We start from the raw sequence: 72089 nt of genomic DNA on the forward strand, positions 1-72089 counted from the left end.
TTGTATGTCTAGCCATTTATTAGGTCAGATGAGGTATGATTATGGCCAGTGGAGGTTGTGGCAAGGGTATGATAAGGAGAGACTTCATCCTGAACTCTGGATCTTGATTCCTCTGGCGATCCAACTTGATCTTTGAAGACTTGAGTTGATGCTTATCCTCCTTTGACATGGTTTGTCTTCTTTGGCCTTTCTTCTTGGTGTTGCCATCCGAGTTTGGGACAAGAGGTCAAGATAGATCTGTAGGTAACAGATGGGTAGAGGGTTTAGTAGGTAGCTATATGCTAGATGGGATTAGTTATGTAACCTGTTATGTAGGTCAAGTTGTTGAGTATGGCCGAGTTGATTTAAGTCACCAATTTAGTCTTAAGTGAATTACGAGTATGGCCTTATTTTTTTTACCAGCATTAAGAATCACCCACAAAGTTAAATCATAATAGATTAGATAGGGCCTAATTTTTGTCGCCAACATTATCTAACTTATTTAAGTAACTCAAATTTGGATTAGATCATGGTTGTTATTCTAGAGTGGGATCAATATGATAATTAGGGCAAGATAAATCCATAAGGATAAGGTAGAATCTTTTGAGGTCAGTTAGATCTATTAAGATGGGATAAGTAAAGTGGTTAGGATAAGATGAATCCTTCAAGATAAGATGAGTCTATTAAGATAAGAGAATAATTTTAAGATAAGATGGATCTATGAGTGTAGGATAGAATCTTTTAAGATGAGATGGATATTGTTAGGTTAGATACTTTAATGAGGGATAATCTAGTTTGTCTAGTTAGTTTTATAAGCATTATGTATATGCAGATGTAATCGTGGACATTACTCCACAACTCATCACACTCAATCAAAGATCCAAATCAGACATGTATCACAAGAACAAACATTCAAGTATATAGATAAAAAAATAGTTTTGTTTTTGTTCCTTAGAGTAGGTCTCCTAGTCTTAAAGGTCACTTTAGGCACAGGATTTCAAAGTGTGAAATCCAAGTTTGTCTTTAGAAGGAAAAGGTAAGGATAATCAGAGTAAAGCGGAAATAGATGAGAAAAGATTAAGAAAAGTTTAGAAAGAATCAGAGTAGCAAAGGTAAGTAAGTAATGGTTGTCCAGTTCTATCTAGGTTTCGTCCTACAGTCAACATTCCTCTGATACCACTTCTGTCACACCGGGGTTTCAGGGGTCCAAAACCCGGGCGCGAACATAATCACCAGGTGTGCTGGGACCAAGTCTCACACATATGATGAATCATGGCACAGGATCGAATGTCACAACTTTACTATATAATAGGAGTTCTATACAAAATAAATAAATAATTACATTATAAGGAGACAACGGTCCAGCAACCTAAAGTTGACTGGGAGACGACGTCCTAGATCTCTCACGAACTCATCGCAGCATCCTCCTTGCGCCTCATCCTGCGGTACCTGTTCTTGACCTGTGGGGGGTGTGAGACAGCAAGAGTGAGCTCACATACGTTCATCGCTCAACAAGTTGTGGGGAATAATGTGCATGAACTCGCCAAAGATGGGAGCTCACGTGAAGTGTAAGGCTTACCAAAGAGGATGGTTAGAGCTGAGCATTGCTTTTAAAGTTGGTCAAAATTTTATTAGCAATTACTAAGTATAAGTAAATACCAACCCAATTAAATAGTAGAACAAAAGTAACAACATCACCTGCGATGCAATGCATATGACAAATTGAATTTAAGTTTCATAATTTAATCATCAGAGAGTCCTGAGCTGCTCATGACCGTGAGCTCGGCTAGTATACCAGTTTTACACTCTGCAGAGGTGGTACCCTTTACCCACAAGTCATGTTACCCATCTGCCAAGGGATCGCGACTTCCCATACACCTCTACCGAGGAGGCGAGGCAGGGTAACACTACGAGGCCTTTACAAAGTTCCACTAGCTTCAGAAAACCCGCTACAGTTTATAGGAAGCTCCAATGCAGGGTTCTTGCCTGACCGCCATCGCAGCAAAATCAACCAAGGACCTCCCTACACTGACCACTCCCCTACTGCCCTTGCCCCTTTCGGGTAAGGTAGTCCTCCACTAGCTTTCCTAATTAATCAGCCAAGGGCGTCCATAAACCCTTGTGGTGGCACGTGTTTCTCAAGTTAAGCTCTATGTTCCAATTAACATTAATGATCTTGACATGAACAGTAAATAACAACGGATAACAAAAGTATAATCATGAATAATGTGTATCTCAATGCCCAAAACCACATATAGCACTAGCAAGTACTACCCAAAAAGTTTAGTGGTAAACAAGGCATAAAGATAGACAAACTAGGGTAACCTATTAGGTCCCATCAAAATTAACCTATGCAGATCATTATGATTAATCAGAACATGAGTAGGTAAAAAGAAGTGATCAAGGGCACAACTTGCCTGGCACTTGAGATTCCAGGTACCAACTTGCTTTTCAGATGACACGTGTCCTCGCGCTAGTCATAGCAATACAAGCAAACATGGTATAGATAAAATTAACATCACACCAAACATAAGAACAAACTGAGTAATAATTATCTACGCGCTGCTACGAGCTCGTGGGAACGAGAACCACTAAGATCGGAGTTACGATTATTAAGTTACGATTTTCTGAAGTTATTTAATGCCTAGAATAGAGTTATTCCTGTGGATAATTTTAAATCAAGTTTCATTGTAAGACAAAGATACAGGGTGATAAACAATATTTAGACAAAATAAATTCCACTGGAATGAATCGATTTGGGGTTATATATTTTAAGTTATGAATTTCTGAAGGTTTTATGCAATTAAAACAAGATTAAGTACTAGATAAATTTTAATGAGTCTTTCATGTCAGAAAAGTGGCACAAATGGATAGACAATAATATTATGAAAATTTAGGAACTGGAATGGAGGAATTTGAAGTTCATTTGAAGTTTCTATGAATTTTACAATCCCTAGCATTTATTTCCATACTAAAAATCTATTTTCCAATTTATTTATTCAATTTCAAACTGTACTGGATTGGGGCTCATTTACAGAAAACTGCAGGGGGTTCTGGGTAAAACGCCTACGACTCAGGGAACAGTGTATAGGATGGCGGGTTGATTCTGCGAAATCTTGGGGTCTCTTTAGTAAAAAGACACGGCCGAAGGGGTATCCGATGATCCTAGCCGTCAGATTAGGAACGGACGCCCCAGATTAAATCTGACCAACCCGAACCGGTATGCGCCACGAGCGCTCTGATCTATATCCAACGGCTCGAAGTTAATGAAGTCGAGATCTCGCCGCAGCCCTCGGATCTAGATCAACGACTACCGCTACCTGAGTCCGAATCGTTACCCTGGATCAAATCGCGGCCGTATATCGTGAGATCCACGGTCCATACACTAACTGACCCTGAGCTGTTCATCCTGAGATCAACGGCACTGGTGTTTTCTCCTTTCTTCCGCTCATCCGGTGAGCCGAGTACCCAGGCAGAGAACGCCCACGGCCGCGCCATATGGCCGACGAGGTCCGCAGCCCCAAACCCAAATCAAACTAGTCTAGTCCCAAATGGAACCCAAGGCGAACACAGGGGAATGGGTTCATATCGAAACTTGCCTGGAGTCGAGCACACATTGCGGAGGAAGGCGGTCCACGGTGGATCTTCACCGACGGTGAGAAGTCCCGAGGCGCTGAAGCTCTACTGCAACACTTCCGCCAGCTTCGGACCTACCCGCGCGACGGTATGGAGTCCACGACGGCGACGACGGAGCACTAGTATCCCGGCACAGCGAGCCCAGGGATGAGTTCGACTTTCTCTCTCTCTCTCACCCCTGGTTCCGCTCGATTCCGATCGAATGCACATGGCGATGGGTGTTCATGGGTACACGCTTATATACGCATGAGTCCCAAAGCGGCCGGTGCATAGTTAGCGACTGGAGCGGCGATTTAAGCGGAGGAGCGGACTTGGCACGATGGTTACGGCGCGACGAGCACCGCGAAGCTCGCGGTCAGTTGAGGAAGCATCTGACCGGAGGGGTCCACGACGTCAGTGAGAGATAAAGTATTAGGTGCGGTAGGGCGGCTGACATCCCGGGTCCACGCGCCAGCGAGTCATCCACAGCGGCAGTACACGCGACTGGATAAGGGTGGGTGACAGAGCGGGCCCGCCTGTAAGCCGAAACGGGAAGAGCGAGCGCGCCACCGTGATTCCCTGAGAAGTGGGGCCGCCCCGTCATTGAAAGAAAAGCTGGAGCCGCGCGGTGGAAGGGTTTTGGGCTGCGCGGGAGGTTTCTCTGAGTGGGCCGAATTGGTAGCAGCCGGCCCAGGTGAGGTTTTATTCTTTTCTCCTTTTATTTTCTGTTTTCTTCTTTCTCTTTTTTTTATTCATAATCATTTGAATCCAGATTTGAATTTTGAATATAAATTTCAGCTTTGGGTTAAATTATACAAGTTCAAAATCTAGTCTTGGAACTTTTAATTACTTATTTTATCCACACAATACTTATTTTCTTCTCTTTTCTAAATTCTACAATTCCTTTTGGATTTTAAATTCCACTTTGGACTTTAATATTTTTCTTGTCACATTTATTATTTTATTTTGTCACCATGTGCACACAAAAGAAAATCCCAGCATGATGCAAAATTTTAATGGCATATATTCTTTTTATTAATTATTTGCTTTTGAATATGGTGTTCACATGGGATGATGCATAAAGATCAAACTCACATAAAGAGAAATTGTTTCTCTATTGGTATTATTTCTAGCAAATTACAAAGTGGGTGTTACAAATCCTACCCCCTTAAAAATAATCTCGTCCTCGAGATTTGTAAGAAAAGGGTTACAATAGGTTTGGTCTAGAATTTTAGTTTCTCATTTGGTTTTGGGAATCAAAGTTTTGTTCAAGTTTTTTTTTCTTTTTACATAACAGTTAGTAGATGATTTGGAAAATATGAGTATTGTATGTCTAGCCATTTATTAGGTCAGATGAGGTATGATTATGGCCAGTGGAGGTTGTGGCAAGGGTATGATAAGGAGAGACTTCATCCTGAACTCTGGATCTTGATTCCTCTGGCGATCCAACTTGATCTTTGAAGACTTGAGTTGATGCTTATCCTCCTTTGACATGGTTTGTCTTCTTTGGCCTTTCTTCTTGGTGTTGCCATCCGAGTTTGGGACAAGAGGTCAAGATAGATCTGTAGGTAACAGATGGGTAGAGGGTTTAGTAGGTAGCTATATGCTAGATGGGATTAGTTATGTAACCTGTTATGTAGGTCAAGTTGTTGAGTATGGCCGAGTTGATTTAAGTCACCAATTTAGTCTTAAGTGAATTACGAGTATGGCCTTATTTTTTTTACCAGCATTAAGAATCACCCACAAAGTTAAATCATAATAGATTAGATAGGGCCTAATTTTTGTCGCCAACATTATCTAACTTATTTAAGTAACTCAAATTTGGATTAGATCATGGTTGTTATTCTAGAGTGGGATCAATATGATAATTAGGGCAAGATAAATCCATAAGGATAAGGTAGAATCTTTTGAGGTCAGTTAGATCTATTAAGATGGGATAAGTAAAGTGGTTAGGATAAGATGAATCCTTCAAGATAGGATGAGTCTATTAAGATAAGAGAATAATTTTAAGATAAGATGGATCTATGAGTGTAGGATAGAATCTTTTAAGATGAGATGGATATTGTTAGGTTAGATACTTTAATGAGGGATAATCTAGTTTGTCTAGTTAGTTTTATAAGCATTATGTATATGCAGATGTAATCGTGGACATTACTCCACAACTCATCACACTCAATCAAAGATCCAAATCAGACATGTATCACAAGAACAAACATTCAAGTATATAGATAAAAAAATAGTTTTGTTTTTGTTCCTAAGAGTAGGTCTCCTAGTCTTAAAGGTCACTTTAGGCACAGGATTTCAAAGTGTGAAATCCAAGTTTGTCTTTAGAAGGAAAAGGTAAGGATAATCAGAGTAAAGCGGAAATAGATGAGAAAAGATTAAGAAAAGTTTAGAAAGAATCAGAGTAGCAAAGGTAAGTAAGTAATGGTTGTCCAGTTCTATCTAGGTTTCGTCCTACAGTCAACATTCCTCTGATACCACTTCTGTCACACCGGGGTTTCAGGGGTCCAAAACCCGGGCGCGAACATAATCACCAGGTGTGCTGGGACCAAGTCTCACACATATGATGAATCATGGCACAGGATCGAATGTCACAACTTTACTATATAATAGGAGTTCTATACAAAATAAATAAATAATTACATTATAAGGAGACAACGGTCCAGCAACCCAAAGTTGACTGGGAGACGACGTCCTAAATCTCTCACGAACTCATCGCAGCATCCTCCTTGCGCCTCATCCTGCGGTACCTGTTCTTGACCTGTGGGGGGTGTGAGACAGCAAGAGTGAGCTCACATACGTTCATCGCTCAACAAGTTGTGGGGAATAATGTGCATGAACTCGCCAAAGATGGGAGCTCACGTGAAGTGTAAGGCTTACCAAAGAGGATGGTTAGAGCTGAGCACTGCTTTTAAAGTTGGTCAAAATTTTATTAGCAATTACTAAGTATAAGTAAATACCAACCCAATTAAATAGTAGAACAAAAGTAACAACATCACCTGCGATGCAATGCATATGACAAATTGAATTTAAGTTTCATAATTTAATCATCAGAGAGTCCTGAGCTGCTCATGACCGTGAGCTCGGCTAGTATACCAGTTTTACACTCTGCAGAGGTGGTACCCTTTACCCACAAGTCATGTTACCCATCTGCCAAGGGATCGCGACTTCCCATACACCTCTACCGAGGAGGCGAGGCAGGGTAACACTACGAGGCCTTTACAAAGTTCCACTAGCTTCAGAAAACCCGCTACAGTTTATAGGAAGCTCCAATGCAGGGTTCTTGCCTGACCGCCATCGCAGCAAAATCAACCAAGGACCTCCCTACACTGACCACTCCCCTACTGCCCTTGCCCCTTTCGGGTAAGGTAGTCCTCCACTAGCTTTCCTAATTAATCAGCCAAGGGCGTCCATAAACCCTTGTGGTGGCACGTGTTTCTCAAGTTAAGCTCTATGTTCCAATTAACATTAATGATCTTGACATGAACAGTAAATAACAACGGATAACAAAAGTATAATCATGAATAATGTGTATCTCAATGCCCAAAACCACATATAGCACTAGCAAGTACTACCCAAAAAGTTTAGTGGTAAACAAGGCATAAAGATAGACAAACTAGGGTAACCTATTAGGTCCCATCAAAATTAACCTATGCAGATCATTATGATTAATCAGAACATGAGTAGGTAAAAAGAAGTGATCAAGGGCACAACTTGCCTGGCACTTGAGATTCCAGGTACCAACTTGCTTTTCAGATGACACGTGTCCTCGCGCTAGTCATAGCAATACAAGCAAACATGGTATAGATAAAATTAACATCACACCAAACATAAGAACAAACTGAGTAATAATTATCTACGCGCTGCTACGAGCTCGTGGGAACGAGAACCACTAAGATCGGAGTTACGATTATTAAGTTACGATTTTCTGAAGTTATTTAATGCCTAGAATAGAGTTATTCCTGTGGATAATTTTAAATCAAGTTTCATTGTAAGACAAAGATACAGGGTGATAAACAATATTTAGACAAAATAAATTCCACTGGAATGAATCGATTTGGGGTTATATATTTTAAGTTATGAATTTCTGAAGGTTTTATGCAATTAAAACAAGATTAAGTACTAGATAAATTTTAATGAGTCTTTCATGTCAGAAAAGTGGCACAAATGGATAGACAATAATATTATGAAAATTTAGGAACTGGAATGGAGGAATTTGAAGTTCATTTGAAGTTTCTATGAATTTTACAATCCCTAGCATTTATTTCCATACTAAAAATCTATTTTCCAATTTATTTATTCAATTTCAAACTGTACTGGATTGGGGCTCATTTACAGAAAACTGCAGGGGGTTCTGGGTAAAACGCCTACGACTCAGGGAACAGTGTATAGGATGGCGGGTTGATTCTGCGAAATCTTGGGGTCTCTTTAGTAAAAAGACACGGCCGAAGGGGTATCCGATGATCCTAGCCGTCAGATTAGGAACGGACGCCCCAGATTAAATCTGACCAACCTGAACCGGTATGCGCCACGAGCGCTCTGATCTATATCCAACGGCTCGAAGTTAATGAAGTCGAGATCTCGCCGCAGCCCTCGGATCTAGATCAACGGCTACCGCTACCCGAGTCCGAATCGTTACCCTGGATCAAATCGCGGCCGTATATCGTGAGATCCATGGTCCATACACTAACTGACCCTGAGCTGTTCATCCTGAGATCAACGGCACTGGTGTTTTCTCCTTTCTTCCGCTCATCCGGTGAGCCGAGTACCCAGGCAGAGAACGCCCACGGCCGCGCCATATGGCCGACGAGGTCCGCAGCCCCAAACCCAAATCAAACTAGTCTAGTCCCAAATGGAACCCAAGGCGAACACAGGGGAATGGGTTCATATCGAAACTTGCCTGGAGTCGAGCACAGATTGCGGAGGAATGCGGTCCACGGTGGATCTTCACCGACGGTGAGAAGTCCCGAGGCGCTGAAGCTCTACTGCAACACTTCCGCCAACTTCAGACCTACCCGCGCGACGGTATGGAGTCCACGACGGCGACGACGGAGCACTAGTATCCCGGCACAGCGAGCCCAGGGATGAGTTCGACTTTCTCTCTCTCTCTCACCCCTGGTTCCGCTCGATTCCGATCGAATGCACATGGCGATGGGTGTTCATGGGTACACGCTTATATACGCATGAGTCCCAAAGCGGCCGGTGCATAGTTAGCGACTGGAGCAGCGATTTAAGCGGAGGAGCGGACTTGGCACGATGGTTACGGCGCGACGAGCACCGCGAAGCTCGCGGTCGGTTGAGGAAGCATCTGACCGGAGGGGTCCACGACGTCAGTGAGAGATAAAGTATTAGGTGCGGTAGGGCGGCTGACATCCCGGGTCCACGCGCCAGCGAGTCATCCACAGCGGCAGTACACGCGACTGGATAAGGGTGGGTGACAGAGCGGGCCCGCCTGTAAGCCGAAACGGGAAGAGCGAGCGCGCCACCGTGATTCCCTGAGAAGTGGGGCCGCCCCGTCATTGAAAGAAAAGCTGGAGCCGCGCGGTGGAAGGGTTTTGGGCTGCGTGGGAGGTTTCTCTGAGTGGGCCGAATTGGTAGCAGCCGGCCCAGGTGAGGTTTTATTCTTTTCTCCTTTTATTTTCTGTTTTCTTCTTTCTCTTTTTTTTATTCATAATCATTTGAATCCAGATTTGAATTTTGAATATAAATTTCAGCTTTGGGTTAAATTATACAAGTTCAAAATCTAGTCTTGGAACTTTTAATTACTTATTTTATCCACACAATACTTATTTTCTTCTCTTTTCTAAATTCTACAATTCCTTTTGGATTTTAAATTCCACTTTGGACTTTAATATTTTTCTTGTCACATTTATTATTTTATTTTGTCACCATGTGCACACAAAAGAAAATCCCAGCATGATGCAAAATTTTAATGGCATATATTCTTTTTATTAATTATTTGCTTTTGAATATGGTGTTCACATGGGATGATGCATAAAGATCAAACTCACATAAAGAGAAATTGTTTCTCTATTGGTATTATTTCTAGCAAATTACAAAGTGGGTGTTACACAGTACAAGAGAGCGAATGTCCTCTGAATTATCCTACAAACCAATATAAGGAAAAGGTGAGTTAGACATAACTATACATACATTATGTCATAACAAAAAAAGACTATCTATATATTATGTACCGGATCAATGACTGCATTCATAGCTCCAACCATGTAGTCGTAGTGCTGCATATATCTCATAACAAAGAATCCACAACCATTAGACCTCAATTTCATTGTTGGGCAGTTATTCAAGAGTTCAATAGGGTACTTCAAAAAAGCAGGGAGGGCTGATCTTGGTCGAGCATTTTGTATGGCTAGATTGAGCCTACTCATTATTAACCTGGCCCATGAAACCTTCCTATCACCCATATCCATAGGTATACAATGGTAATTCTTCTAGATAGTCCCACCCATCTCTGGTCCATATGGGTTGGAATCTAACACATGTATGCGTCCAATCTGAAGATTAACAACATACAATGTCCAGAGCGTAGCATGGGTACCATTATCTACATGCACACAAAATGGAAATAAAAAAATGTTGAATACACTATGGTTGATATGAATGATTTGATTGAAATTTAAATGCAGCAAAATGCAGTGAGAGTGTGATGGGTCAGGGAACAGAAAACTACTGATTTGTAGTCATCCAGCTGCTTGAAGGAAGGCAGTGTCTTCAAGAGGTAACTCTCCAAAACTGAAGGGTCAAATGGATGAGGAGACTTACTATGTTGCTCCTGCTCCTTAAAGTTCAATATAGCCTAATAGGATAGAGTAGTATTATGTATTTTCCATTCTATGCATTTAAAAAAGTGGTATAAATGTAGAAGTCATACCCCAACATTAACATCTAGAATGAGTTGGTGAGCATTCAGTGGAGGAATATGTTTAGAACAGTCATCGCGGACACACTCAATGAAGCATTGCATAAACACGTTGTCGAGACATGCGCCATCAGCAAAAGATTGTTGTATGTCACGACAATTGGCACGATATTCACCAAAGTCAATTATATTTTTACAAATGAAAAGATTGAACATACAACAATAGAAACAACTGTTATTTGTATATATGAGATACATAATTACATAATATATATATATATGCAATTTGAACATTGAATTTAAGCTACTAAATGGGAATAATGATTTATTGCATTCAAACATTGAATAAAACTTAACAGTATCTATACCATTGCCACGATGTTGATCAATCAGAATTAATAAGAATTAAACATTATGCCAAGTCAAACAATTTGAAAAGTATGTACCTGTCCAATTCAATGACCTTAGAACACAAGTAGGCCTGAAGAGCGCGAGCACATTCTAATTCAGATAAGAAGATGCCTGGTGCACAAACACTCCCAATAGGAGTCTTGTCAAATACTGGGCCATAGTCATGGTCAACTATGCCACCTGGCACTGTCTGACCTTGCTGCACAAAAAAGTTGAAGTATACGTTAATCATAATATGTAAACATGAAATGCACGCTATCAAGACAGAAAATATATATAAGTCAAGCTTAAATACTAACAGTATTAGGTGTAATAGATTCATCAGCCCGAAGAACCTCATCAATCAACTCTCCAAATGTAGCAGCTAGATTGGACTACTTTGTACCAATATTATTCAAACATTGCTTGATAGTGGCAAATACTTTGCCAACCTCTAAGTCATAATCAATCAACTTAGCTTGAAACTTCTGGCGTTGATGTACAGGAAGCATCTGAATCTTATTTGCCATCAGGTCTTGCATAAGAGGCAGTTGGATGTCTATATTTGGAAGTCGACCATGTTGATTTGGGTCTTCATCAACTGTTTCTGGCCTCATTGGAGACTGAAGTAAAAAATATAATAATGATATAATAAGTATGGTAAAGAAACAGACAAACGAAGAACATAGTGGGTATGTGATCTAACCTCAAGCTGACCAGTAGATGGCGATTTTGAGACATAACATGTCTCACTGCTGCTCCAAAACTGATGAAACATAATGAAAATTAATAATTATGTATATGGATTGACTCGTGCCATGAATTGAGATCATTATATGACTACTAAAATCATTGGATTTGTAACTAGTCATAAATAACATTGTTGTAAAAAACAAAAAAATTATGATAGAAGAAATGAAGACTCACACGGCAAACACCAAATGGTTCGCCACCCTGGCGAGGCTTCTGCTTGTCGGCCATTGACAACGCCCTTATGATATTCTTATTAAAATACTTTATGCGCGGAGTGCCACTTTTGTTGTTTGGAGCAGCGGCATGGTGCAAATGGTCCAAATAATACAGCTACATATCATATATATATATATATATATCATGAGAATCATATACAAATGAACGTAAACACATAATATATGTATGAACTTTCAAATTGCAATTGATTAATCTAATAAAAGATTTGCCAAATTAATTATGAAACTTACAAGAACAACGATGGAACAGCCATATATCGTCGCCGACACATTATTAATGCTCCTGTTGTGCCATTTCTGTGCAGCCTCACATAGGTCACTAAAAATTAGATGGCACCAATCAATTTGAGGGAACTGCTCCATTTCTTCTGTAAGTAGAACCTCATTGTAAGAAATAGACCAGCTAGCTGTTGGGAATAGCAGCCGGTTGAAGAGAATCAAAAAAACATCTGATAGAAAGATCATCATCCTGGCCTAGCCTCAATCTGTCCTAGAGCTTTGTAATAACAAATTCATCCTTGCTAATATTCAAGGAGGCCCGAAGTGTTGCCGCAGTGTTCACTTCATCAATATTGAGTGGCTTTCCACCACCCAAATTTGGAAGACCCAATATCTGATGGACAGTCTGCTTGGTGATTTTGAGTTCTTTGTCTGGACCAATACGAAGAGTCATGTCTCTGGGGTCTAGCTTCTGCATGAGCCAACAAAGAAGTGTTCGACATCCAATTGCATCAATTGTCATGTCAAGAATACTAGAGAATCCTTTTCTGACTATAGCTTGACGTTGCCTTTCATTCAATATCTGAATGGACGCAAGAACATCTCCTGGGTTGCATCTGATGTTGAGTCTCTATAATGAAAAGGTAGATAGATGGATAAATATGTTAATACTTAAATATCACAATTTATGTGTTCTTATTTATACAAAGTTCCTTGGCCTATGACTATTTTGGATTAATGAGCTAAGGTAATGTAGAAAGCTATATATTTCAGCACATAAGGTATGTATTATGATTAGATGCATGATTAAAATATTGGAAACGATCAATTTCTGCAATGTTGTAAACTCACTTGCGTCTTATTTGGGGCATCCATTGAGATATTGCACTTCTTTTTTGGTGGCTCAAAGTCATCATCATCATCATCCACATTAGGCATAGGAATCTTTTTAGCATCGGCTGCAACACCTCTCTTTCTATGCTGCGGAGGATCACCATCGGACCGCGTATGTGTAGGGTCTACAATGTCAGTCGAGCGCGGAATGTCAACACTGAAACATTCTTGACTTGACTCAATGATTAAACGCTTCGGATTGGTTGGGGGTCGATCAACCTTCCACATTATTGAAGCAGCAGCCTGCAAAGGAACAATGTAAACCATATGTGCTTTATTGAGTTACATCAACATATACACCAATGATTATACGAACTAATTGAACACTCAACACAGTCATACACATTATAATTCATCAATTGTGTTATATGACCCTAACAACATAAATGTCAACACAGTCAAACATCAAAAAAATTGTATCATTGCATTATAGAAATTGCCATATACATATATGCAAACCAACAGACTGTTAATCTAAAATAGTATTTACTCAGAAAAATATATATTTATGTAGTAGTAGTAGTTAATAAACAGCAACATAAACATTTATACATGACTAAAACAAAACATGCAACTAGAAGTTCAAAAATTTATTGTTGCAATTTGGACATGATTGATGACCATATTTATGTGAAAAATATGATCCAGTAAGTATATAAAAAGTGAATTGCATTTCAGTTTATCTGAATAATATATAGTAGCACGAAGTCATGAGCAGCACACTTGTTTCCACATCAAAATATCAACCACTACTTCATAAAGGTATGTATAATTCACATCAATTGTGTTATATGTCCCTACCAACATAGATGGTAAGTGAACAAAACATCAAAAAAGTCGTATCATTGCATTGTAGAAATTGCCATACACATCTATACATACCAACAGAATGTTCATCTAAAACAGTATTTAACCAGCAAAATAAACAATTATGCAGTAGTAGTAGTGACTAAGCAACAAAATAAACATTTATACAGTACTAGAATAAACATTCATATCCTGACAAACAAAAATATATATTTATGCAGTAAACAAAAAAACCAATTTAGCGTAAGTAGATCACCAATTTAGCGTGAGTAGATCTTAACGTGCCTGCTAAGACGCCAGTAAGAAAACATGCTATCCCTTACTAATACCCACTTGGCAACATACGTGTTGTTATGGGTTTCCTACTTATTATGTTTGACTGAAGCCACTTGCTATATAGCTTTGCTAAGGCCCTGAGAGACACACATTTCCAATACATGCTAAGCCTTGGGCTGATCATCATCTCTCTGGTATCCTGGTTACATTTTATATATGCATAATATGAAAACATTAATGTGCTGCGTCGTGAACACTGCAATGCAGTTTTCAAGATTGGTTTATTGGGTTCAAATAAAAGGCCTAATGCAGTTTTCAGTTTCAGGTCATAAATATTTGCATCCATCGCATTAACAAGGTTATAGAAAAGGCTAGAGATTACAAAAAATACCAGCAGAGCTAAAGCTTTTGGGCAAATATTAGTATAATTCCCACACTGTTATTATCAATGTTTGGTATTATTTTTTTCTTTTGAAATTGATGTTCCAAAGAGATCACTGGATTTTTACAATACAATTTCTGCAGGCACACAATGATGATAAAGAAAATGTACCCAATTGTAATACAAATTTGCAAGTCAAGGAAACATACAATGATGAATATTGTAACTGGATCTGATGGGTTTGAACTGCTAGATGTGAAGCAAAAAATTTGAACTAGATCTGATGGGTTTGGACAAACAAAAATAAACAAAACAAAAATAAATATTTATATAGTACTAGAATAAACATTCATAACTCGATAAACAAAAAACATTTATGCAGTAAACAAAAAAATAATTTAGCGTAAATATATCACCTGTAATTTCTTTGTCATCGACGGCCAGAAAATCCAACAGAAGTTGATGGAGTTGGGCACCTGGAATACGGCGCAGAGATTAACGTCGCACAAATACGGCACACGATGCATAAGAAAATGGAGTAGATGAATGGGGAGATTAGGAAGTAGCAGTGTAGGCATAAAAATTACAGAGGAACTCGAGCACCTTGGGAAGCCGGACAACCGTCGGCGGGCGTGTAGAAGAACAATGTGGCGCGTGGGCGGAGGATTGTCAGCGGCGAGCGGCTCCACGACACTAACAACGGTGGCACCGATTAGGGTTGAGGGCGAGCGGGGGCGGAGGAAGGCGAATCGCCCTGGCGGGAGGGGAGGAAGGCCAATCGCCGTGGCGATGCCTGAAGAATCACGGCGAGTCGGCCAGGAAAGTTGACCGTGCGGGGAGTTAGGGTATAGAACTGTTTGACCGCGTGGAAAGTGGGCCTAAACGGGTATTTCTGGAACATGGGTTTGGATGAGGTATTTACGCTAAATCGATATTGTTGCATAAACAGTGGATTGCAATAGCATAAACATGTTTTGACTATGACAGTAGTGGTTGACCGCTTGGAGAGTGGGCCTAATCTGCTTTTTCTGGAACGTGGGGTCGAGGGAGTTACTCTGTTTACGCTAAATTGGTTTTCTGTTTACGCTACATTGTTTCGCTGGCATAAATAATAAGCGGACATGGGCTTAAACAGATTTGTTGGTGTTGGTGGTCAGGGCTCTCCACAGTTATATTGTACTCTACTATAGTTAATCTTGTTCTTTGTTGAGTGTGGAATCTTAAATTGCAAACTCTATTCCTTTTTCTAAATAGATCTTCTTCTTTTCTTTTGCTACATGTTTTTATATCCGTTCGTAGACACTAGACATGGTATTATCGAGCTGGCTCGCGAGCTAAACGAGCCAACTCGAGTTAGCAAACGAGTCGAGCCGAGCTGGATCTTTAGCTCGTTAACATATCGAGTCGAGCCGAGCCAGCTCGTTATCTTAACGAGCCAACTCGAGTCGAGTCGAGCCGAGTCGAGCCAGCTCGATATCCACCCCTAGCCATAACCATCAAATCTGCAAATCCATTTAAGCCCACGTCCGATCACTTTTTATGAAAGCGAACTGATTTAGCGTAAACAGAGTAACAGTCGCGAGCCCTCGTTCCAGAAAAAACGGCTTAGGCCCACTTTCCATGTGGTCAACCTCTGATCCAGCCACACCAATTCTATACAACCGAACCCCCGCACAGCCCACGAATCCACCATCCACCACCACCCCTATCCCCATCAACAACGCAAAAACCTAAACCGCTCGCTCTGGTCCATCCAGATCCACAGTCGCCATCGCCCCCACCTCTCGTCGTCGTCTCCGTGCACCACTCGGCCCCCACTGTCGGCCGCGCCTCCCAGCCACCTCGTGCCGCTCTGCCACCCCGCCCGTCCTCCACTGCCCCTATGGCTGCCATGGGCGAGCGCTGCCCGAGTAGCCGACCGCCCTTTCCCCGCCGTCTTCAGCTGCCGCGCGCTGCCCCGCCTCCCCGCCAGGCCTCCACTGCCCACTTCTCCGGCGGCTACAGCGGAAGGCAAGGAGAAGGACAGCGGGCAGCGGTAGCTGGATCTAGCAAGCACAGGGCGTCTTCTCCATCCGCCACCTCTCGGCGCATCATCAGCTGAGAGTTTCAGGCATTTGCTCAGGTGTTTTCATTTCATAATATAGCTACTACTATTTTAATGATGGGTAAGAGATTAGGTGGTTGTACTGTACAAAATATTCATGTGTTTTACTGGCCATCAAGTTTCCCTTAAATTAATGCCTAATTGCATTTGTTGGGGTTACGTACTAATGCCTTGAAAGGACTGTGTAATATTCCAGAATATTGTGTTCATTTTCATAAGTAAAATTTGTTTGGGTGAAGTTGATTTTTCACATATATTTGAGATCTGTTTAGACAAGCCTTGATGAACTTGGTTGTTTAGCATAGTTCGGCTTTCACAAATCACAATGTTTAGAATCTTTTTATACGCATGGGGCTTATATGATGAAGCTTCACTGCTCCACTACTATTTGACATACAATATGTTTAGAATGTTTTTTATAATTGAGCTTTCACAATGTTTAGAATCTTTTATTCTTATAATGTATGTTTTTATGCCACGTACTCATAGTTTTTACAATCAGTTGCTTATGATCCTTCAGTTCATTAACGAACTTTTAGGTGGTTGTGCTTGATCGGTGGTGTTCTCATGCCTTCTGTTTTGTGGCTGTAGGATATCAAGAGGAGGGAAGAGGCGCTGAAGAATGGTGCAGATACACATTTGTTTTTGCATAATTGCTGCCATAGCTCCACCAATTGTATTTCATGGGAAATCATTAACGTAAGTTTGCCACTCCTTTTATCTAAAGTAATCAAAGTCATTAGTTATTATGGGCTTGGATAATGTGAGTAAGCACCATTACATAGATAGCCAGTGATGTTGTCTGCTGGAAAAGGAGAAATCAATGAATTATAGATTGGGATCACAGAACTTCAGAGAGGAAACTAGGTTGATTGTTCAATATTTTTTAAGAATACTTAGTATCCTGGATAATATGTGAAACAAACAATATGTGATTACTGACACCTTGTGCGAGCAGATATTTCGTTCCCTCCGTTGAGAAGATCCAGCAACTCCTTGTGCTATGTAGCCCCCTTTGAAGATAAAAAAACTTCTGATAGGTTTGGAGCTACTGCTCTCAGCTGCAGGTGTCCATCTCTTGAACATAACCTTTGTGGTTTGCTCAGTCTGGAGCTATTTTGTTTCAGCTGTGTTGTGTGATTAAAATTGGGTCTCGGAGGTATTTTGCAGAACTACCACTATGTTTTAATCTTGTATGTTTGGTCTGTCGATCTTGTTGTCATTACTGAAGGAGTTTTGATCTGATACCACATCTCTGGTAGCTACAAACCTACAAGCTTTGACTAGGCCGATACAAAGTTGTTTCTGCTTCTTTATCTCTATATCATTGTAACACCCTGAATTTGGGGGTATAAAATTTCTTTGCTCATATTCACAAATTCAGGTGTTACTTCCCTTTTCTCATCCTTCCCCAATCTCCTCTCTCTCATTTCTATAGGAGAAAAGTGGTTATCTTATTTATAATTATAGTCTATTAGCTCAAACTCCAAGGGAGTATGAATTGTTGCATCATGTTGAACCCTAGATTTCACTTTTGTTTGGTGCATAATTCTCAAAAGGTCTAATTTGAATTTGTGGCTCATTTGAATTTGAATCAAATAGAGAAAATAAAAAGAAAAGAGAAAACAAATACCAAAATAAAAGAAAAAGGAAAAGAAGCCCGCTTTCCCCGCCCCCTCGGCCTTTCGGCCCAGTCGGCCCGCCTTGCGCGCGCCCGCCTCCCGCTCTCTCTGCTCGCCCGGCCCCACCTGTCGGCGCTGCCGCTTCCCCGCGCGTGCGCCCGCTCCCTCGCTCTCTCTGCCCGTGGGCCCGGCCCGTCAGCCCCGCTTTCCTCGCGCCCGCACCCGCTTTCTTCTCTCTCTCTCTACGCCGCGGGCCCGGCTTGTCAGCTTCTCCGTCTTCGCGTAACCGCCGCCGTGCGTGCCGCGGTCTCCGCGCCCACGTCGCGCGTGGGGCTCGCCCCACCTCGCCCTCGGCCACTTGAGCCCCGAGCCTTGCTCGCCATCTCCCCCTCCCTCATTTGCGCACCAACCGCCCCCCCCCCCCTCTTCCACCTCTCCCTCGCTGTGCGCACGCCAGAGCGCCGCCGCCGTAAACCCCGCCGTTCCGAGCTCGGTTCCCGGCCGCCGTTGGAGCTCCGCCGTGTCCATTGCCACGGTGAGCTTCGCCCCGACGTCCGCAACCCGGAACGCGCACCAATTTCCCCTTCCCCTCCCTATTTCGCTCTGCCCGCGCTCACCCGCCGTCCTCCGTGCAGCCGCCACCGTCGCCCCGGGCCGCCGTCGCGTCTCCGTCGCCACCGAGGAGTCCCCGGAGGCCGCTTTGAGGTAAGGGACCTCTCCCGCCCCTATTGGCCTTTGTCTTGCTCTCTATCGCGTTTAATTCCTCGCCGGAGTAGTTTAGCGCCGCCGTCGAGCCGCTCCACCGCGAACCGCCCCCCTCCGGTGCCCCTGCCCCGACCTAGTCCCCACCAAAAGGTTCCCCGCGCCCTCCCCAACCTTCCCGGCCACTCAGGTCGCCCCGGGGACCCGCAGGGCCCCCGCGCCCCTCGTCTCCGGCGAGTTCTCCGCCGCGGGACGGGCGCCGCCGCCTCAGCTGGCTGGGGAAGGAGACAGGAGCCAGCCGCCCCATCTCCGCCGTCCATCTTAGATCGGACGGCCCTGTTTCAAATAGCCCGAACCCAGCCTCAGCCGTTCGCCTGAGATCCAACGGCCCAGAGCCGTTTCCCCCGCGCCCCGCCTCCCTGCCAACTGGGCCCCGCCTGTCAGCCCCGCGCCCGCGCTGCCCGCCCGGCCCCGCCTGTCAGCCGCTCACGCCGCCGCGCGCCCGCGCGCCCGCCCGCAGGATCTAATCCTGGTCGTCCGTTTGAGATCCAACGGCTGTAAGCGCCCGATACCCCTTCGCCCGCGCATTTTCTTAAAGAACCCCCCTGTTTTCTGGAAATTGCGCCTGCCGTCCCTGGTTTCTCGCAGTTAGGTCCTCGGACCTTTTATTTAATTCAAAATAGGTCCTTAGGGTATAATTTTAACCCCTAAACTTGTAAAATTCATAACTTTGTCATATGAACTCCAAATTAGGTGCTTCAAATTGCAAAATGTTCATAATATTATTATCTATCTGTTTATGCAATGTTTCCCTGCTGTTTCCATGTCCCAATTAATGGTTAATCATTAGGATAAAGTTAATGTTATGGGAACCCTATTTGAGATAAATAAAAGAAAGTAGACTTTAATAAAAGTTGGAGCACTTAAGTTTATGGACTCAAACACTTAAGTTTAGGAACTTAAACCAGATAATTATTTAATCCCACCACTGACTTAAACCTGAGTAGTGGATAATGACTCATTTTGTATAGTCCTCTACCCCAGGCCTAGAGAACACCAGAGTGCCTATCCCTTTTCTGTTATGAACATGTGACCTCTCTCTGCTGCATATGTTTGGTATTTTGTTTTTGTTTGTTATTTTCCCAAGTGCATAGTGTGAATGATTGCTTTACGTAGACAACGAGCAGTCTATGTTTCCCGAGGCAGTTGCAGAGGAAGTCCCTGATCAGCAGTTTGGTGAAGGCAAGTGTCCTCTGTCCCATTATGTCCTACCCATTTATAACTTACTATCCCGCATTACTTACTTGAAACCTAAGGATTGACTAGCTTTACACTTTACTTTGTCCTTGATGACCTATTGGGTTGTTATGGTTAGCACTCTGCTATTGCCTTAACTTAATCAATGAACATGATGTGACTATTTATGATATTGTTATCCTGATGATGTTGATGATCTTGTGATACTCTAGGGGGCTCAGGCTGTTTCCTGAGTACCTCTCCGTAAGGACTGGTTCGTTGAGAGACCACCCGGGATAACAGTGCAACCATGAGGGTGAAATGGGGTGCCCTTAGCTGATTAATTAGATGAACTAGAGGTGTAGTTGCTTAGCCGTCGTGCCGTCAATGGGGTCCAGGCACAGTGCTTGCTCTGCCGAGGCTGAGTGCCGAGGTTCTTTCGTTTTGCTCTTTGTTAGTCACTCTCCTGCGGGGAGGGGTACTGTGTTTATCAAACTGGAGAAACCTAACGGGCAGCTATGATCTCTAGGGAATCTTTGTAAAAGCTACGTAGTGATGCCCTGCCGGACCACCTAGGTAGTGGTCAATGGGGATTAGCTCTCCCCGGGTAGAAAGGGAATCATGACTCATGGGTAAAGTGTGCAACCTCTGCAGAGGGTAGTGAAACTGATATATCAGCCGTGCTCACGGTTAAGAGCAGCCTTGGGATCCTCTTTGATTAGAGATACAGATGGTTCGAGATGCAAGGATTATGTTATGGTTTTGGTTCGACTATGATGATGTTGTTCCTCGATGAGGAAATGGTTTACGGGTTGGTTAATGCTAAAATCTGGCTTCTACTAATGATAAATACCTGACCAACTAAAAGCAACTGCTTGAGCCTAACCCCACATAAAGCTAGTCCACCTCAGCCAAACGGGACATTTGCTGAGTACGTTGATGTGTACTCATCCTTGCTTTACCACAAAACACCAGGTTGTCCACATTGCAACCACTGCTCAGGAGAAGGCGAAGTCGTGGAAGGAGACTTCCAGGAGTTCCAAGACTACGACGAGTTCTAGGTGTGGGTTGGCGGCAACCCCCAGTCAGCTGCCTGTGAAGGCCTTATCTTTACTGCGTTTCGCTAGTACTTTGATTTACTTGTTAAGACAATGACTATGTGGATGTCTATGACTCCATGATGTAATAAGTACTCCTTTATGTTATTATTCGAGCATTGTGTGATGATGTTCATTTATGTAATCATTGTGTACGTGAGTTCTGATCCTGGCACGTACATAGTTCGCATTCGGTTTGCCTTCCAAAACCGGGTGTGACATAAGTGGTATCAAAGCCGTGCTGACTGTAGGACCGCTGACCTAGAGTAGCACTGGTCGTACTAAGGACTATTGACCTTCCCTCTCACCTTGACCTCTGTTGTTACTTCAAAAGTCGGTCACCTCGACCAACCCTATGTTTTACTATCTATCTATACTATACCTTGTTAAAATTTTTATCTTATTCTATCTTTGGTTTATTCACTTGTCATATTAGTTCTGCTCTTACTCTTGTGCTTACGGTGTCTTTTGTAGATGGCTCGTCTTAGACACACTGCACGTAAGTCGGTGATTCCTTTCCTGCTGTCTCGACTTGCGGAGCGTCCTCTGCACCGCACCGTGTCCGGACAGTCGAGTCACCTGGAGAGGCTGCACCACCGTCTGCGTGAGGAGCAGGAACGCCGGCGCCAGCACGGAGAGCAGCAGGGCTCTTCCTCCCCACCCCAACGAGAGGTGGAGTCTGTGAGGCCCCGTTCCTCTGTGGCCCAGCTGGAGGCGCCCCCTGCACCACCGCGGGACGTCCCGGCTGTTGGAGGAGCTACTGGAGGAGATCCCGACGACGACAACTCAGACCACAGTACGGAGTCCTCTGAGCCGCAGGAGGCGGAAGGATGGGTCGCCCGACCCATCACCCGTGACGCCGCTCGCGGTTGTCACTTCCACGACGCACTCGACACCTTGCTGCGCCAGGCTTTCGACCGGCACACCTGGTCGATCGAGTATCGTTGTGTAGTCTACCAGCACAGTCGCGGGAGGTACCCGGACCGCTGGGAGGCTACCTGCCTAGTTCGCCGTCCGGAGGATGACCTCCGGGGTGCGGAGGCCGTTTCGGAGCACTACTCTATCTCCGAGAGGGACACTGCGGAGGCGGCTATGCAGGATGCAGCACGGCGTGCACTCTCCCAGTACTGTTCTCTGTTCGGTGGCGTGGCCGATGGTCTTAACCTTCGGTACTACCCCCGCCGCCCTACTGGCAGCACAGAGAGTGTGGTTGTCTCACCCGTTGGTGAGGCTAACCCTAGGTTGAGCAGCACAGTCAACCTAGTCGCAGTGCTTAACACTGAGCTGGACCACTCTCTGGACGAGCTAAGCAGGGCTCGAACGGAGATTGCGGGGTTGCGTGCTGAGCTGGCAGAGCGCCATCACCAGGAGAGTGGTTCTCCCACACCTGTTGGGACTCAGCACCCATACCGCTCGCCGCCACGTGGTCACCACACTTATGGTTCCCCTGTCTGTAAGACCAGGATAGATCTGGATCCTTAGATCGTTAGCGTCGGAGTTTGTAATAATTCTTAAGTCAGATGTCCCAGTATTAGGTAGTCAGTTTAGTTTGCTTATCAGTTGCTTCCATTTAGTTTAGTTTGCTTATCAGTTGCTTTATTGCTTGTTATGGTGAACTTGTGCTGGATTTGAATCTTTGTAATGACTGTTGCCAACCTGTGGGTTTCCCCTGCAGTTTGGCCTAGCTAGTAATGTTAATGAAGTCAGTTGCTTAGTTGGGAAACCATTTGCCTCCACTTTCCTTCTTATCTAAGAAGCGGTGTTGAATCATAATGAGGATCAGTGAAGCCCTTTGTTCACTCAGTGTCATGAAGAATTCTGTATTCTCTTTTCTTATGCTGAAGGGTTGTAGGATCAATGCTGATGTATGAATGTCTTCCACAGATGTCTGACAACAGGCGCCGATGCAACAGGCGTGCTCAGCAAGAGCAGCATGACCAGCAGGAGGAACAACAGAGGCAACCTCCCCCACCACCCCCGATGTCAGTGGAGCAGATGTTCTTGATGCAGACTCAAGCAGTGCAGGCCATTGGGCAGACTCTGGCAGCCATGCAGCAGGCTCAACAGCAACCCCAACCCCAATTGCAAGTGCAGATGCCCCAGATGCCACGGGATAAGCGTGGTGAGTTCATGAGAGGGCACCCTCCTACCTTCGCCCATTCTGCTGACCCCATGGATGCAGAAGACTGGCTGCGCGCAGTGGAAAGGGAACTGTGCACCGCCCAATGTGACGACAGGGAGAAGGTTCTGTATGGTCCCCGTCAGCTAAAGGGAGCAGCCCAGTCCTGGTGGGAGTCCTACCTCGCCACCCATGCTGACCCTGAAGCCATCACGTGGGAGGAATTCAGCGAGAGTTTCCGTCGGTACCATGTGCCAGAGGGACTGATGATCGTGAAGAAGGAGGAGTTTCTGGCTCTGAAGCAGGGACCCATGTCTGTTAGTGAGTACAGAGACAAGTTTCTGCAGCTGTCTCGTTATGCACCTGAAGACGTCAACACTGATGCTAAAAGGCAGTACAGGTTCATGAGAGGTTTGGTGGATCCCCTGCATTACCAGCTGATGAATCACACCTTCCCCACCTTCCAGCACCTGATCGACAGGGCAGTTATGACCGAGAAGAAGCGTAAGGACATGGAAGATCGGAAGCGCAAGATGAGTGGACACCAGTCCGGAGGCATCAGCCGTCCACGTTTCTCGGGCAGTTCGTCTCAGCAAGGCAGGCCTGGTCACCCACAGGGATACCAGAATCAGAATCAGCGTCCGCATCAGCAGCAGTTTCAGAGGCAGTATCAGCAGCAGCAGCAGTATCGTCAGCACAGCCAGCAGGGAAGTAATCAGTATCAGAAGCAGAACAACCAGGCACCTCGCCTTCCTGCCCCAGCAGCGAATCAGAGCAACCAAGCAGCCCCAGCACAAGGAGGAGGCAGAGGATGTTTCCACTGTGGAGAACAAGGCCACTGGGCGATGCAGTGCCCAAAGAAGTTGGCGCAGCAGCAGACCAACCCCAATGCTCCAACAAGGCAAGGTGTACTGCAGCCGGCAGCAGGCAATCGTAACCAAGCGTACAACCGTGGAAAGGTGAACCACTTGGAGGCCGAAGCAATCCAGGATGCACCAGATGTGGCAGTAGGTATGTTCTCAGTCGAATCTCATCCTGCAAAAGTGCTATTTGATACTGGTGCAACTCATTCATTTGTCACTGCAACCTGGGTAGAATTGCATAACATCTCAGTAGAGGCAATGATGCCACCCATGAGGATTAATTCGGTTGGTGGCAAGGTGCAAACAGATAAAATATGCTCAAATATAATGGTGGAAATAAGGGGGATAGGATTCCCTAGTGACTTAATAGTAATAGACACCCCCGGGATAGATGTTATTCTAGGGATGAATTGGTTAATGAAGTATGAGGCGAATGTTAGTTGTGACAAGAGGACCGTAACATTGAAGTCCCCGTCAGGAGAAGAGGTAGTGGCCGAGCTATGGATGCCTAAATCAGAAGAGGGAGTCTGTCACCAGATTTCAGTTGGTAGTAAGGAGCCTAACCCGCTCGAGGCTATCAAGGTTGTGTCAGACTTTCCGGATGTGTTTCCCGAGGAGCTAACGGGCATGCCACCCGAGAGAAAGGTTGAATTTGCCATAGAGCTTATCCCTGGTACCGCCCCCATTTCAAAAAGGGCCTATCGAATGTCTGGACCAGAACTGGTAGAACTCAAGAAGCAGATAGATGAGATGTTAGAGAAGGGTTACATCAGGCCAAGCACCTCGCCTTGGGCCGCTCCAGTGTTGTTTGTAGAGAAGAAAGATGGTACCAAAAGGATGTGCATAGATTACAGAGCCCTGAACGAAGTCACTATTAAGAACAAGTACCCTTTGCCAAGAATAGAAGATCTGTTTGACCAACTCAGAGGTGCCAGTGTATTCTCGAAGATAGATCTGAGATCAGGTTACCATCAACTCAGAATCCGACCCTCGGACATACCGAAGACAGCATTCATCACCAAGTACGGGTTATATGAGTTCACAGTTATGTCCTTTGGTTTGACAAATGCACCAGCCTTCTTCATGTATCTGATGAACAGTGTGTTCATGGATTATCTAGACAAGTTTGTGGTAGTGTTCATCGATGACATTCTCATATACTCTCAAAGTGAGGAAGATCATGCAGAGCATTTGAAGATGGTACTGCAAAGGCTTCGAGAGCATCAATTGTATGCCAAGTTGGGCAAATGCGAGTTCTGGATTCATGAAGTCTTGTTTCTGGGTCACATCATAAATCAAGATGGGTTAGCAGTGGATCCAAAGAAAGTAGCAGATATCCTGAACTGGAAAGCACCGAAGGATGTTCGCGGGATCAAGAGCTTCATTGGAATGGCTGGATATTACAGGCGTTTCATCGAAGGCTTTTCAAAGATTGCTAGACCAATGACAGCGTTACTGGCGAAGAAAGTTGAGTTTAAGTGGACCCAAAAGTGTCAGGAAGCATTTGAAGAACTGAAGAGTAGATTGACTACAGCTCCTGTGTTAGTCCTGCCTGATGTTCACAAGCCATTTTCAGTGTATTGCGATGCTTCTTACACCGGATTGGGATGTGTGCTAATGCAAGAAGGAAGAGTTGTAGCATACTCATCTCGACAGTTGAAGATCCATGAGAAAAATTATCCCACACATGACCTGGAGTTGGCAGCAGTGGTTCATGCCTTAAAGACCTGGAGACATTACCTGTATGGACAGAAATGCGACATCTACACAGATCATAAAAGTCTGAAGTACATATTCACCCAGTCAGAGTTAAACATGAGGCAGCGAAGATGGTTGGAATTGATCAAAGACTATGAGTTGGAGATACATTACCATCCAGGCAAAGCCAATGTTGTTGCAGATGCTCTGAGCAGGAAGAGTCAAGTTAATATGTTGGCATCGTACCCGATGCCGTATGAGTTAGCCAAAGAGTTCGACAGACTGAGCCTTGGTTTCCTAAACAGTACGCAAGGAGTAACGGTGGAGTTAGAGCCCACCCTAGAGTGGGAGATCAAAGAAGGGCAGAAGGATGATGAAAACATCTACAAGATTCGGCAGCTGATCTTAGAAGGAAGAGGCAAAGACTTTCGAGAGGATGAAGAGGGAGTAATATGGTTCAAGGACCGATTGTGTGTTCCCGACCTCAAACCTATTCGGGAGCTGATCCTAAAGGAAGCTCATGAGACAGCCTACTCCATACACCCGGGAAGCGAAAAGATGTACCAGGATTTAAAAAGGAGGTTTTGGTGGTATGGCATGAAAAGAGAGATCGCAGAATATGTCGCCATCTGTGATAGTTGTCAGAGAACCAAAGCAGAGCATCAGAGGCCTGCCGGATTGTTGCAGCCATTGCGGATTCCTCAGTGGAAGTGGGATGAGATCGGGATGGATTTTATAGTTGGCCTACCTCGTACCCGGGCCGGTTATGATTCCATCTGGGTGGTTGTGGACCGCTTAACAAAGGTGGCCCATTTCATACCTGTGAAGACAACATACACCGGAGCAACGTTAGCTGAGTTATACATATCACGGATAGTCTGCCTTCATGGTGTGCCGAAGAAGATAGTGTCAGATCGAGGAACGCAGTTCACATCTCATTTTTGGCAGCAGCTACAAGAAGCTTTGGGCACCCATTTGAACTTCAGCTCAGCTTATCACCCGCAGACAGACGGTCAGACTGAAAGAACTAATCAGATCCTAGAAGATATGTTGAGAGCCTGTGCGTTGCAAGACAAGTCAGGATGGGACAAAAGATTACCTTATGCAGAATTCTCCTACAACAATAGTTACCAGGCCAGCTTGAAGATGTCACCGTTTCAGGCACTCTATGGACGGAGTTGTAGGACTCCGCTGCATTGGGACCAGCCTGGAGAGAGACAGGTGTTTGGCCCCGACATTTTGCTTGAAGCCGAAGAGAATATCAAAATGGTTCGGGAGAACCTGAAGATAGCACAGTCAAGACAACGAAGCTATGCGGACCGCAGGAGAAGAGAACTGAGTTTTGAAGTGGGAGACTACGTCTATCTGAAGGTGTCACCTATCAGGGGAGTCAGAAGGTTCGGAGTCAAAGGCAAGTTAGCACCCCGGTACGATGGACCATATCAGATTCAAGCAAAGCGTGGAGAAGTGGCCTACCAGCTCAACCTACCAGAGAGCTTGTCAGCAGTGCACAATGTGTTCCACGTGTCGCAATTGAAGAAATGTATGCGAGTACCAGAAGAGCAGTTGCCAGTGGAGGGTTTGGAAGTTCAGGAAGATCTGACCTACATAGAGAAGCCAACGCAGATTTTGGAGTTTGCAGACAGAGTCACCCGGAGGAACACCATCAGAATGTGCAAAGTCAGGTGGGGTCACCACTCTGAGGAAGAAGCAACCTGGGAACGAGAAGATGATCTGAAAGCCAAATACCACGAACTCTTTGCTGACCAACCCTGAATCTCGGGGGCGAGATTCTTTTAAGGGGGATAGGTTTGTAACACCCTGAATTTGGGGGTATAAAATTTCTTTGCTCATATTCACAAATTCAGGTGTTACTTCCCTTTTCTCATCCTTCCCCAATCTCCTCTCTCTCATTTCTATAGGAGAAAAGTGGTTATCTTATTTATAATTATAGTCTATTAGCTCAAACTCCAAGGGAGTATGAATTGTTGCATCATGTTGAACCCTAGATTTCACTTTTGTTTGGTGCATAATTCTCAAAAGGTCTAATTTGAATTTGTGGCTCATTTGAATTTGAATCAAATAGAGAAAATAAAAAGAAAAGAGAAAACAAATACCAAAATAAAAGAAAAAGGAAAAGAAGCCCGCTTTCCCCGCCCCCTCGGCCTTTCGGCCCAGTCGGCCCGCCTTGCGCGCGCCCGCCTCCCGCTCTCTCTGCTCGCCCGGCCCCACCTGTCGGCGCTGCCGCTTCCCCGCGCGTGCGCCCGCTCCCTCGCTCTCTCTGCCCGTGGGCCCGGCCCGTCAGCCCCGCTTTCCTCGCGCCCGCACCCGCTTTCTTCTCTCTCTCTGCGCCGCGGGCCCGGCTTGTCAGCTTCTCCGTCTTCGCGTAACCGCCGCCGTGCGTGCCGCGGTCTCCGCGCCCACGTCGCGCGTGGGGCTCGCCCCACCTCGCCCTCGGCCACTTGAGCCCCGAGCCTTGCTCGCCATCTCCCCCTCCCTCATTTGCGCACCAACCCCCCCCCCCCCTCTTCCACCTCTCCCTCGCTGTGCGCACGCCAGAGCGCCGCCGCCGTAAACCCCGCCGTTCCGAGCTCGGTTCCCGGCCGCCGTTGGAGCTCCGCCGTGTCCATTGCCACGGTGAGCTTCGCCCCGACGTCCGCAACCCGGAACGCGCACCAATTTCCCCTTCCCCTCCCTATTTCGCTCTGCCCGCGCTCACCCGCCGTCCTCCGTGCAGCCGCCACCGTCGCCCCGGGCCGCCGTCGCGTCTCCGTCGCCACCGAGGAGTCCCCGGAGGCCGCTTTGAGGTAAGGGACCTCTCCCGCCCCTATTGGCCTTTGTCTTGCTCTCTATCGCGTTTAATTCCTCGCCGGGGTAGTTTAGCGCCGCCGTCGAGCCGCTCCACCGCGAACCGCCCCCTCCGGTGCCCCTGCCCCGACCTAGTCCCCACCAAAAGGTTCCCCGCGCCCTCCCCAACCTTCCCGGCCACTCAGGTCGCCCCGGGGACCCGCAGGGCCCCCGCGCCCCTCGTCTCCGGCGAGTTCTCCGCCGCGGGACGGGCGCCGCCGCCTCAGCTGGCTGGGGAAGGAGACAGGAGCCAGCCGCCCCATCTCCGCCGTCCATCTTAGATCGGACGACCCTGTTTCAAATAGCCCGAACCCAGCCTCAGCCGTTCGCCTGAGATCCAACGGCCCAGAGCCGTTTCCCCCGCGCCCCGCCTCCCTGCCAACTGGGCCCCGCCTGTCAGCCCCGCGCCCGCGCTGCCCGCCCGGCCCCGCCTGTCAGCCGCTCACGCCGCCGCGCGCCCGCGCGCCCGCCCGCAGGATCTAATCCTGGTCGTCCGTTTGAGATCCAACGGCTGTAAGCGCCCGATACCCCTTCGCCCGCGCATTTTCTTAAAGAACCCCCCTGTTTTCTGGAAATTGCGCCCGCCGTCCCTGGTTTCTCGCAGTTAGGTCCTCGGACCTTTTATTTAATTCAAAATAGGTCCTTAGGGTATAATTTTAACCCCTAAACTTGTAAAATTCATAACTTTGTCATATGAACTCCAAATTAGGTGCTTCAAATTGCAAAATGTTCATAATATTATTATCTATCTGTTTATGCAATGTTTCCCTGCTGTTTCCATGTCCCAATTAATGGTTAATCATTAGGATAAAGTTAATGTTATGGGAACCCTATTTGAGATAAATAAAAGAAAGTAGACTTTAATAAAAGTTGGAGCACTTAAGTTTATGGACTCAAACACTTAAGTTTAGGAACTTAAACCAGATAATTATTTAATCCCACCACTGACTTAAACCTGAGTAGTGGATAATGACTCATTTTGTATAGTCCTCTACCCCAGGCCTAGAGAACACCAGAGTGCCTATCCCTTTTCTGTTATGAACATGTGACCTCTCTCTGCTGCATATGTTTGGTATTTTGTTTTTGTTTGTTATTTTCCCAAGTGCATAGTGTGAATGATTGCTTTACGTAGACAACGAGCAGTCTGTGTTTCCCGAGGCAGTTGCAGAGGAAGTCCCTGATCAGCAGTTTGGTGAAGGCAAGTGTCCTCTGTCCCATTATGTCCTACCCATTTATAACTTACTATCCCGCATTACTTACTTGAAACCTAAGGATTGACTAGCTTTACACTTTACTTTGTCCTTGATGACCTATTGGGTTGTTATGGTTAGCACTCTGCTATTGCCTTAACTTAATCAATGAACATGATGTGACTATTTATGATATTGTTATCCTGATGATGTTGATGATCTTGTGATACTCTAGGGGGCTCAGGCTGTTTCCTGAGTACCTCTCCGTAAGGACTGGTTCGTTGAGAGACCACCCGGGATAACAGTGCAACCATGAGGGTGAAATGGGGTGCCCTTAGCTGATTAATTAGATGAACTAGAGGTGTAGTTGCTTAGCCGTCGTGCCGTCAATGGGGTCCAGGCACAGTGCTTGCTCTGCCGAGGCTGAGTGCCGAGGTTCTTTCGTTTTGCTCTTTGTTAGTCACTCTCCTGCGGGGAGGGGTACTGTGTTTATCAAACTGGAGAAACCTAACGGGCAGCTATGATCTCTAGGGAATCTTTGTAAAAGCTACGTAGTGATGCCCTGCCGGACCACCTAGGTAGTGGTCAATGGGGATTAGCTCTCCCCGGGTAGAAAGGGAATCATGACTCATGGGTAAAGTGTGCAACCTCTGCAGAGGGTAGTGAAACTGATATATCAGCCGTGCTCACGGTTAAGAGCAGCCTTGGGATCCTCTTTGATTAGAGATACAGATGGTTCGAGATGCAAGGATTATGTTATGGTTTTGGTTCGACTATGATGATGTTGTTCCTCGATGAGGAAATGGTTTACGGGTTGGTTAATGCTAAAATCTGGCTTCTACTAATGATAAATACCTGACCAACTAAAAGCAACTGCTTGAGCCTAACCCCACATAAAGCTAGTCCACCTCAGCCAAACGGGACATTTGCTGAGTACGTTGATGTGTACTCATCCTTGCTTTACCACAAAACACCAGGTTGTCCACATTGCAACCACTGCTCAGGAGAAGGCGAAGTCGTGGAAGGAGACTTCCAGGAGTTCCAAGACTACGACAAGTTCTAGGTGTGGGTTGGCGGCAACCCCCAGTCAGCTGCCTGTGAAGGCCTTATCTTTACTGCGTTTCGCTAGTACTTTGATTTACTTGTTAAGACAATGACTATGTGGATGTCTATGACTCCATGATGTAATAAGTACTCCTTTATGTTATTATTCGAGCATTGTGTGATGATGTTCATTTATGTAATCACTGTGTACGTGAGTTCTGATCCTGGCACGTACATAGTTCGCATTCGGTTTGCCTTCCAAAACCGGGTGTGACAATCATACTAGCGGTAGACCCACCCAAGGAGAGCAGGGGACAGAGAACAGGTTTCTGGTTGGATTCCTGCTTCTCTATCCTTTCGGTTCATGGATTCTCGCTTTGTTTTAAATTTGGAGACTACCTGCATAATATGCCGCTGAACCATATTTTGTCTTGACTTTAATTTCTATTTTTTCTGCATTATTTATTGTCGCATATGCATCTGACTGAATCTAATTTTTAGTAATTTCACATAATTGTCATTTGGTTGATGGTATTGGAGGTTATGGGTAATCATGTTGGTGTTACAGTTGGTGGTGCGAATGGGCATTATTGTTTCCTTTGTTAGCAGATGTAGAGTTCCTCTGATTTTAATTGCTAGATTTTACATTTATTTTTAGAATTTTAGAAATTTGTATGGCTAACTAACACCTATGTAGCAAGTGTTACAGAGATGTTAGTAACCCATTTTTTGTTGCCGCTAGCTTGTAGTATTTTTTATACTCCAAAAGTTCTTTTTACCTCTACCCTGTTAGTTGCTGGTATTTTATCTGTCAAAGCTTAGCTCGAGTTTCAATCGTATGTAGTCCTGTAATTTGCAACCAATTACAAACCATGGCAAAAAAGATGTTCACGGAACACTACTTATTTATTTCATAATCTGTCTTCTAGTTGCATACTAGACTTATTTGTGTTCTAGTTGTATACTAGATAAAACAAACATATTTTTTGAATAAATCTTACCTTTAGTTGTGCTTGTAAATCTCGTATCTCCTTTGAAAATAAGCCGAAATCTCGGTACAAGACTAGGATTGCTGCTGAACCATATTTTGTCTTGACATTCTATTTCTTCTACATTATTTACTGTAGCATATGTCCAGTAAGCTTTATGTCTCACAAATTAGACAAATTAGGGTTATCTACATGTACACTTTGTGTTTTGTTTTTGATCCAGTCATGAATGCTCTACAATAAGCAAAATTTATGACCTGATCAACTATGTAAGGAGTCCATCAGTGATAATATAAGAAGGGAGGACCTACAATTCTGATGAAAAGGTTTTATCATTAGTTTTATTTCATTACATATATAAATTGGGTGTCAAAGTTAATTCAGTAACCAGGACATAATGAAATATTTACGCTTACCTATTCTAATTTTAATAGTATATCAAGCCATCAAGTTTTTACGATCTATTTATTAGAACTTAATCAGGTTTGTATAGTGTGTTGCTTCATGATCAATTGGCCATTCATTACCTCCGCCTGATGGCCCTTATTAACAACAGTAAGAACTAACTAAGAATGTGCGCTAAGATTTTTCTTGCTATCTGAAGTGGTAAATTTGCTAATCCTAATTCTTTGTTGAATGGGTATGGGGGTTTTGTGGGTGCTGGATGGTGTTGTGGGATGACATCCTTTAGATTATGCTATGTAAGAAATTTGATTTGATTTTGATTGAGAACCGATACCTGCGAATGGGTGATATGCAACTTTGTTGGTTAACAAACACTTGTTATATATGATTTATGTTGTTGGCATCATCTATCCACAAGCAATTGAAGCTTGTGTTCTAGCTGGAATAGTCTTCTTCGTTGCTCATCATGCATTATATAACATATTGTAATGGTTTGCATTATCATGGTATTAGATATTTTATTTTATCTTCTGTCTGAAATTGTAGCAATATAATGGTTTATTATATACTTGAGCAGCTACTATGCACTTTCATTTCCTCTATGTATTTCCTAGTGTGGCATTTGGTACTTACTTTGCAATTTATAGCAGAAATGGAATTGAGGGTATCCATGGAGATGCATGTAGCTGAACTCAGTCAAGTTTCTATCCATTGTGTGTGCGCGCGCGCTTATTTGGCATCGTGTTCTTCCTTTTCATGGGGTAAACAGAAAAACATTGGGCTTTAACATTTTTGTATGGCTCGATTGTGGTACTAGAAATGTATAATAATTGTTCTAAAGAAATGTTAGAGGATAAAGAAGTAAGTTACTAAAGTTTTGGACTGTATTCTTTCATTTTCATCTCACTTATCCTATTTCTTTCAGGAATCATAAAAGCATATGGAGGAACTATGTATAGGCTACAAAGAAGCATAAGAAGCATTTTTATAGCAGAAGCCAAGTGTTCTGATGATTTTGTTTTTTCAATTGTGTTTTCTGTTATTGGTTCAGCATGCACATATATTGACATGATTTATGGCATGGCATCTGCCATCTTTGTTATATTTATGTGCGACATTAATGATGGATCTTTTTAACATCCTGACCATCATTGTGTCGCTCATTATCGTATTTTGTATATCATTTATGGGTTCACGGATATGAAATGACAGGTTTCTTATTTTTGAGATCTGAACCATGTGTTGCCTTTTGGTTGTTACATAATAAATGGTCTTGTCGATGTGTTTTACGTTCAAAAACTTCTATGCAACATGCACGGAAACTAACGCTAAACATGCGCGATTTAAACTCTGTAATTCGTTACGAAACAGATCAACGATATATGATAAAATTCACACCCATTTACGCTATTTTGGATTATATTTTACGCAAAAATCCGCCCGAGCCATAACCCGCGCATGATTGGACACGTGCGATTTTTATGGCGTAATTTTTGGGCCACATTCGTCGTTACGAAACAGATCCATGATTTACGCTAAAATTTGTATATATTTACGTTGTTTTGGTTCACATTTTACGCAAAAAATTGTCCGAGCCAGAACCTGCGCACGATCGGACGCGCGCGATTTTTACGCCGTAATTTTTGGGTCTCATTCGTCGTTACGAAATAGATCCATGATTTATGCTAAAATTCATACTCATTTACGCTGTTTTGGTTCACGTTTTACGCAAAAAATCGCTCGATCCAGAACCCACGTACGATCAGAAGCGCGCGATTTTTACGCCGTAATGGTTGGGCTCATTCGTCGTTATGAAACGGATCTACGATTTACGCTAAAATTCGTACTAATTTACGTTGGTTTGGTTCACGATTTACGCTAAAATCTGCCTGAGCCAGAACCGTGCACGATCGGATGCACGCCTACCTGCACGTAGGTATACCTAGCTGGAACTTCCCGTACTAATGGAAGCCCTTGGCTTCCATTAGTTCGTCCCTATATATATATAGCAACATCCTAAAGTCCGTTATAGGCTATATTATTAAACTAGCTCTAACTTGACATTCCCTGTCTCCAACTCAGCGACGAGCAAATTGTCACGGCTACACGAGGACGAGTTCGCTAGATAGGACGACCAGACGAACAACCAGTGACAACTGATAATGTGTGATACCATATCCAGCTTCGTTTGTTTTTTTCCATTATCCGATCTACAATCAGCTCTGACTACTGCACTGCACTGGTATATATATATCTAAGCACCGCCACAACAGTTCAGTTACTGCTGGCACGGCCGGTCAGGGGGTGGACGGCCCAGTGTGGTTGCTGGACGCCTGCGAGGCCACGTCCTCCTTGGCGATGGCGACGTAGTTCACGGGGGCCACGGGCCTGCTCGCATCCCTCCTCCCATCCCGGCTAGCGGTCCTGCCGCCGCTCTGGAGGGCCGACAGCCTGCGAGCTGGCGTGCCACCGCCGTTGGTCCGTGCGCCAGCCACCTTCCTCGAGGACGACTGCGGCCGCGCGGGGCTCGGTTTTGACCCGAACAGCTTCTCCTGTTCGGCGGCTAGCTGTTCGTTCATCTTTTTCTGGTCCTGAAAGGCAACGAGGTGATTAGACAGTGTGGCTCATGAACCAGTCACAGGAAGCAGCAGCCGTGAACACTGAGAATACCCTCATTCGTCGCTTCTCGTCTTCCTTCTCCTGCCTCAGGATTTTGTATTCGTCCAGCATCGCAAGAAGAGGGACGCCGTCGTAGGTGAAGGCCACGCCATGCTCTTGTTCCCATGCCCGGGTCTTTGCAAGCAGTGTGTCAACAATAGCTAGTGTGACAAAAACATCAAAGGTATTCATCAAAAGTTTGCTCATGCCATGGGTAACAAGGCTGACAAAATTCCCGTCGTCATGTAAGCAACATAACAGCGGATAAAAAATACTTATGTTCAGAACATACCCGGAATTTTATTGACCAAAACACGGGCCTTTTCTGCACGCTTCAGATTCAGATGTGCACCCCGAGTTGCACTGTACCTGTTATCGTCCTGCGGTTAATTAAGATAGCATAGACGTCAGAACCTTGTGATAGGACACGAAGTGAAGACAACAGCAAGTATATAAAAAATAATGCAATTTCAAGAATTGCCAGGAGCTAAAGTACGGCTTGGCATCTTCCATGAGACACAAATCACAAAAATGAATAAGCAGCATACCCGGCTGTAGTCTTCAAGCCAGCTTTCTTCTTCACATGCTGACATCCACCTATCAACCCTCTCCAATATGTCCTTTCTGCTTAAGGACTCCTCATTTGCTTTAAGTATCTGGTTCTCCATATCAGCCAGTAGTTCTGAAGGCTCGAAACTACTGGACTCAATAATAGACATTATCCTATCTCTTGCAGCACTAGAATCTACTGCAACATGAGCCCGGGCATATATATCTTCAAGTTCAGTCTGTTTCTTGAATGCAATATCCTTCATCCTACTAGCTTTTAGCTGATCAAGCCTTTCAACTTCGAGTTCCGCCTTGAAAGTGCAAGGAGAGTTATTAACACACAGACAACAGAATGTTACTCCCTCCAGTTTTTTATTTGTCACGTTTTAGTTCAAAAATGAACTAGCGGGCGACAAATATTCGAGAACGGAGGGAGTATTTAACAAGACCAATGAACACTCTGAAAAGAAACCAGTTTCTAACCTGCTGAATTACATCAAGAGCCAGAGCTCCTGGAACTATCACATCATCCAATGTTGAGGACATTATGCATGTTACGTGACGAAAAGGTTGCTGTTCCTCCACAGGAGAATCCATTAAGTTCCAAAGATCAGATAGCTGGGAAGCTAGAGCTTGAATCTGAGAAAGCATATTGATAAGCAGAGATAGTATCCACACCTCAAATATATGTCAGATTAAAAAAGGATGCATAATAAAGATTGAGAAGCTCATTGCACATATTTACCTTTGCAAACCTCTTCGATTTTTCTTCTTCAAGTACAATCACCATTTTAGACAGCTTGGATATTGTTTCGCCACTAATGCTCTTGGATTGGACACCAACAGAGTCATCAAGACTTGGATGAACTTTAGTAACAGTGCCCACAAAATCCATGCCAAGTACAGAACAGAGATCGTGCACTGAACTCACGGATTCAAGAATCCTTGAGAGCCTAGTACTCTGCAATGCAGAAAAGTATTAGAAAGTACCATTCACATTGATTCTTTTTAAAGGGCAGACCCAGTGCCGGAGGCTCCCACATGAGTGGGTCTGAGGTAGGGATAAACCAATCGAGTAGTATAAAAGATACTAGTAAGATGATTATCAGCTATGCTAAAGGCATATTGTCTGTCATTTTGGAAGTGTTATGCTCAAATTTAGAATCATGCATAGTCCATGACAGGACGAACACCACCGAGAGGATGGCCGGGTGGAGTTGGCTTGTGCATGAGGGGAACTAGATTGATTTCTTGTTTACCTTTGATTGCTAGAAAGGCAGACTTCGTGCAGTGGTGAGAGCTCTCCCACAAGTCACCAGGTCACGGGTTCGAAAAGGTTTGCCTCAGTTTATCCCTTCCCTAGACCCAACTCATGTGGGAACCTCTGGCACTAGGTCTGGCCTTTCATTGATAGCTCTCCTCTCCTTTATATACCGAGGTTTGCATGAGTACTTGACTCCTAAGTGATTCAATCTACTACTAGCAATTCTAATCTTATCTCTAAACCTGAAGAGGCAGAGCTACGGTTCGCGAGGCTGTACCATTGCTAGAGTGCCATCCCAGCCCAAAGAGCCTAGGTGGATGCCCAATTGCCCATGATGCTGCATGCCTGCATCATGGTGTACAATTGGACATGTTGAGCTATTTGATTTTGACACGGGATAAGAATAGTCCAACAGATAAAACATGCAAAGTTACATTTTATGCTAATGATTAGAATCCCTCTATCAGGGACATCGAAACAAAGTTGCAGCATAGAAACATCAAAAGAAAGTAACAGACTAACAGTTAACATATTTCAAAAGGCAAAGGAAACTATGAAATTAGTAAACAACCTTTTCCTTTTGCAGGGCTTGTAGTTCAGAAAGATATTCATTTAATCTCCTCACTGAAAGATCATCCGCATTAACATGGGGTGTTTCCAACTGTTCACCAATATGTAGATCCCCAGCAATTTCATCACGAAGTATCTGAATCTGAAGTTGTACATGAGCAAACTCTTTCACCCTACTCTCTTTTTTCCTGCGGAGTGTCTCTAAAGATGGTGATATAGCTGCTAGTTGCTCCTTGATTGTACCAGATGTCTTGTCAGGCTGCAAAAATTAGGAGAAAAGAGAAATGGGCCCTGTATTAGGGGAATGACATCATGATTGAACATATAATATATCAAAACATAAAAGAAACATAGGCCCTGTTTGGTACAGCTGCTGCTTATTGAAAAAGCAGCTTATCTGATAAGCTGGTAAAAAGCAGCTTCTGCTTGTTGGCTGCTTTTATTTCATTTTGAGAAGCAGCTGAACTGATAAGCTGCTGCAGAAGCTGTCTGTTTGGCAGAACTTCGGCTTAAATTTGTGAAGAAGCTGAAAATAAACTATGCCAAACAGGGCCATAAGCAAAAATATATATCAAATGGGTAAATACTTAAATACTGATGAAATATGTAATCAGGGGCCAGTATAAATGGATAACAAAAAATCTACACAGTACTATATTTCAGTAGCAATAAATGAATAAATTACACATTGCAGTCTACTGTGTCACAAAACTTGTTCTACAAGTTCTAGTATTCTGCTTTAAAGAAAATATATACTGCATTCACAACTACATGTCTTCAGATACTTACAGCACCAGAAATAGATGACTCTCCTAATGCAGAAAGGAGTCTAGTCAGTTCCGATTTGGAGTTGGAAAGCTGTTGGAGGAGACATGACCTGGAGCTAGAAGCCTGATCAACCTTTCTCCTATAAACATCTAAGCACTCTTGCTCTAGCTGAAGTAACATCTTGTCACGATCTTCATCACTTTCGCCAACCTCATCCCATATCAGCTGAAATAACACATAGCAATCACTTGTGTGAATCCTATACTACTCTTTCTTGTAGAAATGCTATCTTAACTCTTAATCTAGATAATGGGTTAGAATGGTTTCATGTAGCAACTGTTCCAAGCCACAGCCCTTAAAAGAATAAATAAAAAAGAGCCTAGTGCCGAAGGCTCCCACACGTGTGGGGTCTGGGGAAGGGATAAACCTTCCCCCACAAATGCAGAGGCTGATTCGAAGTTTCGAACCCGCGACCTGGTGACCTAAAAGAATAAATAGGAGAAATATATTTTTATTACTTGAATATGAACAATCCCAAAACTAGCAGAGCACCTGAAGTTGCTGCAGCAAAGACCCACATGTCGTTTCACCTAACAATGGATCGTTGTGACCTGCCACTCCCATTTTCACTCAGCAGCCTGCATGGAGAAACATAACGATTATTTACATTTGCATTTATTTAGTGTGAATCTAAGTATATATGACATATGTATTTTTGACAACATACAGGGCAGAAAAACTACACAACCAAGCAGATCCTTTTCCCAATAAAGAGTTTGAAACTAAAATATTTGTTACTATAGAAGACAATATGGTTCATTTATTCAGAACATTTTGCCCAGAAGAAGCAATTATGGCTGCTGAAAATATTCGTAGTTTTTATACAGTAAACACTAACCTAATCAATACTGCTTTGGCATGATCTATGGTAATTATTTTTTCAGGGCGGTGAGGCACTCGTACTACATTAAAGATTTAGCATGCGACCTTAATAGCTTAGGCAGCTAGTTTAAACAAAAAAAAGTAAACCTATAAACATTATTAAATTAGCAATACTATGCCATCAAAATTACATTTTATAATTAATCAAGAAATGGTAACAAAAATCTTATATATATCTGACAAACATAAAATGAGTAAATCCACATACAGATGTCAACACTAAATAATACTCCACTTTGTCGCTACCTATAAGCGACAGAAAAGACCAAAAACACACAACAAGCTCATATTCTGTTCTGCTGAATCATCATTCGTCATCCTGTTAGGATAACTACATTCACCAACCCAGCCCTCTGGTGGGAAAAGAAAGGAAACAAAAAGATTGCCTTGTTGTATACATGACCTTAGTAACCGGAAACTGGGAAAGTGGCCATGTTCCTCGTTCCGTGAACGTTCGTTCTGTTCCAGGAACGTGGGAACAATCTCATTCCCGTAGTGTTAAAATCTAGTTTTAGTAGCGTACCGTGTACCACGTTCCCGTTCCTCGATCCCATCGATCCGGAAACCTGGTTACTAAGTACATGACTATTACTCCAATAACTTAACTATGGATGTTATGATTAATGTTGAAGCATCCAGAAATTATTTACATCAAGCTACAAGATTCACGGTAAAACTAACAGCGTGCTCTATAAGCAATATGATCAACATCTTAGGCGCAAAGCAATGGCCCGTGTTGGGCACAAAATTCTACACCAGATATAGCACCTTCCCGACAGTCCGCCCCCCCCCCCCCCCCCCCCAAAAAAAAAAATTGACAAACGTGGTGGGCAATCTCGAAAAAAGAACTCACAGTTGCAATGTGCGCTGGTAGTCAGCAAAATAAAAAATTTTGATCAAAGAAAAGGATCCTTGGCACCTAAACATCCACAGAAGAAACGATCCTTGGCACCTAAACACCAACAGGTGAAAGATCCAAACCAACCATTGGGCTGAAATTTGCAAACCCTCAATCAGACGCGCAACAAACCGACCAAAACTCTCAGGCACTTGCCAAGCGCCGTGCACGGGACAAGCCCAGAAACGCCAGCAACCTCCAAACCCTATCAAACCCAACGGGAATCAGTCGTGACGCCCGTAAAATACTAAAACTGCTAAAGGCAAGAACCCGCCCTAAATGAGCAGGAAGACGACCTCCCGCTCGCACTCGCAGGAACCCCTCAAAGCCCGCATTTGGCACGAGATCGCTTGACCAAGAATGCGCCAAGAAACCAGATGAGCACCACAAGAAGAGTGGGGGAAATGGCCACGCGGAGGCCTCACCTTACGGGCCGCCGGCGCCGGGGCTAGGGTTCTTGCCTCCTCGTCCTCCCGTCGGGCCTCGAGCCCTCACGAGTCACGAGGGGATTCACGGAGCGCGCGAGCGGGCGTCGTGGACTCGTGGTGCCTGCCTCCGTGTCTTGCCTGTGCAGCAACTGCAAAGTGGGGAGGCCAGCAGCCCAGCGGAGGTGACGGCCGCCGATAGACAAGTGAGAGAAGGGGGTGGAGCGGAGTCAGAGGAGAGTTTTCGTCAGAGGCAGGGTGACAAACTGACAGAGAACGGCGAAAAGGAAAGCGTGGAAACTGTGGGGCCAGTAATAACAATCCAGCAAATGCCAGGCTAGGCCGGGCCGGGCTGGCGCTGAACGTTTGTTTTGGGCTGGGCTGGGCTGGGCTGGCTCAGAACGTTTGTCCGATTTTTTTCCGCCTTTTCCACTGCTGCTTATTTTGTCGGCAGGATGGAAGCCAGCACTTGTATAATGTATTTACATGTCCGTTTTCAAATATTTGTATTTTATTTTTAACTAAATGTTAATAAATAAAAAAGAACTAAGGAAGTATAAGATGACGAAAAAACTATTGAAGAGGTGGTTTAAACTTATCCCGTTCTTCTTTTTCAAACAAAGTGTACCATCTTACAGACACGAAGTACGAATCTTCAGTCTGCATTTGTGAAACACTGACCACTTTGGTGGATGCAGATGATCTGGAGTTTTTCACAAACCATGGCCGGATCAGCAAGCTCCCGGGGCGAACCCGACGATCTTCTTGCCAATGTCGTACAGTACGCCGTGCGTCTTCTGCTGCGTGTTCCCGACGATGGCCACGTCGGTGTCGTCAGCGTTGGGCGCGAACGCCAGGCACGCCTGCGACACGTCCGCCACGTACAGGATCCCCGACGCGTCCACGTCCAGGCACGCGCCGCCCTGGAACACCAGCGACACCGCGGGCAGCGCGATGCTCCCCCCCTTGTGCCCCGTCAGGTCGTAGCAGGTGTCGAGGATCGAGAACGCCGGGGCCGCGCTGTACCCCAGGCCCTGCATCGCCTTGGAGAACGCCGACCGCAGCGGCGCGTACGCCGACGGCGGGAGCCGCGTGATCACCGTGCCGGAGTCCACCAGCGTGCCGGCGGTGGAGAAGACGGAGCCCGGGATGGGCAGCACGTGCCCGCCCACCTTGATGCCCGTCATCCCCACGTAGTAGAACGTCGGGCCCCTGTCCACCAGCATCGGCGTCAGGCGCGCGTTCGCCGCCGGCGCGCCCGGCCCCAGGTCCAGGAACCCCGTCCCGGCCGACGTCGCCGGGAGGCAGTACGCGAACACGCCGCCGTACTTGTCGTACGCCTGCACCGGCAGCGACGTCTTGCCGCGGCCGAGGCCCAGCAGCCCCGCCGCCCTCCCGAACAGCCCACGGTTCTTCTCGCCGCACCCGAACCGGAAATTCTGCATGCACAGTGCACGCGCGCGCGCGTCATGAGATGTCATGGCGAAGTCATGCCGCGCCCTAGCTAGGCGAGGGCGCGACCGCGCGAGGCGCCCATCGGCCACGTACGGTAGGTACGTACCTTGATGGTGTCGTAGGCCAGGGTGAGGGTGTCTTGGGCGTAGAAGCCGATGGTGTAGGAGCCGTCGCCGTACTGGATGCCGTACAGGCAGTGGCCGCCGGAGCAGCCGCTGACGTAGAGGTCGGAGCAGTAGGACGAGGAGCAGGAGATGTTGGCGTAGGTGGCGGACTTGGTGGGGTCGAAGAGAGGCTCCTTCTGCCGGTAGCAGTAGGCCACGCACGGCTGGCACTGCACCCACGTCGTGTCGCTGCCGGTGTCGAACACCACCGTGAACCGCTCCGCCGGCGTGCCGAGGCGGACGGGCACCACGTAGTTTCCCGTGCCCAGCGCGACCCCGTACGACGCCGGCAGGTCCGTCGTCGACGTGGCGGAGGACGACGAGGGGACGACGATCGACGACGGCGGCGTGCCGGGCCGGAGCTCGACCGGTGCGCCCTGCTTCCGTCGTCTCGCCCGCCCGGTGGTCTCGGCCACGCGGCGGTGGATGTACTCGGCGCGGCGCTGGTCCGCGGCGAGGATCTCCGCGTGGGACGGCGCCTTCCCGTTCCTGTTGTCGGCCAGCGGCGAGCACGGGCCGTGCTGGTGCACGACGGGCATCCTTGTGGGCGGCGCGGCACCTTGTTTTTGCTCTGGATTAATTAATTTTTTCAGACAGATGGTCGGTTCGATACGGGGAAGTTCGGAACTTTCACTTTGCAGTTACCGATTAATTTAGAAAACCGTATCTGTTTGTGAAATTTTGAATCTTTTGGGTGAGAAGCTTTGCAAATTGCCCCGTGGAAAACTTCGGTTTCATTGGAGAAACAGCAGTGAAGAAAACAAGCAGCGCATCATTTTCAGACATGAAAGGTGTTTTTGTATCTAGTGGCCGGTTATTATCGTTCTCTGTACGGGCTTAGCCATTGCTTTAGCTTCTTAGCTGGCCATTTCGACAAGACAACAGACAAGACTCTTATTTTCTCTTAAAATATAATAGAAAACATACACTCTTATTTTCTCTTATGAGTGCTAGATATCTTAGGACCATATAAGAGCTGCTGCTGAATAGATAAGCTAAGCGGATAGCTCCAGATTCTTCATGCTCGCCGGGTCGCCAGCTGAGCTAAGTTGCATTGGAGAACAATGTAATCGCAAGTTTGACGGACAAACTTTTTCTTAAAGTTCATGTCCTTCACTTCTTCGTTCCAATTATGCTACTGAACTCTTCTTTCTTTTGTGTGTGCGTGTCACAACAGCAAAAACACAATTCTCCGACGATCGTATTATGTCCGATGGCTACAGACACTTGTCGGACATAAGAGCTTATGTCCGACGGCTTATCGACAGCCGTCGGATATAAGCTTATGTCCGACGTCCGCCAAATAAACCGTCGGACATAGGTGATTTTAATCCCATCGGACAACCCGCACACGTACTTTCACTTCCTTTTGTTTCACCACGTACATCACACCACCCACAAACGCCACCGTGGGCCCCACCATCGGCCGTTACCTAAGTTAAATGCCGATGGCCCTTTGCGGCCGTCGGACATAGGCTATTTCCGACGGCTGTCGTCGAAAATAACCTTATTTCCCCTGTTACGACCGAGAGACACAGGTATCGTCGGACATAAATCTTCGGTCGTCGAAAACAAACTATTTTCGACAGCTTAGATCTTATATCCTAAGGCTTTGGCCGTTGGGAATTTCGTCGTTTGCTGTTGTGTGTGTAAACTCAATTCAGATTTCATAGTACCTATCTTTATAAGTAAATCCATGACCTACATACAAGTGACTGAAAAGGAAATACGAACTAAAAGAAAAGAACTTACGTAATCCATGCATGAGGTGCAGCAAGACACACACGCACGCATGGGCCCAATCGGTGATGAATGAGCAAACTAACCTGCTTGAGGGGTGGGGCAAGGAGCGGCTGCGGACGGGAGCAGGGACTCCACGTCCAGCTGCACAATGGAGGAGGCGCCCTCTGCACCAAGAGCACCCGCGGCAGCAGCAAGCAGCAGCAGGGGGAGCAGCCAGCGGGCCTGGCAGCAGGAGGACGCAGCCATGGCGGCACCGGCCTAGCTAGCGGTTGGCCGCGTCTGGGGTGCTACCGGCTCCGCGAGCTGCACCTGTCACGTCCTGTTATCGTCTGCGTATACATATAGGGCTATAGGCCCTGCAGCCGGGGGGGCTCGAGAGAGAATTCGTGTAGTGCAGTAGCTGGGTGGTCTATTTTGGCGTGCTCCTGCTGCATTGTCCCTCTCCTTCAGTCGGGGCAGATCGATCGGTTTTGCTAGACAGACACAACTTTCTTTCTTTTTTTTCGAAAGGTAAGACAGATACAAATACAACTGAAACGAATTGATCGTCTGGCTGCCGGCCTGTATGTGTTAAAGTGTTTTCAGTATGCTGCTCATCCCCTGACCCGGACGAGCAGGAAGGATGGGAGAGGTTCAGGTTCATTCAGGTGGCAACTGCACAGAGGAATAGGAGCACCCAAAAAATTGTCCGTCTATGTATCTGCTGCTGCTAACTAAGTTGTTGTTTAGTTCACATATTTGTAATATGATGGATAACTGGTAATATTAAATCATGTTTAGGGTTTAGATCTAATCGTTATGTTATATTTCGTGAACCAAACAACACTTATAAATGGCCACCGAAAAAAAAGTTGCTTCGGTGTTTTTAGTTTAAACGTCCACTTGGCCATTTTGTATCCACCTCTTTTGTAATGCAAAACACAGCAGGGGTTGGTTAAGCGTGTACATTAGCACGTAAAGCTTCACTGTCCATGCACGTCCCTGTCGCGCAAGGACTGCCGCATCGTCATTTGGATAGACAGCACAACGGTCTTCATGATGAGCTACATACAGTATTCCTGCCCATGCATACATCTATATCCGCAAGCAGCAGCTCCATACGGCATTGTTGGGGTACTGTACTATTCACGTTAATCCATATCTATTGAGGTGGACGTGGATTAGCGTGAATACTAGAGTACTTAAATAAGGCCTACCGGATAATTCAGCAAGATTCAATTTCCATATGTTTCAGCAAAAAAAAGGTTGTGTAATTGTCGAGTAATGTTGTAGGTTTATAGGTTTCATACTGAACTTTTTTTTATTGTCGACGGGGGGAGGGGGGGACCTCTACCTGATATATTGCAGCAGGCACGCTCAAGAACCCTAAGCAAGGAGTAACAAAGTTTCACATGCGGGAGATGGCGAGGGTGAGGGAATCACACCAAGCCAAAGCTAGCCTCCTATATATTACAAGGCTTGAGCCGGTAAGCCCAAAGGCAGGCGTCTTCCAGACAAACGTGAAGAGTGACAACAATAGATGTTGGTTCTCTCTAAAAACGAAGTGATTGTGCCTCTTCTATAGGTGCCAGCAACACAAAGCAATGAAGGTGGGGAACGCGCCGTCGTTGATGGAGCTGAGGCACAAGAGCAGATGGAGCCTAGAGCTCCTGGCGGAGGCATTTGACGTTGACACCAACAGTGGCCTAGAAGGCGCTAGCAAACTCACACTGAAGTTTCATACTGGACTTACTGCAAGTGCGTGGATAATTCATTTGAGTAAGTTTTGTTAAGGTTTCTAAGACCCTTTAGGATCTAACTGAGTTCTTAATTCCTTTCTATTAACTCTACATACATGTGCTTATAGATCTAGCTAGAGAGGTTGGGAGAGGGAGAAACTTGGTGATATACCTTCTGGTGGTCCGATGTTGAATGCGGCGTTGGTTGCTATAGTGGCACCCTGTGTCGGTGCGCCGCCATCATTCATGTACTCATCGTCGGGCCTAGCCCTGAGGGGGAGGCAGGGTATGCCACCACTTAAGGTCCCCAAAGTTAGAAGGGCCCTCGTCCAACCCAAATACATATATACATACGGTATACATAGGTGTCAGAAGAAATTTTATACGATGAGAAGTGACGAGTAAGTTTTTATGATTTCAATCAGCGTTATTTTGTAAACACTAATGTGTAATAATCTATATTATAGTAAGTTATATGCAATATTTTTTAATAATATATGTTTATTAGATGATATATATACATATTTATATATAGTTATATGGGGATTCCATATAAATTTACGCTTAGTCCCCCTGAAATGTCAGGACCGGCCATGCTCATCGTTGCCCGGTGCGTGAGAAGCAATGGACGGAAGCCATAGCCCATAGGGTAAGGCTACCCCTAGTCACTAGCTAGTGAAGCGCAAAGGGGATCCCGTCTTTAGATTGTAGTGGCTAGAGTTTAGTGAAGGCAGTAGCTAGCGATGGCTTCATGCTGGCGCCGTAGCCATACATTTATACGACATTTCTTATGACTAGGGTCTCGACCATTGCATTGGTTCGCGTAGGGTACAAGCCTAACCAAAATATGATATTTTCTCTATAGACTATTAAACCATGTCGTGAAATGACTAAATTTTTAGCACAGATGCGGTGGGCCATGTGGTATATGGTGGAATAACAGCCAAGGCGACCAAAAAAAAAACAGAAGCGTCGACGTCTCTACGATTTGGACAGGGTTGCTGACAAGGAAGCAAGCAATGCCAGCCAGTGGCCGAAGTTCAACGGAGCTTTCAGCCAGCTAGCTAGCTTTTGCCTTTGTGCGCGACTCTGTACGTCCAAGTCTTGCACACTGGAGCGCATGCATGCATGTGTAGCTACTACGCCGTAATGGTTTTTATGCTTCTAGCTAGAGATGGCCAAACAGGCCGCCCGGCCCGGGTCTAGTGAAGCTCGGTCCGTTTTGGGCCCGGTCCGTCAGTCATGGTTAGAAAATCGGGTCAGGCCGTCTAAGTCTGCAGGCTCAATTTCCTGTTCGAGCACGGCCCGCATCGGGCTTAAACGGGCCGGGCCGGCCCGTTTAGCACGAAAAAGCGGCCGAAAAGCGGGTCGGTAAGCATGTTTTAGTGTAAAAAGCGGGCTTAGATGTAAATGGGTCGTGCCGGGCTAGCCCACCGTGCCTAGTTTTCTGTCCGAGTCCGACTCGCTTATTCGTATCGGGATCAGACCAGGCCCAAATAGCGGGCTTCGTGCCGGGCTCGTGGGCCTCATGCTTATTAGCCATCTATACTTCTAGCCAGAGGCGGATCTCTGTTATGGGCCGTTGGGCCATGGCCCTACTCGTGAGAAAAAATATTAGTACCCTACTTAATTATTCCAGCCCATTATTCTACCGCATCGTTTGCCCTGCCCCTGCCCTGCTGATCATGATTAGTTGTCGTCTACCGACGAGGCCGCCGCATTGTAAAGCAAACGACGAAGCAGAAGACGAAACGAGTTGCTGCCAGCCTGCCCATCGGGCAGTGGCCAGTGCCCAGTGGCCAAAGATCCACTCATCCACCGACTCCAAGAGGCAAGAGGCCATCTGCTGCTGCATGCCATTCAGGTCGGGATCAACCGATCAAGCAAAGTTGGTTTATTTTATTGTCTCTCAATTATACACTCATTTTATTTATTTGTTGTAGTTGTAGAAAATGAAGAGAAGTAGAACAATAGCATCATATTTTACTCAACCGATCACTCCGATAATACAATCCAGTCCACCTCCTCATAGAATAAATTTTGAACCGGTAGTAGAGACGGTAGAAACTAAAACTCAACCTAGTAATGTGCAGCAAACTATTCCTGGTGTTGTACCTAATCAGAATGGAGTTATAGCTGATCCTAGCCTTCGATTTCCAATTGAGGATTTGGATCCAAATATTAGGGATGCTATAAAAAGAGAGTATATTTTGATGGGTCCATGTCAACCAAAAGGTCATAGTTATGCACAAAGAATAATATGTGGGCGCAATCGGCGATTTCAGGAAGATTGGTTTAATAATCATGCATGGTTGGAGTACAATATTGTTAAGGATGCAGCCTTTTGTTTTTATTGCTACCTCTTTAAGCAACCAAGAGCTGAAAATTATGGTGTTGATTCCTTCACAAATGTTGGGTTCCGTGGATGGAACGATGGTCACAAATTAATTTAGTTGCCAAGTGTTGTTCCTCAGTGTTTGATTTTTTTCAGACATCTACTCTAATTGTGAACACTGTCAATGCATCCCGTAAGCGAAGGGATCAATTGGCCCAACAACACCATGAAAATTTAGTGAACATGTTGGATAGAGATGAACTTGTTTCCGGTTTCTACTGCCACAGTTGAAAGAGCTTTCTCAGCGATGAAAATTGTAAAAACTGATTTGAGGAATAAGATGGGGAGTGACTATCTCAATCATAGGATGGTATGCTATATTGAACGAGACATTTTTTCAAGTATTCCAAATGATCAAATTTTATACCAGTTTCAAGAAATGAAGTCTCGCATGAAAATGTTGCCTAAACAACCTCAGACTACTAGTGTTAATGGTATGTTCAGTTTATTAAATAATTGAAGTTTGACACTGCCTTAAAATTGTTATATATATATATATATATATATATATATATATATATATATATATATATATATATATATATATATATATATATATATATATATATATATAATTTGTGTTTATTTTTATTTAGGTATGCGGTCTGATACGATTGTTGATGCAGAAACAAGAAGCTAAGTAGAATAAATATAATAATTCTTCATCGATTAGGTACTTATCCTTGTCTGTCAATTAGTCTGTGCTAAAAAATTTTCGACTAGAGTTAGTGGCCCTAGTCCCGTCGTGAGCAAAATTCCACCACTGCTTCTAGCCTCTAGGTCCCTTCTTGGTCAAAACCCAAAAGGCATGTGTGCATGTGGCCACTCTGAAGGATACATCGTGCATGCACTTAGCTTAGCAGATTAAGATCATGTTTGGATCATAGAGTCAACTAGTACTAATTAACTTGCATCTAAATGGATCTATCTACTACATATAGTGTAGCTGATTGTTAGCTTATGTACATCTAACAGCCACTGTTACAGAAAGGTGGAGAGCAGTGTGGTTTACGGTGCCGGTGAAAATTTTTAGCACGACTGATTTGTCACCCCACTGACCTCACCTTGCTATGACTTATACGTTATTTTATCCAGTCCAAATAGTTACAGCAGCTGTGACTGCAGGGTACGTAGCCGAAGGCGGCGAGAATTATCACCGTGCTAACTCTTAGCCGAAGGCAGCGAGAATTATCACCGTGCTAACTCTCGCAAAACCGAATTTATGTTTTTCTCCTTTCTAAGCCATTATTGCTTCCTCAGTCTAAGTCTCTCTCTTTATTAATATAATCGATGGCTCTCGTATTTATGTTCATTTGAGGAAACACCGAAATTTATACCTGAACTCTGCTGGAACTTTTTAGCATGACAACTGTTAATTATTATTCCAGAATTTAGGTATGCCGTGGCCACAGAGCTCGAAGCCTTCAGTGGCCATTGTGCCAGGAGCAACGTACGTACGTACTCTCAGTGGCCATTATTGTACCACTAGCAGCAATATCTACATATACATGTTCATTTAGCTTTAGGCCATGTTTGGTTTCAATTAGTCTTAGGACTAAACTTTAGTCTTAAGACTAAACTTTAGTCCCTACTTATTTGGTTATAGGGACTAAATAGATTCTAAAGTCATTAAATACATTGTCCACAAGACCCAAATGCCTTTGGAATACACTCATGTGGGCTTTTAGTCTGTTTTAGCACCTATGTGAAGGACTAAATACTAAATCATTTTAGTCCATATTTTAGTCCTAGTTTTTGCAAAAAAGGACTAAATGAGACTAAAAAGTAGAGACTAATCTTTAGTCCCTCTAACCAAACACCCCCTTAATCTATACCAATTTATACTATATTACAGCAACCGGTTTTCTGCCATGCTTGCCGCCGGTGGTTTGCACCACTACAAACGGACATGCAGCCCGCACGTGACGCTGTCAGTTGCACGTTCAATACTTGCGGCCCGTTGCCCTGGTCCAAACATTATTTGGCTGTCAGTTGCATGACGCCGGTAAGCATTACGTGACGGTGACGCATATATAGAGCCAGCCGCTCAGCCCTACCATTTCGTCAAAGTGCCACGCCAAAGAGTTAGCCCTTCCTTCATGAGCAGGTATTAGATCCACGCATCCTTCTTCCGAAGCATATCCTTTTACCACGTGCACATCCCAGCTCCTCGTAACATGGTCTGTCAGCTCCGCAACTTCTATCGACAGATTTACGCCACAGTAGAAAAAAAAGAGCTCTAAAACCTATGATGTGTTTAACTTTTTACAGAAGATTTCGGTTATCGTACGGCAGTGATACTAAACTAGTGGATCTGACTAGGCAACCGACAGTGGAAATCAGTTATTTTTTACTGACGGTCGGTGTAAGTAAACCACCGGTAATAATTTAATTTCCTTTCTTACACCGACCTTCAGTTTTCACTAACAGTTCCTTAAGCCAATCACACGTGACCTTTGTGGTATAAATACTCCTTCGTCCTCTCCGACCCTCTCCGACAGGAGCTGTAACTTACAACCAACTTGTATTGAAGGCAATTTTAGAGGTCTAGATTTTCACAAAATACAAGTGTGATGCTTTGATCTTCATTTTTTGGAAGAAGGTTGCTAATAAAGGTTGGTTTATGTTTCTCTTGCCAAATTTTGTTCATTCTTGCTCAATTTTAGCCATATTTTGGATATAGGATTTCACCATCTGGAGAGAAGAGTATAGCTGAGTTATTTTCTCTATTTTCTCAAATAAGGTTGCTTAAGATGGTTAGATTTTGTTTTTTTTAAGTTTATTAGTTCTCAAATCAGTGTATTATTAGTAATAGTCATGTACCTATTTATGCCATTAAAGATGCAAGTGTATTATTGAGTGTAAATATATGATGTTTATAAACTTTCTTTACATGAATTTTAATGAGAAAAGACGGAGAACATGATCGAAGGTGCATTGTACAACATAATTCAGAACATATGCACAGTCACGATGCTACCGATACCTTAGCTAGGCTAGAGTTTAGAGTACTAATAGAAATTAGTAGACTATCTCTTAACCGATATAGTTATTAGAGCTTAAGTGAAAACTTTGATGTATAGAATGTGTGATGCATATATGGTTGTAAACACAAGAGTTTGATGTATATAAATGTACGATAGAATTTAGTACCATGTTGGTTCCAATACGCTGCCATCCGGTTCAGTCGCGCCAGGTCCCGGGCGTCTATACAAGGAGCCACACATCGCTAGGGTTCAGTTTTTGACACCCACCCTGATACATGAGCGACAACGCTCACCCAGACGCGTGCGCGGCGACGGTTCCCCAAGAGCGTGAGGCGCACTACCGGAATCCAAGGCTTTGTCGAGTGTTGCAATCTTTGCCGAGTGCCTTTTGTCGGTGTAACGCCCCGAATTTTGCAGTTGAATTTTTTCTTTTCTTTACTCGCCAAAATTCGGGCGTTACCTTTTCCTTTTCTTTTTCCCTTCGCTAAACCTTGACCTTTTCCAAAGTTCTAAGCGGGATTCGGTTTGGATTTCCCGTGTAAGAAAAACCCTAAATACTTTATGTTGTTTGATGCACCATGCCGAACCTTGCATTTCTTTTGATTGCTTTGAAAGCGCAATTGCATTCATATAGAAAGATCGGATTTCGAAAACAGGGAAGTAATCTTTTCTTTTTTTTTCTTTCTCTCTCTTTCTCTCTTCTCTTCTCTTTTTCTCTCTCCCGCGCCGTGGGCCGACCCCGGCCGACCCAGGCCCCTGCGCGCCCCCCCCTTGGGCCCAATAGGCCCAGCCGCCCCCCCCTCTTTCCCTTATTCCCTAACCCTCTCCCTCTCCCCCCTCATTTTCTCCCTCCCCACCTAAGCCGCCGCCCCTACCCCCTACCCGCCCCCTGCCCTAGGTCGCCGCGCCGCCCCTGCCGCCGGCCGCCCCTCGCCGTCGATCCCCGACACCGGTGAGCCCCCCCCTCCTCCCTCTCTCCCTCCTCCCTCTCTCCCCCTCCCCTCCCCCTCCCTGCCCGGCCAAGGCCCGGCCGCCCCCTGTCCGCGCCGGCCGTCCCCCGCCCCGCCGTGGCCGCTGGCCGGCCCTCGGCCGCGCCCAGCCGGCTCCCGGCCGCCCCCCGCCCAGCCCGACCCCCCCGCGCCCGCCTGGCCGCCGGTTCAACCGGCCGGCTCAGCGGCTCAGCCGCCCGGCCAGCCCCCGGCCGCGCCCGCGCCCGCGCCCCGCCTAGGGCCGGTTCAACCGCCCTAGGGCCGGTTCAACCGCCCCCCCTTCTGTTTTTTATTTTTTTTATTTATTTTATTTTATTTACTTTCTGTGATCATAATTACTGTATTTTAAGTAGGCTAATCACTGTTCATGCTATGGGAAAATAGGAAGTTTAATTTAAAATTCCGTTATGTTATTGATTCACATAGTTAATTGTTTACCCTGTGCAATGTTGATCAACTAAAAGTGATTAGGTTTCCATCAGTATATATAAATATATATAACAGAATTATTTTGTTAAAAACCAATTGTGTCATTAGTGCATAAGATTTAACCCCCCTGCGAGACCTTTCCCGTTTCTTTCTAACCATAACAAATGCGATATCAAATGTCATACTTGGTGCATATTCACTTTATTTGTTATCTTGTATGGTGTACTGTTCTTTTGTATTAAATATGTGGATGTATGTATGTATGTTTGCGCTCGCATAGAGAACGATCCGGTCGAAGAGCCCGAGGAATTCGCAGGAGAAGCCCCTGAGCAGCAGTCGGTTGGTGGAGGCAAGTGTCCTTTGACCTATCCATGTCCTATTCATTCTTTAATTCACCTCCCGCATTACACATTTATACCTAAGGATTGACTAGCTTTTGTTATCCATGTCCTTGTTTACCTATTTGGGTCGGATTATTACTACTTAGTTTGATGCTATTGCTCAACTCTAATCAATGAACATGATGTGATTATCTATGATACGCTGTTTTCCCTTCTCTTATTATGATGTTGTACTTGTGGTTTTCAAGGGGACTCGAGCGGTTTCTCGAGTGCCTCTCCGTAAGGACCTGTTCTATGGATGACCGCCCGGGAAAACAGTGCAACCATGAGGGTGGAATGGGGTGCCCTTAGCTGAATAATTAGAGGATCCGGGATGTAGTTCACTTAGCCGTCGTGCCGTCAATGGGGCTCGGTGTATGCGGCTCGCTCTGCCAAGTTTGGGTTCGCCCCTTGGGGAGGAGTGCGGTGCATTTAGGAAACCTAACGGGTGGCTACAGCCCCGGGGAATCTTTGTAAAGGCTACGTAGTGAAACCCTGCCTATTCACCTTGGTAGTGTTTAAGGGTTTGATCGGCCCGAGGCAAGAGGGAATCACGGCTTGTGGGTAAAGTGCACAACCTCTGCAGAGTGTTATGAAACTGATATATCAGCCGTGCTCGCGGTTATGAGCGGCCAAGGGAGCTCCAGTGATTAGTGGTACTTGATCAGAGACATTGTGGTACAGGTGGTTATGAGATTGATGGTTTTGGTTATGACTATGGTGCTGGTAAGTGGTATTCTTTCCGTTTGGAAAGGGTACATCGGGTTAATAACTTGGGTAATGCTAAAACTTGGCTTTCTACTAGTAAATAATAATCTGACCAACTAAAAGCAACTGCTTGACTTATCCCCACATAAAGCTAGTCCACTACAGCCAAACAGGATACTTGCTGAGTATGTTGATGTGTACTCACCCTTGCTCTACACGCCAACCCCCCCCCCCCCCCCAGGTTGTCAGCATTGCAACCACTGCTCAGGAGAAGATGAAGCTGTGGAAGGAGACTTCCAGGAGTTCCAAGATTACGACGAGTTCTAGGTGTGGGTTAGCGGCAACCCCCAGTCGGCTGCCTGTGAAGGCCGCGTTATCTACGTTTCTTTTCCGCACTTTGATTTATTGTAAGAACTATATGGACGTCTCAGACGTATGATGTAATCGACTATTTCCCTTATTAATACTATTTTGAGCACTGTGTGATGATGTCCATATTATGTAACTGCTGTGTACGTGAATAACTGATCCTGGCACGTACATGGTTCGCATTCGGTTTGCCTTCTAAAACCGGGTGTGACATAAGTGGTATCAAAGCCGTGCTGACTGTAGGACCGCTAACCTAGAGTAGAATGGTCGTTCTAAGGACTATAGACCTCTGTCTCTGCCTTGACTTTGATATCCCTTCAAAAGTTGGTCCTACTGACCAAACCTATGTTCTACTATATATAATACCTTGCTGAAAATCATGTTTTATTCTAATCCTTCATTTACTTATGATTCATTAATTGCTGGTCATATTAATTCTGTTCTCACCCTTTTGCTTGCGATGTCTTTTGTAGATGGCTCGACTTAGACACACTGCACGAAAGTCAGTCATCCCCTTCTTACCCTCCCGCCTTGCTGAGCGTCCGCTTCGCCGTCCCGTGGCCGGACAGTCCAGCCACTTGGAGAGACTACACCACCGCCTGCGTGAGGAGCAGGAGCGTCGACGATAGGAGCAGCAGAGCTCTTCCCTCTCGCTCCACCAGGAGATAGAGTCTGTGAGGAGCTGCTCCCCTGTGCTTCCTCTGGAGCCGCCCCCTGCACCACCACTGGGCGCCCCAGCCTCTGGAGTAGCTGCTGGAGGAGACCCAGACGACGGAGGAGGCGACGACAGCTCGAGCCACAACACCGACTTCTCTGCTAACCCTGAGCCGGAAGGATGGGTTGCTCGACCCATCACTCGCGACGCTGCTCGCGGGTGTCACTTCCATGATGCGCTCGACACCCTGCTACGTCGGGCATTTGACCGGCATACTTGGTCCGTCGAGTATCGCTGTGTGGTCTACCAGCATAGTCGTGGGGTCTACCCGGACCGCTGGGAGGCGACTTGCTTGGTGCGCTGCCCGGAGGATAGTCTCCAGGGTGCAGAGGCCTGTTCAGAGCACTATTCTATCTCTGAGCGGGACTCAGCTGAGGCAGCCATGCAAGATGCTGCACGGCGTGCGCTTTCGCACTACTGCTCGGTTTTCGGTGGGGCAGCTGACGGTCTTGACCTGAAGTATTACCCCCGCCGTTCATCTGGCAGCACAGGAGGCGTGATTGTCTCACCTGTCGGTGAGGGCAATCCTAGGTTGAGCAGCACAGTCAACCTAGCCGCCGTGCTAAACACGGAGCTGGACCATGCATTAGACGAGCTGAGTAGGGCTCGTGCTGAGATCGCCCTGCTGCGGGCTGAGCGCGCGGAACGTCGTTATCTGGACGGTGGTTCCCCCGCTCCCGTTGGGACTCAGCACCCGTACCGCTCACCTCAGCGTGGACACCAGTCTTATGGCAATCCCGCCTGCAAGACCAAGATAAACCTAGAACCATAGATCGTTAGAGTTGGATCTTGTAATTAATACGAAATAAATATATACATGGAAGCTTCAGTCTTAGCGTTAGTCTTGGTCTTAGTTAGTTTTAGTTAGACAGGGTAGTTTGCTATATCCTGTGCATTTATGTTTGTCATGATGAACTATGTTTGGTTTGGATCTTTGTAATGATTGTCACCAGAGTGTGGGTATCCCCTGCATTTTGGTTTACATACTATGTCAATAAAGTTAGTTATATAGTTGGGAAACCCATTATTCTCCTTTCCTCTTTATCTGAGAAGCTGTGTGGTCTGTGTTGGAGATCAGTGAAGATGCTCATCTGTTCAGTGCTGTTGGAGAATTCTATACTCTTTTCTTATGCTGCAAGCTTTGCCAGATCAGTTCTGATGTGTGGTTGCGTTCTGCAGATGTCAGAGAACAGGCGTAGAGGAGGAAGGCGTGCTCAGCAGGAGCGAGCCGCTCCGCAGGATGAGGTGCCCCAGCAGCAGCACCTGCCGCCCCCGCCCCCGATGTCGATCGAGCAGATGTTTCTGATGCAGACTCAGGCAGTTCAAGCCATCGGTCAGACTCTGGCCGCCATTCAGCAGCAGCAGCAGCAGCAACAGCATCAAGCACCACCCCAGCCTCAGATGCCTCAGATGCCTAGAGACAAGCGTGCTGAATTCATGAGAGGTCATCCACCAACGTTCGCTCACTCTTCTGACCCCATGGATGCTGAAGATTGGCTGCGCACTGTGGAGCGGGAGTTGCATACCGCTCAGTGCGATGACCGGGAGAAAGTCTTGTATGGTCCCCGTCTGTTGAGAGGAGCAGCCCAGTCATGGTGGGAGTCTTACCTCGCCACCCATGCCAACCCTGACACCATCACCTGGGAAGAATTCAGAAGTAGCTTTCGTCAGTACCATGTCCCTGCAGGTCTGATGACAGTGAAGAAGGAGGAGTTCCTGGCCCTTAAGCAAGGGTCATCGTCTGTCAGTGAGTACCGAGACAGGTTTCTGCAATTGTCTCGCTATGCTCCTGAAGATGTCAACACCGACGCCAAGCGACAGTACCGTTTCCTGAGAGGCTTGGTTGACCCTCTGCAGTATCAGCTGATGAATCACACCTTCCCGACATTCCAGCACCTGATTGATAGAGCAATCATGACGGAGAGAAAGCGCAAGGAGATGGAAGATCGTAAGCGCAAGATCAGTGGACCCCAGCCTGGAAGCAGCAGCCGTCCCCGTTTCTCAGGCAATCAACCTCAGCAGTTCAGGCAGAACCAGCGTCCACCTCAGCAGCATCAGCAGCGTCAGCAGTATCAGCAGTTCCAAAGGCAGTACCCTCAGAATCAGTACCAGAACCGTCAGAGCAATCAGTCAGGAGGTCAGTTTCAAAAGCAGAATCAGCAAGCACCTCGTCTTCCTGCCCCAGCAAATCAGCAGAACAGTCAGGCAGCACCAGCTCAGGTTGGAAACAGGGCATGTTTCCACTGTGGAGAGCAAGGCCATTGGGTGATGCAATGTCCGAAGAAGGCAGCCCAGCAGCAGTCAGGCCCCAATGCCCCAGCAAAGCAGAATGTGCCTCAGCCTGGAGCAGGCAATCGCTCTCAGCAGCGCTATAATCATGGAAGATTGAATCACTTGGAGGCTGAAGCAGTTCAGGAGACCCCCGACATGACAGTAGGTATGTTCCCAGTCGACTCCCATATTGCAGAAGTGTTATTTGATACTGGAGCAACACATTCTTTCATTACTGCATCATGGGTAGAAGCACATAATCTTCCAATTACTACCATGTCAACCCCTATTCAAATTGATTCAGCTGGTGGTAGAATTCGAGCTGATAGCATTTGTTTAAATGTAAGTGTGGAAATAAGGGGGATAGCGTTTCCCGCCAACCTTATAGTAATGGGTACTCAGGGAATAGATGTCATCCTAGGGATGAATTGGCTAGATAAGTATCAGGCAGTTATCAGTTGTGATAAAAGGACAATCAAGTTGGTGTCCCCACTAGGAGAGGAAGTGGTGACCGAGTTAGTCCCGCCTGAGCCAAAGAAAGGAAGTTGCTATCAGATGGCTGTCGATAGCAGTGAAGCAGACCCAATTGAGAGTATCAAGGTTGTGTCTGAATTCCCAGATGTGTTTCCAAAGGATTTACCGGGTATGCCACCAGAGCGGAAAGTTGAATTTGCTATAGAGCTTCTTCCTGGAACCGCCCCTATCTTCAAGAGAGCTTACAGAATATCTGGACCAGAGTTGGTTGAGCTTAAGAAGCAGATTGATGAGCTGTCAGAGAAAGGATACATCCGGCCAAGCACCTCGCCTTGGGCCGCCCCTGTCTTGTTTGTGGAGAAGAAAGATGGCACCAAGAGGATGTGCATTGATTATCGAGCTTTGAATGAGGTCACGATCAAGAACAAGTATCCCTTGCCCAGAATAGAAGATCTGTTCGACCAGTTGAGAGGAGCCAGTGTGTTCTCCAAGATCGATCTAAGGTCAGGTTATCATCAGCTCAGGATCCGACCTTCGGACATTCCGAAGACGGCATTCATTACCAAGTATGGTTTATATGAGTTCACAGTGATGTCTTTTGGTTTGACCAATGCGCCAGCATTCTTCATGAACTTGATGAACAGTGTATTCATGGATTATCTTGATAAGTTTGTGGTGGTATTCATTGATGACATTCTGGTTTATTCTCAAAGTGAAGAAGAGCATGCAGATCATTTGAGGATGGTGTTGCAGAGATTGCGAGAGCACCAGTTGTATGCAAAGTTGAGCAAGTGTGAGTTCTGGATCAGCGAAGTCCTGTTCTTGGGTCACATAATCAACAAAGAAGGATTGGCTGTGGATCCGAAGAAAGTGGCAGACATTCTAAACTGGAAAGCGCCAACGGATGCTCGAGGAATCAAGAGCTTCATTGGAATGGCCGGATATTATCGGCGATTCATTGAAGGGTTTTCGAAGATTGCGAAGCCAATGACAGCGTTGCTAGGCAACAAGGTTGAGTTCAAGTGGACCCAGAAATGCCAAGAGGCCTTTGAAGCGCTGAAAGAGAAGTTGACAACAGCGCCTGTCCTAGTCTTGCCTGATGTGCACAAGCCCTTCTCGGTGTATTGCGATGCTTGTTACACAGGTTTGGGATGTGTGTTGATGCAAGAGGGAAGAGTTGTGGCTTACTCGTCCCGACAGTTGAAGGTTCATGAGAAGAACTACCCAATCCATGATCTAGAGTTGGCAGCAGTGGTTCACGCACTGAAGACATGGAGGCACTATCTGTATGGACAGAAATGCGATGTTTACACAGACCACAAGAGTCTGAAGTACATATTCACTCAGTCAGAATTGAACATGAGGCAACGAAGATGGTTAGAATTGATCAAAGACTATGAGTTGGAGATTCATTACCATCCAGGAAAAGCGAACGTAGTGGCAGATGCTTTGAGCAGAAAGAGTCAGGTCAATCTGATGGTTGCTCGCCCGATGCCTTATGAGTTGGCCAAAGAGTTTGACAGGTTGAGTCTCGGATTTCTGAACAATTCGCGAGGAGTTACAGTTGAGTTGGAACCTACCTTGGAGCGCGAAATCAAAGAAGCGCAGAAAAATGATGAAAAGATCAGTGAGATTCGGCGATTGATTCTAGATGGCAGAGGCAAAGATTTTCGAGAAGATGCAGAAGGTGTGGTATGGTTCAAAGACCGCTTGTGTGTTCCCAATGTCCAGTCTATTCGGGAGTTGATTCTTAAGGAAGCTCATGAGACAGCTTATTCGATTCACCCTGGCAGTGAGAAGATGTATCAGGATCTGAAGAAGAAATTCTGGTGGTACGGAATGAAAAGAGAAATCGCAGAGCATGTGGCTATGTGCGATAGTTGTCGAAGAATTAAGGCAGAACACCAGAGACCAGCTGGATTGTTGCAACCGTTGCAGATCCCTCAGTGGAAATGGGATGAAATTGGTATGGATTTCATAGTCGGATTGCCTCGCACTCGAGCCGGCTACGATTCCATTTGGGTAGTAGTGGACCGCTTGACCAAGTCAGCCCACTTCATACCTGTCAAGACCAACTACAACAGTGCAGTATTGGCAGAATTGTATATGTCTCGGATCGTTTGTCTTCATGGTGTGCCAAAGAAGATAGTGTCAGACAGAGGAACGCAGTTCACCTCTCATTTCTGGCAGCAGTTGCATGAAGCCTTGGGCACGCATCTGAATTTCAGTTCAGCTTATCACCCGCAGACAGATGGTCAGACTGAAAGAACCAATCAAATTCTTGAGGATATGTTGAGAGCCTGTGCGTTGCAAGATCAGTCCGGATGGGACAAGCGATTGCCTTATGCAGAGTTTTCCTATAACAACAGTTATCAGGCCAGTTTGAAGATGTCACCGTTTCAAGCGCTGTATGGAAGGAGTTGCAGAACTCCGTTGCAATGGGATCAGCCTGGAGAGAAGCAGGTGTTTGGGCCAGATATTTTGCTTGAAGCCGAAGAGAACATCAAGATGGTCCGAGAGAATCTGAAGATAGCGCAATCAAGGCAGCGAAGCTATGCAGACACAAGAAGAAGAGAGCTGAGTTTCGAAGTCGGAGACTTTGTTTATCTGAAAGTGTCACCGATCAGAGGAGTCAGAAGGTTCGGAGTGAAAGGCAAGCTAGCACCCCGCTACATTGGTCCGTATCAGATTCTTGCAAGACGAGGAGAAGTGGCTTATCAGCTCAGCCTGCCAGAGAATTTGTCTGCTGTGCATGATGTCTTTCATGTGTCTCAGTTGAAGAAGTGCTTGCGTGTGCCGGAAGAGCAGTTGCCAGTGGAAGGTCTTGAGGTCCAGGAGGACTTGACCTACGTTGAGAAGCCAGCTCAGATCCTTGAGATTGCAGATAGAGTCACCCGAAGGAAGACCGTCAGAATGTGCAAAGTCAGATGGAGTCACCACTCTGAAGAAGAAGCAACCTGGGAGCGTGAAGATGATCTGATGGCCAAGTACCCGGAGCTCTTTGCTAGCCAGCCCTGAATCTCGAGGGCGAGATTCTTTTAAGGGGGATAGGTTTGTAACGCCCCGAATTTTGCAGTTGAATTTTTTCTTTTCTTTACTCGCCAAAATTCGGGCGTTACCTTTTCCTTTTCTTTTTCCCTTCGCTAAACCTTGACCTTTTCCAAAGTTCTAAGCGGGATTCGGTTTGGATTTCCCGTGTAAGAAAAACCCTAAATACTTTATGTTGTTTGATGCACCATGCCGAACCTTGCATTTCTTTTGATTGCTTTGAAAGCGCAATTGCATTCATATAGAAAGATCGGATTTCGAAAACAGGGAAGTAATCTTTTCTTTTTTTTTTCTTTCTCTCTCTTTCTCTCTTCTCTTCTCTTTTTCTCTCTCCCGCGCCGTGGGCCGACCCCGGCCGACCCAGGCCCCTGCGCGCCCCCCCCTTGGGCCCAATAGGCCCAGCCGCCCCCCCCTCTTTCCCTTATTCCCTAACCCTCTCCCTCTCCCCCCTCATTTTCTCCCTCCCCACCTAAGCCGCCGCCCCTACCCCCTACCCGCCCCCTGCCCTAGGTCGCCGCGCCGCCCCTGCCGCCGGCCGCCCCTCGCCGTCGATCCCCGACACCGGTGAGCCCCCCCCCTCCTCCCTCTCTCCCTCCTCCCTCTCTCCCCCTCCCCTCCCCCTCCCTGCCCGGCCAAGGCCCGGCCGCCCCCTGTCCGCGCCGGCCGTCCCCCGCCCCGCCGTGGCCGCTGGCCGGCCCTCGGCCGCGCCCAGCCGGCTCCCGGCCGCCCCCCGCCCAGCCCGACCCCCCCGCGCCCGCCTGGCCGCCGGTTCAACCGGCCGGCTCAGCGGCTCAGCCGCCCGGCCAGCCCCCGGCCGCGCCCGCGCCCGCGCCCCGCCTAGGGCCGGTTCAACCGCCCTAGGGCCGGTTCAACCGCCCCCCCCTTCTGTTTTTTATTTTTTTATTTATTTTATTTTATTTACTTTCTGTGATCATAATTACTGTATTTTAAGTAGGCTAATCACTGTTCATGCTATGGGAAAATAGGAAGTTTAATTTAAAATTCCGTTATGTTATTGATTCACATAGTTAATTGTTTACCCTGTGCAATGTTGATCAACTAAAAGTGATTAGGTTTCCATCAGTATATATAAATATATATAACAGAATTATTTTGTTAAAAACCAATTGTGTCATTAGTGCATAAGATTTAACCCCCCTGCGAGACCTTTCCCGTTTCTTTCTAACCATAACAAATGCGATATCAAATGTCATACTTGGTGCATATTCACTTTATTTGTTATCTTGTATGGTGTACTGTTCTTTTGTATTAAATATGTGGATGTATGTATGTATGTTTGCGCTCGCATAGAGAACGATCCGGTCGAAGAGCCCGAGGAATTCGCAGGAGAAGCCCCTGAGCAGCAGTCGGTTGGTGGAGGCAAGTGTCCTTTGACCTATCCATGTCCTATTCATTCTTTAATTCACCTCCCGCATTACACATTTATACCTAAGGATTGACTAGCTTTTGTTATCCATGTCCTTGTTTACCTATTTGGGTCGGATTATTACTACTTAGTTTGATGCTATTGCTCAACTCTAATCAATGAACATGATGTGATTATCTATGATACGCTGTTTTCCCTTCTCTTATTATGATGTTGTACTTGTGGTTTTCAAGGGGACTCGAGCGGTTTCTCGAGTGCCTCTCCGTAAGGACCTGTTCTATGGATGACCGCCCGGGAAAACAGTGCAACCATGAGGGTGGAATGGGGTGCCCTTAGCTGAATAATTAGAGGATCCGGGATGTAGTTCACTTAGCCGTCGTGCCGTCAATGGGGCTCGGTGTATGCGGCTCGCTCTGCCAAGTTTGGGTTCGCCCCTTGGGGAGGAGTGCGGTGCATTTAGGAAACCTAACGGGTGGCTACAGCCCCGGGGAATCTTTGTAAAGGCTACGTAGTGAAACCCTGCCTATTCACCTTGGTAGTGTTTAAGGGTTTGATCGGCCCGAGGCAAGAGGGAATCACGGCTTGTGGGTAAAGTGCACAACCTCTGCAGAGTGTTATGAAACTGATATATCAGCCGTGCTCGCGGTTATGAGCGGCCAAGGGAGCTCCAGTGATTAGTGGTACTTGATCAGAGACATTGTGGTACAGGTGGTTATGAGATTGATGGTTTTGGTTATGACTATGGTGCTGGTAAGTGGTATTCTTTCCGTTTGGAAAGGGTACATCGGGTTAATAACTTGGGTAATGCTAAAACTTGGCTTTCTACTAGTAAATAATAATCTGACCAACTAAAAGCAACTGCTTGACTTATCCCCACATAAAGCTAGTCCACTACAGCCAAACAGGATACTTGCTGAGTATGTTGATGTGTACTCACCCTTGCTCTACACGCCAAACCCCCCCCAGGTTGTCAGCATTGCAACCACTGCTCAGGAGAAGATGAAGCTGTGGAAGGAGACTTCCAGGAGTTCCAAGATTACGACGAGTTCTAGGTGTGGGTTAGCGGCAACCCCCAGTCGGCTGCCTGTGAAGGCCGCGTTATCTACGTTTCTTTTCCGCACTTTGATTTATTGTAAGAACTATATGGACGTCTCAGACGTATGATGTAATCGACTATTTCCCTTATTAATACTATTTTGAGCACTGTGTGATGATGTCCATATTATGTAACTGCTGTGTACGTGAATAACTGATCCTGGCACGTACATGGTTCGCATTCGGTTTGCCTTCTAAAACCGGGTGTGACAGTCGGGCACTCGGCAAAGAAGGCTTTGCCGAGTGCCGCACTCGGTAAAGCTAGACTCTCGGCAACGAGGCTCTTTACCGAGTGCTGGACACTCGGCACAGGACGGCACTCGGCAAAGACTAGTTTGCCGAGTGTCAAACACTCGGCAAAGGGGGCTCTCGGCAAAGGGCCGTCAACGGCCGTCCCAAAGCTGACGACCGTCAGTCTTTGCCGAGAGCCAGCGGCTGGCACTCGGCAAAGAGGATTCTTTGCCGAGTGTCACACATCTAGCACTCGGCAAAGACCTCTTTGCCGAGTGTCATCTCTAGACACTCGGCAAAGTATATTTTTATTTTTTTGATTTTGTCTCCCAAACTTTTTGTGGTATGTTCCTACACTATGTAGACCTACATGTATCATTTGTGGACAATTATAACAGAGATTCAATCGTTAGTAGATTTAGTTCGTTTATTTGAATTTCTTCGGAAAATTCAAATTTGAACTGCAGGTCACTCGAAACTTGGAAAACCGTGCATGAAAAATGATATTCATGGTACTTAGCATAAGTTACGACCGATTTCAGAAGCGTACCAGAAACTTCGAGCAACATGCTCACTAAACATGGCCGTGAACTTGGCATCCACGTGTTTAAAAATTGTATAAAACACAAACAAAGTCAGAAAATCATGAAACTTGTCCCCGTGTCATGATATCATATGTATAGGCTGTGATAAAAATTTTAGAGTATTTGAAGAAAGTTGTGAGACACTATGTGTAGAAACCTAAGAGGACCACGACCGCCGACGACCCCGCGCCGACGACCTCCACGCCGTCAACCGCTCACGACCTCCACGCCGTCACGCCCGTTCGCCGTCGTGCACCGTCCACGCCGAGCAAATAGGTATAAACTAATTTTCACATTTTAGTCGTTGCTAACTATTATCAAATAAATGTATATGTGTGGTTGTGTATTGTGTATTGTGATTGTGTGTTGTGAAATAGAATTAGGTTTTTTGTGTGTGATTGTGTATTGTGAAATAGAGTTAGGTTTTTAGTCCTCACTTTGCATGCATTAGGTAAGTCTTCTAATTGTTTATGTGGTTATTTAGGCATTAATATATATGTGTGGATGTCAGCCATCGTGCTGCTACTTATATTTACAGGCTTTGAAAACCTCCCCGTGCAGGGGAGGTGCTGCCGGATTTTTTTGTTGATAGGCTTTGGTTAAATATGTTATAGGATGGAGCACCGTGAGTGGATGTACACGGGCCGTAGAGGAAGGAACGATGTCACTACTGAATGGATTAGAAAGACCGATGATTTCGTGGAACGGGCATATGGCGAAGCTGCTAAAGGAGCGAGTCTAGTCCCATGCCCGTGCAGCAAATGTGACAACCGGAAAAGAAAACCAAAGAAGACCATGGTAGAACATATTTGGAAGAATGGATTTACGCCGGGCTATACTCGGTGGATATTTCATGGTGAAGCACATCGTACAAGAGAGGAGGTGCTGAGACAACGTGTCGAGGATTATGACGCGGATGCGGGGGTAGCGGATATGTTGAACGACTATCAGGAGGCATAGTACACGGGAGGATGTATGGATGACGAGCCAGAGCCGACTGCAAAGGCGTTCTACGACATGTTCGACGCGGCACAGAAGCCCCTTCACGGCCAGGCAAAGGTTTCTCAACTGGATGCCATTGGGCGTGTAATGGCGTTCAAGTCGCAGTACAACATGAGTAGAGACGCATTCGATGGCTTGTTGACGGTTATTGGGAGTCTGCTTCCGGATAATCACGTTCTGCCAAAGAGCATGTACGAGGCACAGAAACTACTTCGTGCACTCAAGATGACGTATGAGCAGATTCATGCTTGTCCGAAGGGCTGCGTGCTATTTAGGAAAGAATACGCGGAGGCAAAGTACTGTCCCAAGTGTAATTCGTCTAGGTTTATGGAGGTAGACTCTGGTGATGGACATAAGAGGCAGCTCGACATCCCCTTGACAATCCTACGACACCTTCCGTTCGTACCGAGGATCCAGCGTCTGTACATGACAGAGGAATCCGCGAAACAGATGACTTGGCACAAAAATGGAAAACGATACAATCCTGACAAGATGGTGCACGCATCAGATGGTGAAGCATGGAAACACTTTGATGACATTCACCGTGAGAAAGCCGAAGAGGCTCGTAATGTACGTGTTGCGTTGGCCACAGATGGGTTCAATCCCTATGGAATGAGCGCTGCCCCGTACACATGTTGGCCCGTGTTTGTTATCCCAATCAATCTCCCCCCTGGTGTGTGCTTTCAAAGGCAGAATATATTCGTGTCGTTGATAATTCCCGGACACCCGGGGAACAAAATGGGCGTGTACATGGAGCCTTTGATCGATGAATTGGTACGTGCCTGGGAGGAAGGGGTATGGACGTTTGACCGAGCTACGAAGACAAACTTCAGAATGCATGTTTGGTACCAGTACTCCATGCATGACTTACCGGCCTATGGGCTATTCTGTGCCTGGTGTGTTCACGGTAAGTTCCCATGCCCAGTTTGCAAGGAAGCTCTCAGGTTCATTTGGTTGAAAAAGGGTGGCAAATATTCGTCCTTCGATAAACATCGACAATTTCTTCCTGCTGACCATCCATTCCGCCTAGACATCAAGAACTTTACGAAAGGTGTCGTAGTTACAGACCGCCCACCTGCAGCGATGACTGGTGCCGAAATTCGTCAACAGATAGATGGGCTCGTGGCCAATACAGAAGGTGGGTTTGTGGGATATGGTGAGCAGCATATGTGGACACATAAGTCTGGCTTGACTCGGCTCCCCTATTATGACGACCTGCTCCTTCCACACAACATTGACGTGATGCACACTGAAAAGAATGTTGCCGAGGCACTGTGGGCAACAATTATGGACATTCCTGATAATTCAAAGGATAATGTGAAGGCAAGAGTGGATCTGGCAGCGTTATGTGATAGACCAAAACTAGAGATGAAGCCGCCAAGTGGCGGAAAGACATGGAGAAGGCCTAAGGCCGATTTCGCCCTAAGCAGGGCCCAGAGGAAGGAAGTACTTCAGTGGATCAAGATGTTGATGTTCCCTGATGGTTATGCATCTAACCTGAGTAGGGGGGTGAACTTATCTACTATGCGAGTCTTAGGGATGAAGAGTCATGACTTCCACATATGGATTGAACGGATTCTTCCTGCGATGGTTCGAGGCTATGTCCCTGAGCATGTCTGGCTAGCGCTTTCAGAGTTGAGCTATTTCTTCCGTCAGCTTTGTGCAAAAGAGTTGTCTCGGACCGTTGTTGCAGACTTGGAAAGATTGGCCCCCGTATTACTGTGTAAGCTTGAGAAGATATTTCCACCCGACTTTTTCAATCCAATGCAGCATTTGATTCTTCATCTCCCCTATGAGGCACGAATGGGGGGCCCCGTGCAGGGACGTTGGTGCTATCCAATCGAGAGATATCTAAAGACTATTCGAAAGAAATGTAGAAATAAATGCAAAATCGAGGCTTCCATTGCAGAGGCATACATTCTAGAGGAGGTCTCAAACTTCACAACAACTTATTATGGTGACAAACTGCCGAGCGTGCATAATCCACCCCCTCGTTACAATGATGGCGACAATGAATCGAACCTTAGCATATTTCGAGGCCAACTCGGAAGCGCAAGTGGCTCGACCACCAAGACCCTGAATCATGAAGAGTGGCGACATATCATGCTATACGTATTGACCAACCTTGAAGAGGTGACGCCATACATGGAACAATTTCTTCATGAATTCTGGCGTCGATCAAGGGACCCCACTCCACAGGAATATGACGCTCTTCTTAGAAAGGGTGCGAGAAATGGGTTGCCCGATTTCATTTCCTGGTTCAAACGTAAGGTACGTGCTTAGTTTGTAAAAGAGATACGTCTTTGAACTCAATTTAGCGTCTTTTAACTTGCGAATACTTGCAGGGCCAAAGAGATCCGTCTATGAGTGCCGAGTTGAGACAAGTAGCCAACGGCTTTGCTTATAGGGTCAAGAAATATTCTGGGTATGACGTCAATGGATACCGTTTTCGCACAACACACTACGACCAAAGTCGGCCCAATCGGAAAACAACGTGTTCTGGAGTCTTTACGCCGGGCCTTGACAATGTCAATTATTTTGGACGAATTGAAGAAATATATGAGCTCAATTTTTATGGTTCCAAACCTCTTACTCCAGTGATATTCAAATGTCATTGGTTTGACCCTCAAGTGACGAGACGGACACATTCTAATCTTGGGATAGTCGAAATTCGACAAGATTCCACCTTAGCAGGAGACGATGTCTATATCGTGGCCCAACAGGCCACACAAGTGTATTATCTCCCATATGCGTGTCAAACGAAAGAACATCTTAAGGGTTGGGATGTTGTGTATAAGGTATCGCCGCATGGGAGGTTACCTGTTCCTAACGATGAAGATTACAACTTAGACCCGGACACATATGATGGAGAGTTCTTCCAAGAAGATGGGCTAGAAGGGCGATTTGAGATAGACTTAGCAGAAGCTATCGGAATGGACGTAGATATTGAAATGGTTGTTGATGAGGAGGATGAGGAGGTGCAAAATGATAATGACTTAGTAATCCTTGAAGGCAATGATGAGGTTGCGTCTTCCGATGGCGTTGAGATTGAAATGCTTGATAGTGATGATGAGAGTTATGATCCGGCTAACCCCGACACATATGAAGATTATTTTTAATCGATGTAATGCTATATGACTTTTTATTTCGCACCTGTTTTTTAATACATCTTTTTATATGTGCTTATTTGTTTACTCTTAATTGCAGGTTGTTGGACAAATATGGTGGGCGGTTTCCTGAGGAGGAGGAGGGGGAGGAGGAGTAGGACGGCGGACGATGCAGAGCAGGCAGCGCAGCAGCAGGCGGCGCCTCAGGACGACGACGACCAGCAGCAGGACGCCTCAGGTTCAGGCGGCTCTAGTTCGAGGAGCATCTACCTGCGAGGCCCCGCGAGTCTCCCGCCGCGTCCCATACTTCGGGACAGACGGCCGTTGATTCGGCCGGAAGGGGAGAGGTATGTAACTTTATGTTCTTCATTCTTGTTCATATTATGTGTTCAAAATCATAATATAAACTAATACTTTTTATTTATCACTTGGATTATGCTGGGGGTCATCGTCGCCCCCCCAACAACATCCTCGGCCTGCTGTGCAGGGAACACTTCCCTGGACTTGTGGAGTACGCCGGAGTGACGGGCCTAGCCTTCACCTTCGACCACTACGCCGTCGCCCCCGATGCAGTAGACCGGGACGGCAGGGAATTCAATAACAAGGCGGAGCGGGTGAAGCAAGAGCTGTGGGTAAGTCTTAGTATAATATAAAATATGTCGCATTCGTTGCAAATTCTTGAAATAATGTATGGATACATCGTTTTTGTATGCAGGATTTCTTCAGATGCGATGCTGGATACGAGGCTAGGGCGGATGTGGTGGCCACCACGTGCTGTAAGAAGCTCGTCGTGGACATGCACTATGAGGCCCGCATCCAGGCCATCATCACCTACCACGGCTCCGTCCTTGGGGAGAAGGTGACCAAACCTCAAGCCCGAACCATGTCGTTGACCAGGGAGCAGTACCTGCAGGTAAAGTCATGCATGTTTGGTACCAGTACTCCATGCATGAATTTTATTTTATCTTCTGATATGCACTTTATGTGTTTACTTTGCAGGTGATTCCACATTGGTGCGCCGCACATCCTCTGTGCTGGGAGCAAATGGTGGATAGGTGGTGTTCGGCTGAGTGGGACGAGGCGCACACAGCTAGCCGGGAACGGCGTTTGCAGATGCAAGGCCCCTCGCACCACCAAGGCAGCCGGAGCCTGGGCCAATATGCCGAAGCATGGGTACGCCACCTTTTTTATTTAGATATATAGCACTAAGTTAGATATTATTTCTAACTATCTCGTTGGTTTTCGTTGCAGTCGGCGTCACATGGTGGCAGGCCTTGTTCCACCTTCTCGGCCTATGCTATGGCCCATAAGGGTAAGGCGACGTCCGACGTCACCTACAACCCGGATGACGGGCCCGAGGCCTACACCAACCCCGCCGTCTACAGCCGCCTCCATGACTACACCGCCATGGCGCAGGAGGTCCATGGCCCAGACTATGATCCGAGCACCGAGCCTATCGACCCCGATGTGCTCATGAGGGTCGGAGGAGGCAAGAGACATGGGCGGTACTGGATTGCCGACGGGGCAATCGACTCGTCCTCCACTCCCACTCTGTCTCAGGTGAGAGCAAGGAGCACGGGCTCGAGCCCAGCCATTCGACCTCGGCACGACAGCTCACAGCATCGCATACAACAACTCGAGGTTAGTGCTTCTATAACTCGTCCTTCCTTTAGTTATATATCTAGTCTTTGAGTTACTATAACGTTGGCTTGTAATATTACAGACCCAACTAAAAGAGATGGAGGCGAGGATAATGGCGGAGCGGGCGGCGGCTGATCAGAGGATGGCGGAGATGTTCCAGTACATGCAGAGCCTTGGCGCCGCACAGGGCATCGCTCCGCCACCTCCATTGTTCCCCCCAGTTGACCCTACTCTCTTCCACACTCCTGTGAGTATCAAAATTGTAGTTAGATGTTTGTAATGCATCTGGTATAACACATGCTATCTCTTCTCTATGCAGGGGCAATCTGGGGCGGCATCCAACAACCCTCCGGAAGGGTTCAGCCCAACGCAGCCCCGGCCAAACCGCCCACCTCCATGAGTCATTGTTTTAGACTTCAGAACTTATGTATAATACTTATGTTTCTGTTTGATACTTATGTGAGAGCTTGCGACGTTTGAGACTTATGTTTGTGTTTAATACTTGTGTTGAACACTTATGTTTGTGATGGATATTTATGTTTGTGGTGACGGTTTTATGTTTGTGTTGGCTATTTATGTCTGTGATGATATCTGTGATGTATATATGTGATATCTTCTGTTTGTGTGGATGGAAAACAAAAAACAAATAAAAAAGGTACATACTGGTCACTTTGCCGAGTGTAACACTCGGCAAAGAGGCTCTTTGCCGAGTGTCTGGGTCATAACTCTCGGCAAAGAGCACAGATCTGGGCACCGGCTTAGGTTCTTTGCCGAGTTTATGTCGCTGGCACTCGGCAAAGAGGTCGGCTTTGCCGAGTGCCAATTGGGACACTCGGCAAAGAGCCTGACATGGGGACCCTCCCTGGCGGGCTCTTTGCCGAGTGTCCCAACTGGCACTCGGCAAAGAAGGCGGCTTTGCCGAGTGCTGCCAGGAAGACACTCGGCAAAGATATCTTCGTTGCCGAGTGTCACCGTTGACACTCGGCAAAGCCGCCGTCTCCGTCAACCGGCGCCGTAACGGTCGCTTTTCTTTGCCGAGTGCTCCCTGACACTCGGCAAAGATATTTGCCGAGTGCCCGAGAAAAAGTACTCGGCAAAGAAGTCTTTGCCGATGCACTGTTTACCGAGCCTTCTTTGCCGAGTGTTACACTCGGCAAAGCCTTTGCCGAGTGTTTTTAAGGCTTCGCCGAGTGCTTCCGGCACTCGGCGAAGCTATTGATTCCGGTAGTGGCGGCGGCAGTTCCCCGAGAGCAAAAGGCGACGGTGGCCTGAGACGCGAGCGACGACGGCCTCCACTGGACACACGACCGGCGGCTGCTCCCTAATCCGGTGGCGGGGCGACGATGGCTCCCCGATTCGGTGGTGCGGCGGCGGTGGCGGTGGCTCCCTAATCTGGAGGCGCGATGGCGGCGTTTCCCCGATCCAGCGGCGCGACGGTGGTGGCTCTCCGATCTAGCAGCGTGATGGTGGCAGTTCTTCAATCCGGAGGCACGACAACATCGGCTCCCTGATCCAGAGGGCGGCAATGACGGCTCCCTAGAGGTGCACGAGGGGTTCGCCCTCCGCGCCGCAGGCCACGTGACATCCTCTGATCCAGCGTGCCTCGAATATCCTCTGGCAACGGTCTCCTCCGATCTGGCTTCTTTAAGGCATTCTCATCATTTGCACTCGTAGAATGATGGTGTAACAAATAAAAATTCTTGATCACGATGAAGCGTTAAAAATGCTTATCCGATCTGTTAACCACAGTACACACATCTGTACACGCCAGGCAGCAGGAGCCATCAGCTACCTATTTGGCTGCACTGTGTGCAATATTGTTAATCTATTGCAGAGGACTAGGCCGCCAGAGTCGATTCTTTCTTTCTGCATCCACGTTTCCAAGAGGAGATCCTCACTCTGCCTCAAATGCAAATAGTCGTCAATGTGAAACGACAAGGTTCGAGCGTGGTCAGGGCAGCTGCTTCGGCGAATCCCAACCTCACCGAGCTTGGTCAGTAATCTATCTTTAGAGGCAACTGAAGTGGTATGGTCGCCAGGGCTCCAACTCCCACGGCTGCTCCTTGTCTGATTGCTAGTTCTGTATCGGGTACTTTCTCCCCTGAAAGGGTAACATGTTGAGGTCAAAAGAATACATCATCATTTCACATCCTTACCATATAAGACGTAACACTCAATATTTCAAGATACAGATTACAATTTCTGCAGATAAACAGACGTCGTTACCTGGGCCTTGGTTTTGCACGGGGAGGAGGTCTGAAGATCATTGGTAGTTTCCCATTGCAGCCAGGGAAGGACAACACCGTCTGCCACCGCAGGTAAAGCAACTTTTGGGAACGCAACTGGCGTTTCTGTCATAGCTTGAACTAACTCGAGTCACTTCTCTCTCCATCAAAAGAGGAAAAGTCAGTGTCCTCAACATTCGACAGAAAAATCTTGAAAGTATTGCTCAGCCTCTTCAATAAGTCGTTTTGACATCCTTGATCTATCATTGCTCCTCTGCAATAAATTTATGTCAAATTCTATTTCGTAGGTGCACAAAATTAACTGGAAACAATGGAACAGCAACGGCAACCAAATAAACTTACTCTTCTGTGCCGTGGCCGTCTTTGTAAATTTGCAGTCTTTTTAGGAGTAGGCAGCAATTCTCTAACTATTTTTGTGAGCTCATGACCATGTTGTTCTTCTGCTGCCAACTGAGCTAACAATTCCTGCTTCCGCTTCTCTGACTAAAATATACACCGAAAAAGCAAATTTGAATATTGAGTAAAGA

At 46.1% G+C, this 72089-nt stretch overlaps 2 protein-coding genes, 2 long non-coding RNA genes and 1 pseudogene across 4 annotated transcripts; 3 read left to right on the forward strand and 2 right to left on the reverse strand.

The window, feature by feature from the left end:
- The first annotated feature begins 16088 nt into the window (after positions 1 to 16088).
- On the forward strand, positions 16089 to 17907 carry LOC118472231 (uncharacterized). Its single transcript, XR_004850243.1, has 2 exons — positions 16089 to 17237; positions 17497 to 17907. It is a non-coding gene; the product is annotated as an uncharacterized lncRNA (long non-coding RNA).
- Positions 17537 to 17701, forward strand: LOC111589624 (uncharacterized; annotated as a pseudogene).
- A 15098-nt stretch (positions 17908 to 33005) lies between the features above and the next one.
- On the forward strand, positions 33006 to 33374 carry LOC118472232 (uncharacterized). The gene is made up of 2 exons (XR_004850244.1): positions 33006 to 33111; positions 33276 to 33374. It is a non-coding gene; the product is annotated as an uncharacterized lncRNA (long non-coding RNA).
- A 1141-nt stretch (positions 33375 to 34515) lies between these two features.
- On the reverse strand, positions 34516 to 40681 carry LOC100285152 (uncharacterized). The gene is given in 10 exon segments (NM_001158046.1): positions 34516 to 34941; positions 35021 to 35169; positions 35301 to 35388; positions 35557 to 35868; positions 36041 to 36196; positions 36303 to 36518; positions 37393 to 37650; positions 38181 to 38384; positions 38712 to 38797; positions 40425 to 40681. Coding segments are annotated over 9 exon segments (1749 nt in total). The 5' UTR covers positions 38784 to 38797; positions 40425 to 40681; the 3' UTR covers positions 34516 to 34647.
- Positions 40682 to 40999: 318 nt separating this feature from the next.
- On the reverse strand, positions 41000 to 43977 carry LOC100382248 (uncharacterized). The gene is made up of 3 exons (NM_001175001.1): positions 43870 to 43977; positions 41986 to 42614; positions 41000 to 41863 (listed from the first exon to the last, which is right to left on the reverse strand). The coding sequence occupies exons 2-3, from the start codon at positions 42580 to 42582 to the stop codon at positions 41156 to 41158; spliced, it is 1305 nt and encodes a 434-aa protein (NP_001168472.1). The 5' UTR covers positions 42583 to 42614; positions 43870 to 43977; the 3' UTR covers positions 41000 to 41155.
- Positions 43978 to 72089: the final 28112 nt, after the last annotated feature.

The sequence above is a fragment of the Zea mays genome, chromosome 6, assembly GCF_902167145.1.
Source record: "Zea mays cultivar B73 chromosome 6, Zm-B73-REFERENCE-NAM-5.0, whole genome shotgun sequence".
NCBI classification, from domain to species: Eukaryota; Viridiplantae; Streptophyta; class Magnoliopsida; order Poales; family Poaceae; genus Zea; species Zea mays.

What these genes read in the sequence shown, in the direction of transcription:
- LOC100382248 (NM_001175001.1), bottom strand. Translation starts at nt 42,582, where the DNA reads ATGCCCGTCGTGCACCAGCACGGCCCGTGCTCGCCGCTGGCCGACAAC. An exon ending in TGGCCTACGACACCATCAAG is followed by an intron (nt 41,864 to 41,985) that starts GTACGTACCTAC and finishes CTGTGCATGCAG; the next exon opens with AATTTCCGGTTCGGGTGCGG.